At 45.2% G+C, this 70191-nt stretch overlaps 3 protein-coding genes, 3 non-coding genes and 1 pseudogene across 17 annotated transcripts in view; 4 read left to right on the top strand and 3 right to left on the bottom strand.

The window, feature by feature from the left end:
• ZNF672 (zinc finger protein 672) overlaps positions 1–764 on the top strand; it is a 12903-nt gene extending 12139 nt beyond the window's left edge. For all 7 annotated transcript variants that reach the window (XM_032242043.1, XM_032242042.1, XM_032242041.1 and 4 more), the window contains one exon: positions 1–764. This exon is cut by the window's left edge. The gene's annotated coding sequence lies outside the window, so the exon portion shown is untranslated.
• A 484-nt stretch (positions 765–1248) lies between these two features.
• ZNF692 (zinc finger protein 692) lies at positions 1249–11063 on the bottom strand. Of its 3 annotated transcripts, none has more exons than XM_032242038.1 (12): positions 10824–11063; positions 10102–10292; positions 9800–9831; positions 9207–9470; positions 8165–8213; positions 7939–8073; positions 7372–7593; positions 7205–7282; positions 7027–7105; positions 5176–5290; positions 1929–2028; positions 1249–1763 (listed from the first exon to the last, which is right to left on the bottom strand). In XM_032242038.1, the coding sequence occupies exons 2-12, from the start codon at positions 10278–10280 to the stop codon at positions 1457–1459; spliced, it is 1560 nt and encodes a 519-aa protein (XP_032097929.1). In that variant the 5' UTR covers positions 10281–10292; positions 10824–11063; the 3' UTR covers positions 1249–1456. The 3 variants fall into 3 exon arrangements, with proteins under 3 accessions (XP_032097929.1, XP_032097930.1, XP_032097931.1); XM_032242039.1 differs by having other exon boundaries at positions 7372–7590; XM_032242040.1 differs by lacking the exons at positions 10102–10292; positions 10824–11063 and adding an exon at positions 9898–10086 and having other exon boundaries at positions 9207–9831.
• Positions 11064–23061: 11998 nt separating this feature from the next.
• Positions 23062–23167, top strand: TRNAL-CAA. The gene is made up of 2 exons: positions 23062–23099; positions 23122–23167. It is a non-coding gene; the product is annotated as a tRNA-Leu (tRNA).
• A 293-nt stretch (positions 23168–23460) lies between these two features.
• On the top strand, positions 23461–23532 carry TRNAE-CUC. Its single transcript has one exon. It is a non-coding gene; the product is annotated as a tRNA-Glu (tRNA).
• Positions 23533–45868: 22336 nt separating this feature from the next.
• LOC116525915 lies at positions 45869–46598 on the bottom strand (annotated as a pseudogene).
• A 2435-nt stretch (positions 46599–49033) lies between these two features.
• PGBD2 (piggyBac transposable element derived 2) lies at positions 49034–67934 on the top strand. 4 transcript variants are annotated; one of them, XM_032242035.1, is made up of 5 exons: positions 49035–49173; positions 58715–58790; positions 59826–62744; positions 63270–63333; positions 65625–67934. In XM_032242035.1, the coding sequence occupies exons 4-5, from the start codon at positions 63317–63319 to the stop codon at positions 67384–67386; spliced, it is 1779 nt and encodes a 592-aa protein (XP_032097926.1). In that variant the 5' UTR covers positions 49035–49173; positions 58715–58790; positions 59826–62744; positions 63270–63316; the 3' UTR covers positions 67387–67934. The 4 variants fall into 4 exon arrangements, with proteins under 4 accessions (XP_032097925.1, XP_032097926.1, XP_032097927.1 ...); XM_032242036.1 differs by lacking the exon at positions 59826–62744; XM_032242034.1 differs by lacking the exons at positions 58715–58790; positions 59826–62744 and having other exon boundaries at positions 49034–49173.
• LOC116526206 lies at positions 62437–62539 on the bottom strand. Its single transcript, XR_004258024.1, has one exon. It is a non-coding gene; the product is annotated as a U6 spliceosomal RNA (small nuclear RNA).
• Positions 67935–70191: the final 2257 nt, after the last annotated feature.

Here is a 70191-nt window from a genome sequence, read left to right as displayed (position 1 = left end):
TAGATGGCATCACAGGGACCGGTGAGGCAACTTGCAGACGGACGTTTGGGAAAAGCATGTGGCCTCCTGCCTTTCCAGTTTCCGTTGGCAGCCATTCACTTGGCCTCCTGCCTCGCCTCTACACCTACTTCCCTGTCAACTTTTGCCATCCTGTCCTGGTATAACTTGGCATCTCTCCTAAGGTGTAGGTGCAGAGAGGGAAACCTTAGACTCCCCGGTGTGCAAGAGCCCAGTATTGGTGTGTCCCATTAATGCTACTGTGCTTGCTGGTGTTTCTGATTTTCCTGCCTTTGTCCTATTTTCTCGTCCCATCTCCTTATTCCAGCCTGCATCTCTTCTGCTTCTCCTTTCCTGATTACTTTTGTTGCCCTGCCTCTTCAGGTAATGGTCACAAATTTGGCTGTAGTTACATATCACTAGCCCTATGGTCCTCTTGTCTCCATCTGGGCGCTGCCTGCTCCCTGGTGGCCACCACATGAAGGTGGACGGGGTCCTCAGCATGGCCACGTGTCCTCAGGGCAAATCAACGCGCCTTTCAGGACAATGTTCCCTAGCCAGGTGGACATTTTTGCTGAGACCCAGGCCAAAACCATGAGGGTCCACAAAGCCAGGAATGCCAAGTGGAGCATGAGTTTGTTTCCACATCATGGGAACCATGGGGAAATAGGTTCCACCACAGGGAGGGGGCAGGATGGAAAATCCCTTCAACAGGTCAACAATTTTTGCTAATGGCTAGTGAAATAAAGTTGTTTGTTTGGGTTCTAGATGCCAAGCGTCCCCTTTGTCAAACCTAAGGCTGCTGACCAGAGTTTGGAAGTGATCCAAGAGCAGGTCCATTCAGTTCCAAGGTCTCTTGAACCTTCCCAAGGCAGCTCAGTGATCTTACATGGAGGACCACTTGATTCCACACTAAAAGGTGAGACAAGGCCTACACATTGGGTTTTCTCTGCTGATGGAAGTACAAGATAGCCTAGGATCATATGCCTCTATTTCTGCTCCAGCTAGTCCACCAGGAGTGACCCAGCACTCTCCAGACTATCTCTGCCTGCTCTATTTGAGTGTAAGAGTGAATGTTTTACTCCACAGGAAAGGGCTGCAAAGTGTCAAAGTGAGTCTGGAAACGCCCAGAGGTGAGGGCCTGCAGAGACAGAAACAGGGCCTCCACCTAAGCTGCATTCTGGTCCATGCTTTCAAAGGGATCCAGGGTTTCTGAACCTCAGGTGCCAAAACACTCACTCTGCCCATACATGCCCACATAAAATACTCTGTTTATTTGTCCTTTAGGAACACTAAAGTAGTCCGGCTTTCCTACAGTCCAGTCTTGCCCCCACCCTGCACTCTGCACTCTGTCGCCTTAGTTCCTGGGGACCAAGTATCTGGTGTTTCTCAGTAGACTCTCTTCATTGCTCCTTTTCAGTCTCTGGAGTCTGGCTCCCTAAAGCCAAAGCTAGAGAGCTCATTGCTGAGGGGGCAGGGTTGGAGCCTGAGGAGATGCAAAGGACTTGGACCCCTCACTGGATCCCAGACGCCCAGGGGCAGAGATGCTGGAACAGGGCTCTAGGGGGCCACTGGGTGACTCTTGAGGGGCTAACAGCAGGGCGGGGTGACTTTTGCTACAGTGGGCTGCAACACTGTCTGGCTTCTCAAAGCGCTTGCCACAGAATTCACAGGGGAAGCGCAAGGCAGCCACCGTCTCTGCGTGCTTGCGCTGGTGCCAGTTCAGGGAGGCCTTCTGGCGGCAGGTGAATCCGCATATCTCACACCTGAAGCCAGGGACAGAGGAGGGAAGGTACAGGGCTCAGGCCATCCTGACTTCCCTAGGGGGTTCCTGCTGCTCCCCACAGCCTAGGTGTCCTGTATGCGTAGCTTCCCCACTCCACCTCCTCCCTTCTGTCCCCTGGCCCACAGACCCCCACCCCAGCACTCACTGCAGGGGTTTTTCTCCAGTGTGGATACGTCTGTGGATGACAAGGTTGCTGCTAGTGCGGAAAGACCGGGCGCAGAACTCACAGATGTAGTCCCGGGTGTCTGCAGGCACATGAGGGGCACTCCAGCATCTGTGCCCACCCTGTGGCCCCTCCTTGGCCCACCTCCCCAACTGTCCATCATAGGAGTGCACCAGTATTAGAGGTCAGGAGGCTCAAGTTCTAATCAGTTGTATCCAAATCATGGAGCCTGTCTGGACCTCTTACTTGATTGGTCATGACAACCAAGTAAGATACGAACCCAGCTAAAAGACTTCATTATTGTTCACCCTACCCCCTGCCCGCCAATCCCACTCAAACCAATGAACTCCCAGTGGAGGTGCACTATCCCGCCTCTGAGCCTCTAGCCTGGTTCTTTCTCAAAGGAGACACATGGAATGGAGAGCTGGGTCCTTAGTATGAATTGAAGGCACTAGGCAGCAGCCCCAAGCAGAAGCTTGGAGTCAGTGATGGGAATTATGATTGAAGCTCAAGGCCCCATGACAGTCCCTGGCATCTGGAGTCATCTACCACCCGTTCAGGCTTGCATATCCCAGCGGTAGCAGACCATATCAGGGCCCTGTGGAACTACCTGTCTGCAGGCAGCCAATTCCCTCCCCTCTTTTTCCCTGAACCTGCCCTCCCTGCTTGTTCCAATAGCACCTGCCTGTTGCCCATGGTCACTGTGTTGCCAGCAGCTCTCACAGGCTGCTGTGATTTTTCTAACCCACCAAACCTCACGGCCTGCAGTAGAGAAGGTGTCTTTGCTTTTCATGATGCCCTTTAGACCACCTCTACCATCACCACCTCTCTGAAGACCCCTTCATCAGACCATACACACATATACCTCCAGCCTCCTCCTTGGTTCCCATCACACCCCCCCCATCCACACAACTCTGGGTTCAGCCCCTCCACTCCTGTCAGCCGCCACTACTGCCCACTGTTCCCTGACCTCACTGACCTCATCGCTAACCCTCCTCAGCCGCCAGTCTCAGGTCACACCCACACACTGCACCACTTCAAACACTGCAATTTCTTCTAAGATACAGTAGGTTAGGGGAAGAAAAAAGGAAATTGTGATTTCAAGCATCCTGGTTCCTGCCAGGGCCTCCTTTCTCATCCTCTTGCTATGATAATCCCATGATGAGACCAGTCTACTGGCCCTACCATCTTCCCTCTGAGCCCATCCCCACTCAGCTGCATTTCCACAGCCATCTTTGTTGCCTTCTTTCATTCACACTACCAATCTTCCTGTCCCTTTCTCCATCCACTGTACTTGCTTGGTTAAAGCCCAACTCAGGATAAACATAACTTTTGTTCTGCTCCAGGGTTGCATGGGTGTACAGAAGGGGGCAAAGTCTTCCTCTCCGCCACCCTTTTCATCTATAACCACAAGTCTTAAGGCCCCCTTCCTGCCCTACTGCGTCTGCATTTCCCTTATCAGTTCACTTTTCCAACTTTCTAGAAATACAAGACATTTCACACCACCTCCTTTCCCCACCAGCCTGCAACACCCCCAGCCTACCTTATTCAGAAGTGCTCTTGTTTTTAAAGTTGCTAAGAAACTAGAACACCCACATCTTCTGCCCACCAAATCCACTATTCAACTTGCAGCTTTGCCTATATAAATGACTACTCAAACTGCCTACCCTGTGGCAGCTCCCCACTCTGCCCTGAAAGACCAGCTCCTCACTTGAGGTCTCCCACCCCACTCCAGCCTCAGCAGCAAGCCTTTCTCTATGGAATCATTTCCATCTCTGCACCCTGAACCCACAGCCTTCTAGCGAACACTCCATTTATCTGCCCATCTTACAGCAAAACTCTACAGAGTTGTCCACACTTGTGTCTTCACTCCACCTTGAGCGTACTCCATTGTGACTATCAGACTGACAGCTACACCACCCCTCCTGTCAGTTCCATCTTGTCATCTGATGGCTTCCCCACTGCCAGATCTGGTGGCGTGTTCTCAACTTACTTTATTTGGCCTGTTGCAGTGGCAATCATTGCCCCTTCCTCCCTGGAGCATTTTCTATACTCAGCTCTGCAAACAGCACTCTCTTCATCTTCCTGACCATGTACCTGGCCTGCCCTCTACTGAATGGCTAGAGTGCCATGACACACACTCCCTCTATGTAAGGACAGTCTGGCCCCATGGCTCTAAATACCACCCATATGCTCATGACACACACATTTATATTTATATGCCTGACATCTCCCCTAATCTCCACATTCACATCTCCTGGATGTTTAATTAGCATGTCTCAAATCAAATTTCCCTTCCCAAGCCCGTTTATCCCTTGTTTTCAGGAAATCACATCACCTTCTCCACGGCTGCTCAGGCTAGAATCCTCTGAGTTACCCAGCTCCTCCCTGCCCACTCAACTGTAGCCAGCCTATTCCTTCCCACAGCACCCCATTTGGCTCCATCTGTGCACACACTGGCCTCCAGCCATTCCTCGCCGACTCAACTGCTACCAGCAAATCCAGGTACCACCTTGCCTTGCATGTTTCTGCAGTCATCTCACAGCTGAGTGCCTGGTGCTGCTCATCTGAGGTCCCCCTCTTCTTCACACAGCTGCCACAATGATCTTTTAAAAAGTCAGCCATGTCTCTCTGCCATTCAAGACTCTGCAATGGCACCCATCTCGCCTAAAGCAGATGTCAGACTCCTGTGGATGGTCTCAGAGGCTTCCACCAACTATGTGATCTCTCTCCTTTCTCAGCTCCTGGCCTCTTCCCTATTCCTGGAGCATGTCATCCAGGTACCACCTAAAGGCCTTCCCACAGGCGCTGCCCATAGTCCGTAAGGTACAGGTCTCCATTCCTCACTTCACTTAGGTCTTTGCTGAAAGCATCTTCTCTTTCTCCAACAGTAGCTCCTCCTTATGCTTTCCTTTCCCTTGCTTCCACATTTCTTCACAGCCCTGTATCACTAAAGTGGATGTCTCAAGAGGGTTAGCACTGCTTGCGCTGTTCATTGCTGTACGCTGTACCCAGTACCCAGAACAGTCTAAAGCAAGCAGGTGCTTAACACACAGGGCATGCAGGGTAAGTCAGAGTTGTCCCTCAGAGGAAACTGTAGAAACCCACAGAGAGGGAGGTGACAGGACCCCACCGAGGGGGAGGTGATGAAATCTATAGAGCAGGGGTGATAGGACCCACAGAGGAAGGTAAAAGGTCCCACACAGAAAGGTGGAGTTCCACCACTCACCACTGTGCAGCTTCATGTGCTCCTTCAGGTGTTTCTTAAAGTTGAAGGACTTCCCACAGGCTGGCTCTGGGCAGGAGAAAGACTTCTGGTGGATGTGTTGGTACTTTTTGTGGTGCTAGAGAAGGAAGTGGGTGGTGGGGAGAGAAGAGGCAAAAGAATAGCCTTCCACAGGTAGATCAACTGAGCTGACCCAGCAGGCATGTTCCTCTGTCCCCTCCCTGGCCCCAGCAGCTCTCCCTGTCATGGCCTGCTCATCTCCTCGAGGCTCAGTCCTCACCTAGACCATGAGAACCATACCCATCCCATCCTGACCACTCAGCTCTCCTGTCACCCTGTTCTGTGCTTGACTTCTATTATCTCACCTCCTTGTCACAGTCTCACCCTGCAATGTCCTACAGTGTTCCTTGTACAAAGTATCACTCTGGGTGACACCCCTGGTTCACCTAATCATGAATGCACTATTTGCTGGGGAGGCGAAAGTAGTTCACATAAGTATGATTATCCTTTTTGACATCAGTATTCATATTCAACAGTATATCTCTCCCCCCCACACACACGCTATCAACCTAGAACACTGTTAAGGGTAATAGGCTTTTCAACCTTAACTCCTTAATATCAAAATACTTCTCTTTTCACCTGACCTAACTTGGCATCCTGGCTCACTGAATTGCATGGGCTGTCCCCTTCTTTAGAATCCCATTTTTCCATAGTTAAACTTCCAGGGGCTGCTCCAGTCTCTTCCATAACAGACTCTAGAATGTCTGGCATGCCCTGCTGAATGCTCTCTTTAGCCCAGAGTTTCACTATCATCACGGGACATTTTCCCTTTTCACTGGATTCCTCTCTTTGTCATCTGTGGGCAGAATTCTCCTGTCTATCTACCAACACCTCACCATGCCAGTGACTGTGGCCCTCCCCAGCCTTGGTACCTGCTGTGCCAAGGGCTCTGACTGACTGTGGAGATTGGGCCCTTCCCCTTCTGTGCCTCTGGGAACAGGACCATCTCCCAGCCCTTTACACTCTAGGACTACCCTCTCAAGCCAGGATATGAGGCAGCCCAGGCATGGACTCTGCAGCCAGGCCAACAGGCTCAGAACCCCAGCACTAACACATACTAGCTCAAGAGCCTTGACCAATGCCTAACCTTTCTGTCTGCAAAGAGGGAATAATAGCACCTAAGCCGTAGGGATGTTGTGAGGACCAAAAGACTTTATACATGTCAAGTGCCCAGAACTGTCATTAGCACCTTCAGGGGAACCTGATCCATGCCATTGTTACTCTGTGGGGTCCACCATGGAACAAGCAGTAGAGGGCAGTGCTCTGTGCACCTGAGGCATGGTTTCATCTATCAGTTGTCTGATTTTTTTTGTTTTGGTTTAGTTTTTTCTGAGATGGAGTTTCGTTCTTGTTGCGGAGGCTGGAGTGCAATGGCACAATCTTGGCTCACTGCAACCTCTGCCTCCCAGGTAAGAATCCCTCACTAAGCGATTCTTCTGTCTTAGCTTCCTGAGTAGCTGGGATTATAGGCATGCACTACCATGCCCAGCTAATTTTTTGTATTTTTAGTAGAGATAGGATTTCTCCATGTTGGTCAGGCTGGTCTTGAACTCCCTACCTCAGGTGATCTACCAGCCTTAGCCTTTGAAAGTACTGAGATTACAGGTGTGAGCCACTGCATTCAGCCATCTGGTTTAATGATGATTAATCATAGGAAAGCTCTGCATGTCTATCCTAATCCTCTGCTTCCAGGTTCTGAACCCTCCCATGCCTTAGGATCCTTTTCCCTAGTTTCTCTTTCAACCCTTTTCCCCCACCCCAGCAGCCACACAGGCCCCAACCTGTGCCCCTTACATTCAAATACTGCCGGTTAGAGAAGATCCTTCCACAGCCAGGGAAGTCACAAGGCATCAGCTCTCTTTTGGCAGCTTTCCTGGGAAGGAGAATGGAGAAGAGCAGGACAACTCCTGCCTCCCCTTCTCTGCCTCCCTCCTCTCTGCCCTCCTCAGGACCCCATCTCCCCAAGTCCTACCTAATTCTCTTTGGGCCAATCTGTGAAGTGTCCTCATCCCAGGCCGGGGTTGGAGCAGACTGGGCCAGACTCCCAGTGCTATGGGCAGCAAAGAGGGAGCAGAGGGCCTCGAGGGAGGGCCACATCCCAGGACGCCCCTGCCCTTTCTGTCTCAGCCATCAGGTTACCTGGCCAGGGGCTCGGCCTGCTGGGCCGCTTGAGGGGTCCTGCGGAGCTCTGGCTGCACCTCGACTTCTGCAAGTGGAGGAGCTCTGGATTCCAATGAGGATGCTGACAAGGATGGTACAGCAAGAGGAGTGGAGAGTGCTGCAGGGGCTGGTGGTGTTTCCCCCTCTTTAGGTGTGCAGGTGACAGGGGAAGGGGGTAGTCTGGGGGTGTCAGGCTCACTACTGAAAGGAGAACAAAGAGGAAGATGGCATTATCTCTTGGCAGTCAGCCAGCCCCAGCCCGACCCTAACCCCTAAATCGAAAAGATCTCAAACTTGAATCAACCGTACCCCCACCCTAGGCTCCCCATTCATACCTGCTTTCAGTCCTCAATCTCCCTGCGCCTGACTTCATCCCTTTTTATTCCCTCAGTTCAAAGCCTCTAGTTCTTTTTGCTTTCCCCAAAACCCACCCTTCCCTCCACACCAACAAGCCCTTCCCCCTAGTCTGCAAAGCCTTGAACTGCCAGGCCAGCTGGCTCCTCCCTCTCTTGCTCTGCTCAGTATTCTCCCTCAACCCCAACTTGCTCATCTGGGGAGGAGCTGTAGGTCCATAAGCTGGCATCACTGAGCATCTCCTCTTCATCCTCATCATCGTCCTCTTCTTCCTCACCCTCTTCCTCTCCTGGAGGTGGGAAGGTCTCTGGTGGGGGTCCCACCCTCCTGCAGACCAAAAGAAGGCAAGCCTGAGGTCTTTCTCCCTCATCCTCCCATCCATGCAATTCTGCCCTTTCCCTCCTACCTGCATCCTCACCTGGGCAACCTGGCCTCTTGGGTCCTCTCATCATGCTCAGATTCCAAATCTGTGGGATAGGCAGAGTCAAAAGGGAAGGAACTCTGGACTCGAGGGATAAGGACACGTAAAGTTCTAAGGTCTGAAGTGATGGGAGACTTTATTTAGAAAAAAAAAAAAAAAAAAAAAGAGACTGGGTCTCACTATGTTACCCAGGCTGGTCTCAAAGTCCTGGGCTCAAGTGATCCTCTTTCCTTGGCCTCCCAAAGTACTAGGATTATAGGCGTGAGCTGCTGCACCCAGCCAGAGGCTTTTAAGGAGGAGGAGGAGGAGGGAGGAGAGGCTATTGGAGTAGGAGAGGTTGTTGTGTTTCAGAGATGATATTCACATAGTTCACAGAACTATCCATTCAAAAATTTCCTTTCTGGGGCCGGGCACGGTGGCTCACGCCTGTAATCCCAGCACTTTGGGAGGCCGAGGAGGGTGGATCACAAGGTCAAGAGATCGAGACCATCCTGATCAACACGGTGAAACCCCGTCTCTACTAAAAATACAAAATATTAGCTGGGCATGGTGGTGCGTGCCTGTAATCCCAGCTACTCAGGAGGCTGAGGCAGGAGAATTGCCTGAACCCAGGAGGCGGAGGTTGCGGTGAGCCGAGATCGTGCCATTGCACTCCAGCCTGGGTAACAAGAGCGAAACTCCGTCTCAAAAAAAAAAAAAAAAAAAAAAAATTTCCTTTCCAATACTGTTTCCCATCACCTGCTTCTTCCCACAGGCAACCTGGTTTCCTATGTGCCTTCCAGAGATATCCTATACATTCACAAGTACACACACACACACGATTTTCCCCTTATTTGTATTTTTCACCAATGATGTCATACCATACACCCTATTTTGTTTTGCTTTTCATGCCCAACAATGTATTTGATGATATATTTCTTTGTCAACATAGTTTTTCAATTGAAAATGGATCACTTTTACAGAACAGCATTCTGAGCTAGAGAAAATGGGAAACCTTTTTCCTCCCTTTTCTCCACAACTCTGCTTTTTACCAGCCTACCTGCAAGCTCCTGCCCACTCGTTGCCTCGGGACACCAACTTCTCCGGGTAGTATGTGGAAGGGAGGCTGGCTTGAGTGCCTCTGAAGGTGTAGGGCTCAAAGAGGGTCCCCAGGAGAAGGTATGGCCTGCTGAGCACTCCCACACAAGCCCCCCATCTTGGCCGCCAGGCCCCCGAAGCCCGGGCACCAGGCTGCACTCTCTGCTGTGGGCATGAGACAAGAGCACCAGATACTGCAGACCTTTTGGAGGCAAAGGCTCAGGACCTGGAGGGGTGGGGGAAGCAGTCAGGCTGAATTGGGAAGTCTCCTCCTCTCACCCAGAGAGCCCTGTTCCCCTCAAACCCCAGGGCAATCTCAGCCACAGTCCAATGTATCATTTTTCAGAACCTAGACACATTGGGTCCTAAGACTTTGCTCCCTTCCCCACCAAGAGGTTGCCCCCATCAAACTGCCCGGTGTTCCCCAACTCACCCCACCCTTCTCAAACTCACTCAGGGCTTCCTCTGATGCAACACTCCTTGAGGAGGGTGTTTCTGGGTCACCCTGCGGCCCCTCTTCCCTCTGGCTGTCACCCCCTGCCATCCCCTACCTACCTGCACAGAGGACACAGCCCGAAGAAGTGTACCTGCCAGCAGGAGAAGAGGCAGGTCAGGGCCCCGGTGCCCAGCCACCCTCAGCCCTGGGCACTCACACATGGGAGGGGCCAGCCCCAAGGGCCCGCTATTTGCTGAGACCGTGAGGAGGGGAGCAGGGCCCCGGTGGGGCCACAAGTCACACAGGCCGTCCTGCTAAAGTGAGAAACCTGGGGTGGGACAGAGCAGCAGGACAGGCCCTGGAGTGGGGTTAGGGGCTGCTGCCTGGGTGCCCTCCCCGAGCCCCTCTCCCAGCTCCTAACCGGTCCAACAGGAACTTGGCGAGTTGCGAGTGCAGGGAGAAGCCCAGCCGCTCCTTGAGGAGGCACCACTGCTCCATGTGCCCGCCCAGCCGGATGCGGCACTTGCTGCGGCGCGCGTCCAGTTGCCGCCGCTTCTCCCGCCGCCTGCAGGACACGTCCCCCGCCGGGGAGGAAGCCATGTGCACCAGCGCCTGGAGGGGGAGGAGACGTCTCCAGCGCCCAGCGCATCGTGGGGGTCGGGGACCCGGGCTCCACCTGTCGCTAGGGCCTCAGTTTCCTCATCAGCGAATTGGGGCAACACGAAACTATTTCAATAGCAGCGGCAGGTGTGGAACCAAACCTCCCGTCCTTCTGTGATTCGGGGTGTGGGTGTCGTCGGGTGCGACGTGGGCAGAACAAAGGCCTTCGCCCTGCAGCCCCCTGAAATGGAGCTGTGGGGAAGCGGCCACAGGCTCCCACAGGAAATTTCAACCGGGCTGGGGGTCCACACATGTCATCTTGAAGAGGGCGGCGGCCTTCACTGGTTTACAGGGAAGGAAAGGTCGTGTCCTGGGGTGCAGCTGGGGGCGCTCTTAGTTGGGTTGACGGGAGGTGGGGCAGGGGTCAGAGGTCTGGAGGGCGCCCCCACTTGACGCTGACAGTGAGTGTGGCGGACCGATCCCAGTGGCAGCTCCCCAGGCTGCCCACAGCCCCCGTGGCGACCCACCCCCACCCGGCCTTACCTGTGCGCCCCCGCGCGCCCTCACCCCGACTGCGCCTGCGCCTGCGCCTCCCGGGCCTAGCGAACAGGCCCGGAGCTGCGGGAAGACAGGGGCCCACCTCGCGAGCGCAGCCGTCGTTTCTCTTTTAAGAGGAAACGGTGCCTCTCGGCGGCGGCGGCTCTAGCCCGGAAATGGGGCCCGGGCCCCCGGAGGGAGGGGAGAGGCGGGGTTCCGCGGCGTGCGCCTGCGCACTAGGTGCCCTGCGCAACGCCTGCCGGGAACCGTGGTTCCCCGACCCGAGTCGCTCGCGCGTGTTGTGCAGCCTCGCGGGAGTCGTGGAGTCGTGGCTGGGTCGCTTCTGTGGTGAGCGTCTGCGGTTGGCAACCAAAGGTTTGCGGGAGAGTGGAAGAGACAGGGTCAGGCCTCCTGAGCTCCAGCCCCAGGCCGCTCGGCCTGTTTGCGGACGTGGCCCCCCGCTCCCGTTTTGTGCTCACCTGCAATTCCCCCTCACAGTCGCCACCCGCAAACATGATGCAGAAACAGCCACTTTGAAAGCCAGCTGGAGCCCTCTCGGGACCGCGCATTCCCGCCAGCTGCAGCCCGCTTCTATTAGCATCAGAATTCTTGCTAAAAGTTGCCTACGTTCTCTGCGGACTCTCTCTTCCCATCCTCTTCTCTTCAGGTGGCTCTGATGGAACTTTCCTGCACGCCCAGCCTCTGCCGTGGCTCTCCGCAAGGTCGCTGGCGACGGTCGTGTTGTGCAAAGCAGCTGTCAGGTGTCTGCCTCTTTGCCCTAGACAGAGTGCGACTACGTAGCTCTCTTCTTCCTCATCCTGATGGCTCCCTCTACGTGTTTTGGCCCCAGTTTTACTTCTGCGACTTCATATGCTCCTGATTTCCCACCCGCCTCACTGGCTCCTTCTTTCCTTTTTTGGATCCATCCCCTCTGTTCTACCAAAAGGTGAGGTGTGCCCTGGCTCAGGCCTTGAACCAGCTCTTCTCTCGTCTGGATATATTCTCTTGGGTGATCTAATCAGTTCCATGGCTTTAAAAACACGATGGCTCCTAGCCTTGCCCTCTTTCAACTCCAGTCATGTATCTTACTGCCCACTTAGCAGGGCTAACTAAGCTAACACCTGTAAAGAATTTAGGACAGTGCCTGGCATGTAGAGAGCATTGACACATGATAGCTGATATTTTCTCCAACATAGCTATGGCAAATGTATAACAATAATGCCTGGGAGTCCGACGTGGCCGACTGCAGGGAGCTCAGCGACCCCGCCACAGAGCCGTCCCCCTCGAACATGTACGTCTGAAGGGAATTGAAGGGCGGCGCCCACAGGTTCATGTCGGCCTCGTAGAGCTTGGCCAGCACGTAGCTGTGGACAGTGCTGTTCACGGCGCGCGTCTGAGCCTCACTGCACCGCCTTTTCAGTAAGCAAGATGTGGAACACCAGTTCTGAATAGCTGTGTCAGGATGGTAATGAACGGATGTCTGAGCAGGCACTGGCAGAACTCCACAGAAGGGAAAGCAGCTCCTTACTCAAGAGGACAAAGATGCAGGCCAGGATGGCAATGAGGGCGCCCCGGCTCAAACTGACTAGGAGCATGTAGGCCTCTGGGCTGCAGGACATGACGTGGCCGTCGTCATCACAGCTGCACACTTGGATGGTCAATGTGCCTGTGCTGCTCAGCACCGGCTGCCCGCTATCTGCTATCAGGATGGGCAGGTAAAAGACACTCTGCTCCTGCTGCCGGAAACCAGACCTCCTGGTTAGAATCCGGGCTGTGTTATCTGAAAGAAGCAAGGGGTTCCAGGATTGGAAAAGGGAAGATGAATTAATTTCTTGGATTGAGGAAAGCAAGGGGGCATGGGCAGGGTGTAGGAAGGAGAGAGGGTAGTCAAATGTTCCCTGGTGCTGGTCAGCCATGGCAGGTTTGCCTGGATCAGCATTTGGATTCAGAAACCACGCTTTTTGCTTGCTTTTAGGCAAAACCCTGAGGTCTAGAAGAGAAAGGCTTTTTTTGAGTCTGTCTTACCCTTTGTGACATAAAGTGCCCAAGGCAAACTGTCAGACTTCAGATCTACAAAAATGTCCCTGGGAAAGCTTGACAGAAATGAACAATCACTGGTGACTTGTGGTCCCTGTTTGTTCCTGCTCAGCAGCTTGCCAAGGCCCCGTTGCTGCTTTGTGCCTCCAGGAAAAGAATGCTGAGGAACCCATGTGGCTGTGGCAGATTGCATATTTTCGCCACTTTGGCTGGAATTCACGTCTTTTGCTGTTTTCCTTTATGCCTCTGAAATGCAAGCACCAACTCCTCCAGTGTTTCCTGAAGAACGTGCTCATTCAGTAGAAGCTTATTTGAAATCCTCTAATCATATGACATACCTTGTTATTTCTCCTGAGTTCGTGGACTAACTTGAAGCAGTTAATATGAACTTGGTGAAAATTTGTTCCTGATCAATACTAGAAATCTTTCCTCCAGTTTTAAAGAGGATTAGTCAAATTATTAGATGTGTTTCTACAAAATTAGGGTGTGTATTTACATTTTTATTCATATATTGTGTTGTGGGATTTTTTCATTTCTAAAATCTATGTTCTCTAGTTTCCTGGAGTAGGTTTGAATTCTAAAGTAGATATACTTTTGCAAAGCTCAGATTATTTTCTGCAGAGAAAAAATTGAGAGATGTGGTAGGACATACAAGAAGTGATTTTCAAAGCTAATAGCACCAGCACAGAGGTCCTGTGGATGTCTTTCATAGTTCATAGGAAAGAGCCTAGAATATCACCAAAAATCCTGAGAGCCTAACCAAAGTAAACATTATTAGTGATCATCAATATTTCTGGTTCTTTTTCCCTTTTTGAACATAATAAAGGATTATAGTTTTCTGTGCTCTTAAAAAATAAACAAAAAACAATAAGGCCTGTTCCCTCCCCCATCTCAGTAAACGATGTCATCACCCACCCCCTTGCTCAGAAAAAAGGGAATCAGACTTGATTCTTTGCCTTTTATGACACCTAAACCATATACATCAGCAAATCCTGTTGGTTCTGTCTCCAAAAATTTATCTTAAATCCAGTCACTTCAGACACTTTCAAATGCTAAAACCCTACTCCAAGCCACCTGTATTAATTTTCCGTGATTGTTGTAACAAATTGTGTTGTGTGTTGTTTTCAGCCACTTGCTCCCTTTACTCAAATGTATTTTCTCACAGTTCTGGAGGCCAAAAATCCAGGTCATCTGTAAGGGCTCTAGGGGAGAATCCTTTCCTTGCTTCTTCTGGCTTCTAATGGTGGCCAGCATTCCTGATCTGTGGCCACATCACTCTAATCTCTGTCTCTGAGGTCACATTGCCTCCTTCTGTGTCAGATCTACCTCTGCTTCTCTCTGACAAGGATGCCTGTGAATGCAATTAGAGTCCATCCTTATAATCCAAATAATCTCTCCATTTTAGTATCCTAAAACAATTACTTCTGTAAAGTATTTGCCATATAAAGTAATCTCCAGCTGAGCACAGTGGCTCACACCTGTAATCCAAGGCCGAGGCAGGGGTATCACTCAAGGTCAGGAGTTCAAGATGAGCCTGGCCAACAAGGTGAAACATCTATGACTTCATATGCTCCTGATTTTCCACCCTCCTCACTGGTTCCTTCTTTCCTTTTTTGGATCCATCCCTCTGTTTTGTATTTTTAGTAGTCTCTACTAAAAATAAAAAAAAATTAGCCAGGCACGATGGCACAGGCCTGTAATCCCAGCTACTCGGGAGGCTGCGGCAGGAGAATTGCTTGAACCCAGGAGGCAGAGGTTGCAGTGAGCCAAGATTGCGCTACTACACACCAGCCTGAGTGACAGAGCAAGACTCCCTCTACAAAAAAATTAAAATTAATCTCCACATGTTCTAGAGATTAGGACATACATATCTATCTTTTCCAGGACTATTTTTAAGCCTACAATACCACCATCATCTTTCGCCTGATCTATGGCTACATCTTCCTAATAGATTTGCCTCCTACTTTAACTTGTATCCTCCCAAAGCAGGGAAGATTTCCTTGAAGAGCAAATCTTTTGCTTAAAACCTGTGAGTGGTCTCTAGTGCAATCCAAAATCCTTATCATGGCCTCAAGGCCCGATTTAATCTGGCCTTTGGCTACTTCCCACTTTGTCCTAGCCACTCCCACCTTTTTGTTATTTCTGAAGTGTGCCAAGTATGCTGGAGGGAGTTCTTTCGTCTCTGGAGCACTCAATTGCCCCAACTACCCCGTGCCCCAATGCCATCCCCCAGCCCACCACCTAGCTCTTCATCCATTTGCTCTCTTCTCGTCATGTAAATCTTGGCTATAAGATCACCCACTCAGCTATAAAATCACCCACTCAGAAAGCTCCCTTTCCTCAGTCATTCTCTACCTCACTGTGCCTTGTTGTATTTTCTTCATGGCACTTACTCTCTGAAATCATCTCAGGGACTTGTGTGTTTGTCACTGATATGATTGTTGACTAGCCCAGCCTTCTCTGCAGCCTAAATATCTCAAATGACAGTGTGTCCAAACATGAACACCCTTAGGATGAGCCCAGTGTGTCCTGTCCATGTTCCTTTTGATCTGTGATATCAGTGACTCAACATACTGGCCTGACTAGTGTAAGGTAGGAAGGAAGATGTCCCAGCTACTTTACATATTAATGAAAGTGTAACTTTTCCAGCATCAAAAGAGCAGGACTCCATAGAGAACAAACTATCCTTTCCTAATGGTCCCTTAATAGATATCTGCAAAATCCCTGTGATTTCATCCAAGGGGATGAAAAGTCTTGTCATTCTTGGTTACTCTTAGAATGTTGGGTCTCACTTTGAGACCCAAGAACATTATTGGCTCACTTAGTTTGATCTTGTTTAAAATAATAAAACAAAATTACTGCCAATGCCCAGTTCTTCAATAACCCTCTCCAAAGAAACCTCTCAGCCTCTCTTTAATTTTTTTATATCATCTAGGTAAGGAATGAGCCAACTTTCTCAAAAACAGTTGCCAACCCCTTTCTTTGTGAGTGCTGCAAAGGAATGCTAGCATTTTTAGAAGGGGTTATCTGTAAACATCGGTTCTCTGCCTTTAGTGACCTCATTGCAATCTGAGACCTTGAATTCCATCTTAGCATCCCATTATAAAGGCTAAGATTAAATGTGAGCTATTTGTACTTTTGTCAGTGTTGAGCTACACAGTTTACAGACTGCTGAAACTGCCAATTCCTTTTTACACATAAAATGGTCCATGTGGAGGACATATTTATCTTCATAACATTTGTTTTCCCTGGACTACACATGGCACCATAGCCCTCTTATTTCCTGCCTTAGGCATACCCAAATCTAATATTGCTGTACCCTCTGAACTTTTAGTATCTTCTCTCCAAAGAGAAAAACTACTTTTCACTCCCTGGGCCCAAGGAGGAATGGGCCAAATTGCTACAGAAGTTGAGTCAACCCACTGCTCTCAAATCCTGAGATGTATTCCCTGTGGGAAAAGGAACATGCCTTCAGGACCCTGTGCCCCAAATTTCACAAGACCCACAGACACACTCGGCCCAGCCCAGGCTCCAAGTATTTGCACAAATCCTCCCTCTTTCTCAGCCTGCATCCTCTCAGTGACTGGTATCTTCTTCCTCCAGCCAGTCATTATTGCTGGGAGTGCAATTCTGTTTTCCTTGAGCACTCAATTCCCCACCCCCACTCCATCCACGAGTCCACCACCCAGCTCTTTAACTTGTACCCTCACAAAGCAGGGAGATTTCCTCAAAGAGCAAACTTTTGTTTAAAACCTGTGAGTGGCCTCTAGTGGAATCTAAAACCCTTATCTTATGCCCAAGGCAGGAAATAAGAGGGCTATGGTGCCATGTGTAGTCCAGGGAAAACAAATGTTATGAAGATAAATATGTCCTCCACATGGACCATTTTATGTGTAAAAAGGAATTGGCAGTTTCAGCAGTCTGTAAACTGTGTGGCTCAACAGTGACAAAAGTACAAATAGCTCACATTTAATCTTAGCTGTTGTAATGGGATGCTAAGATGAAATTCAAGGTCTCAGGCTGCAGTGAGGTCACTAAAGGCAGAGAACCTCTCCTGAAAATGACAACTGATGGTGTGATGCCTCTACCTTGAGTCTGATCAGGCCCTCATGCGGCTGACCTGGGCCCTCTGTGATGTCATGTGGCTGAGGCAGGATAGGGTGGTATATAAGACATGCGGTTGCCCTTTCTCCTTGCTGGCCCAGCTGCCTGGGCTGGTTCTGTTAGCTTTGGCTGTGGGCCGGAGAGTGGAGGATGAGGAGCAGGAAGCTAGCCAAGAGACTCATCGTGGGAAATTCACCGTCTGCAGGGGTGCTGGCCGCTGCGAGCACCCTCTTCTGAGTTGACGGGATGGGAGCTGGGCGCTCCCTGGGTGCAGCTGCTGTTGCCCAGCTGTGGCTGCGGACCCAGGCCTCCCTGTGCTCTTGGGGACCAGGAGCAGCCAGAAGCCCCACCCTCCCAGGGACAGCTACTGCTGCTCAAGCCTGTGGCTGCAGACCCAGTTATCTCTTCACTCTCCAGGGGCTGGGAAGGCCCCCCTGACTGCGGCAGGCTCCGAAATGCCTGCTTCTGCTGCCTGGTCTCTGACTGCTCCTGGTGCCGGCTCCACGGGCTCTGAAATCTCGGATCCAACTCCTGGCTTCTCCCTGCTCCCAGTTCCCTCTCTAATCTCAGAGCAAAGTTGAGGCCAAGGCTGGCGCTATTGCAACCCGGCCGGGTGTGTGCACAATCAGGCAGCGCTGACATGCCAGCCCCCTGCTGCCTTGGCCCCCTCTGGACTTTGGGCGCCAATGAGCCCAGGAGGGGCAGACCAGCACTGGCCTGCAGGTGCCCCTCAGTACGAACAGCCTGGGTGCTCTAATGTTCCTTCTGTTTTACTTCCTCCCCTGGCCCCAGGTCAGGACGGAGTGTCACTCTTGTTACCCAGGCTGGAGTGCAATGGTGCGATCTCGACTCACTGCAACCTCCGCCTCCTGGTTCAGGTGATTTTCCTGCCTCAGCCTCCGGAGTAATGGAGATTACAGGCGCATGTCACCATACCTGGTTAATTTTTGCATTTTTAGTAGAGAGAGGGTTTCACCATGTTGGTCAGGCTGGTCTTGAACTCCAGACCTCAGGTGATCCACCTGCCCCGGCCTCCCAAAGTGCTGGGATTACAGGCATGAACCACCGCACCTGGCCTCTGTTTTACTTCTAACTGCTCTTCCTCCCCCTTCTCTGTGACTCTCTCATTGCATAATTTTGCCCCCTCTTTCTCTCCTTCATCTACTCCTCTTTTCTTTGCCTCATTTCCTCCCTCTGTACCTAGAAAGTTTTGCATTTGGGCTAAAAAATGAATTCAACCATTTCTCTTCAGCCTTCTTCCAGCATTAAGCTTCTAATACAGAAGAATTAGTGAGCTACCAAAAATTTGAAGACCTTTCTTCTAGTTCTATTCTTGTTGCATTCCCCTCCTGTTTAGTCCATTCACCAGACTATATTTGGGCTATTCCCTAGCTTTCTCTATGTCCTTCCATTCACCAGGACTTGGTAGATCTTACCCTCTTCACACTGCTCTTTCAGCTGGTTAGAAATGAAGCCCTTCCCACCAGTAAGAACTGGGAAACATGGTTGGAACTAAAGAATTCTCCTTCTCCCCTTCCCTCATTATCAGTCTTCAGTTCACTCTTCCAGGAGCACCTAGAACAGCCTGTGACTAAACATCCCATTTGGACCCCTGAGCACAGATTGCAATCCACTAGATTAGGGTCCTGGGCTTCAAGCCTGTATTTATTTCAAGGCTTTGGCCTATATTTCTACTTTCAGGGAGCGCATGCAGAGGCTAACCACACCATGCTGTTTCCCCTGGGCCAGACCCTAATGACAGATGCTTTACCTTGAACACTAAATGGACAGGCCTTAATCGCAAAGCATCACCTCTCCCCTGGACTCCAGAGGATTTTTCCTAACTGCTTACTTGACATATCTATTAGGTATCTCAAACTGGAAGGTTAAAAACTGAACTCTCCCTCATCCATAATCTGCCTCCCCTTAGCCTTCCCTTTGTCAGTAAATGATGAGTCTTTTCCTTGTATTGCTAAGGCCAAAACATCCTTTTTGATGCTCATTTACTTCTTGCACATCAACAAATCCTGTTAGCTCTACCTGAAAAATAGACCCAGAATACGAATCTTGCTCACCTGGCCTGCTGCCATCTAGTGCAGACCAAGGTGGCTTGCAGCAGGCACCAGGCCCTCTCACTCAGTTTCAGCCATATCATCTGTTCTGCATTCCTTGTTGGCCTTTTCATTTGCTCTTCTCTTTCCCTGGAGCCCTCTTTCCTCAGGTATTTTTCTCTGGTCACTCCTTGACTCTCTTTAAATTTCTGCTCAAATGCCACATACTGAGAGATTTTCTGAACCACCTGCATCTCTCCCTAACCTCTTTCTCTGCATTATTTTTCTCAACAGTACTTATCACCACTCATTCCCAACAAATAATTATTTTATTTATCCTAGGTCTTTCTCTGCTGGAATGTGAGCATCTTGAGGGCAGATACTTGTTTTATTCTCTGCTGCATCCTGGTCAATGGGGCTCAGCTAGAGCAAAGGAGTTTTCTGGGCAAGGCAAAATGAACAAAGAGAGATCAAGTCCCTTTAGGAAAACACACCAAGCTTGCTGGGGGATATGGAGACAGGGAGGTGAGGTCAGGCAGGCCATAATGGACTGAAGGCCACACAGGCCACCAGAAGCATTAGGATGTCAGGGTGATGGAAAACAACCCTCCTCCAGTGTTTACTTTCTCCCTTCAGACAGGACTCCAAAGTGATTAAAAAAAAAATTGTCCACCTTAGGGATAGAACAAGATGACAGAAAAGGAGTCTCCATTTCTTTCTTTCTTTCTTTTTTTTTTTTTTGAGAAGGAATCTCACTCTGTCACCCAGGCTTGAGTGCAATGGTGAGATCCTGGCTCAATGCAACCTCCTCTCAGGTTCAAGCAATTCTCCTGCCTCAGCTTCCTGAGTAGGTGGAATTACGGTCATCTGCCACCATACGCAGCTAATATTTTGTATTTTTAATAGAGATGGGGTTTCACTATGTTGGTCAGGCTGGTCTCGAACTCCTTACCTCAGCTGATCCACCTGTATTGGCCTCCCAACGTGCTGGGATTACAGGCATGAGCCACCATGCCCAGCCCAGGATTTTCCATTTCCTATCCCCCTGTAGATACATCAGTTTGAACTACTATTCACAAATGAAAATATTTTCACAAGAAGTAAGGAAACCAGATAAGATACCACAGTGCCTGGGTGTAGCAAAGAAGTAAGAAGAGAGGCACTGGCCGCTCATGGTGGATCAGGCCTGAGCACTTTGGAAGGCTGAAGCAGGTAGATTTGTTGAGTTGAGGAGTCCAAGAAAAGCCTGGGCAACAAAATGACACTCCATGTCTACAAAAAATAAACAAAAAGTTAGCTAGGTGTGGTGATGTGCACTTGTAGTTCCAGCTACTCAAAAGGCTGAGGTGGGACGATGGCTTGAGCATGGGAGGCAGAGGTTGCAGTGAGCCAAGATTGTACCACTGTACTCCAGCCTGAGTGGCAGAGCCAGACACTGTAAACACACACACACACACACACACACACACACACACGGAAGAGGGGCATTGAAGATGGTAGGAAGGACAGTTTTACATTACCTACATCACCCTTCAACCTCAGGCAGCAGAGAAGATAGAGATACCTTCTACTTGGAGAAAGAGAGAAGTAAGCACTGGATTTTGCCTTGAACCCTAACACTGGGCCCACCCCAGTCAAACCCAGCTCCAGGCAGGCCCCCATATCCCCAGACTCTAGGCCAGTACCTGAGGTATGAGCCTTCAAGTCTGCCTGGCCCCAGGCTGGATCCTGCATCCCCAGATTCCAAGCCAGTGACTCAGTCTCTGCCCTCTGAGCCCACCCCAGCACCAGGCCAGCACCAGTGGCACAGGGCTTCAAGCTCACCCCAGCACCAGTTCAGGCCCTACAGACTCAGTCTCCAGCCACACCCCAGGGTCAGGCTGACCCTGCTAGCCCACGGTCCCAGGCCTGCCTCCGCAGCTCCAGGCTTCAGGCCCACCCTAGAGCCAAGTTAGCACATCTAGCCTCAGGCACCAGGCCAACATCCTTAGACCTTAAAGACTTAGTCTCCAAAGTAGCACACACACACCCCCTTAACCTTCAGGCCAACTGCTGTATAACTGGGCTTCAGGCCAGCCCCTGTGGATCCAACTACCTGCGAAGTACATATAATCCTAGGCTCCAGCGGAGTTGGGGTCCAGGCCACCCCAGTAGACCCTGGAGCCAGGCCAGCCTCTGTGGACTGAGGATCCAGTGATAATTGCTGCAGATCCAGGCTCTAAGCCAGCCTCTGTGAACTCAGGACATAGGTTCACTCCTGTGGACTTAGGTTCCAGAAGACACAGACTCCAGGCCTATGTCACTACCTGGCTGGTCCCTGCAGACACAGGCTCAGGGCCCACTCCAGTGTTAAGTCAGCTCTTGTAGACCTGGGATTCAGGCTCACCACCAGGGACACAGGTTCTAGGTCCACCCCAGCAGATCCAATCAACAGGTCTATCCTAGTGGATCCAGCCTTCGGCCCTGCCTGCCTACTCATCCAGGCACTAGATCAGCCAACCTGAGGACTTAGGTAGCAAGCTCACCCATTGGCCACAACAGGTGGCCTGCCCAGAATTTCTGGACAGGCTGATTGACAAAGGGTGTTTTCAGATAATCAAGTCTTCAAAGACTGGAATAAGTAGCTAGTTCTTCAAATGTGCACACACCAATGCATGGCAGAATCAAGAACAATCAGAAAAATACCTCACCAAAAGGACAAAATGAAGCACCGGTGACTTACTCTAAAAAGATGGAGATGTTAGCCAGGCGTGGTGGCTCACGCCTGTAATCCTAGCATTTTGGGAGGCCTAGGCAGGTGGATCACATGAGGTCAGGAGTTCGAGACCAGCCTAGCCATCACGGCGAAAGCCCATCTCCACTTAGAAAAAAAATTATCCCGTTGTGGTGGTGCATGCCTGTAATCCCAGTTACTTGGGAGGCTGATGCAGGAAAGTTGGTTAAACCCGGGAGGCGGAGGTTGCAGTCAGCCGAGATAGCGCCACTGCTCTCCAGCCCGGGCAACGAGAGCAAATCTCCGTCTCAAAAAAAAAAAAAAAAAAAAAAGGTATTACCGTCCATCTGTTAGAAAGGCTTTTATCAGATAGATGACAGATAGCTAGCATTGGTGAGGATGAGGAGAAAAGGGAGCTCTTGCAGAGTTGGTGGGAATGTAAATTAGTACAGCTATTATAGAAAACGGTATGGAAGCTCCTCATAAAACTTAAACAAAATTACCATACGATCCAGCACTCCCACTACTGGGTATATATCCAAAGTAGCTGAAATCATTATGTTGAAGAGACGTCTGCACTCATGTTTGCTGCGGCATTATTCACAACGGGTAAGATGTGGAAACAACCATAATACTCATCAAGGATGAATGGTTAATAAAATTCTGTTATTTGTGACAACATGGGTGAATCCAGAGAGCCTCGTGCTACGTGAAACACACTCTGCGGTGCGCATCCCGGGCCTTCCCGTGGGACGCTGAAGCGCGGGGCTGTTTCCGGCTGGTTACTGCGGTGTAAACGGAACCTGACTTCCCGCACGTCCCACCGGCCGTCCGCGCCGACCGCAGCTGCGTGGCTTCGTGGAGGAAGCGGTGGGCCTTGAGGGAAGGGTATCGGCGGCAACCATGAAGCCGAAAGCCGCTATACTAATGACGATAATGAAGAAAACAAAAGCGTCCATTGCCACTCTGTGGCAAGCGTTTTTCCAGCTACTTTCCAAGTAGCAACTACTGCCGGAGTTTCCCCTGCGAGGGCCGGAACGTGCGGCGGCAGCGTTTGCTTCGCCTTCCTCACGCATTTCCCGGCGTTTGCCGGGCCGGGCGCTGGCGCACGCGCACAACCCACGGCCCTTAGCCTCGGTTCTGGCCGGTAGAGCGCTCTGGGCCACTCCAGGCTGCGCTGCAGTCGCGGCCTTGTCCAGAGCTCCGCGGGGAACTGGAGGCGCTGTAGCGTCGCACCCAGTCAGGAGAATGCCCCACAGCCACGTCACTGGTGTGACGCGACGGGCAGGCGTCGGGAACACAGACATTAGAAGAAGTGAGAGGCTCGTTGCTGTCGAGTGTCAGGATGGCCGAGTGGTCTAAGGCGCCAGACTCAAGGTGAGAACCTTCCCTATGGGCGTTCTGGTCTCCGGATGGAGGCGTGGGTTCGAATCCCACTTCTGACACAGTCGTTTTATTAATATTTTCTTCCCCTTAAGAAGCCCTAGAATTTTCCTAGAGCCCGCTGGTATTTTATTGCCTTCTCCAGGAACACGGTTACAACTGGACTCTACTCGTCTTTGCTGCCCGGTTTTTCCTGTTTGCGGCAGCGAGAGGGCTACCTACCAAGGAGAGGGAAGCGCGGTCAACATCTTCACAAATGTCGCGAGAAAAAGGCATCCAATCATACGTCTGTATACGATACACGTCACAGCATGTTTACTTAGTATGGGATGTTGCTGAAGCAATTCTCGTGTCTTCCCTGGTGGTCTAGTGGTTAGGATTCGGCGCTCTCACCGCCGCGGCCCGGGTTCGATTCCCGGTCAGGGAAGCAAGGTTTTTTTAAAAAACCAAATCTTTCTGGGGGAGCCAGGTTAACTCATCGGCAGTGTTCCTAGAGTTAGCTGTGACTTGACTTTTAAACAAAGGTTAGAATGCATCTGATATCCTCGTTTTGTAGAGTAGTTACCTGAGATGAACTCTATCTACTATGGTTTATCAGCACTGGCTATGTAGTCAATATCTTTATTCACGGTATCTTAAGAACCGTGAAAGAATGCCAGCAGCACAAAACGATCCAAAAAGATGGGCTTGGGTATGCCAAAAATGCCTGGTCTTAAAATTATATCACAGGCTTCGAAAAGCCTCCCTAGGTGTCTGAAGGTCATTAGAATGGCGCCTGTTGCCTAGAGGGGCGGGTCTGGGCGGGTCTTACCTCCTTAACAACGCTTGGTAATTGTCGCTATGGAAAGAAATCACTTCTCTGATTTATTTCTCACCACAGCATCTATCGTTTCGTTTTTTAAATAAGTCGAGATAATTGAAATAATGCCACAACCAACCCCGGTTTCTCTTTACCTGCAATCAACACCGGTTAATATTTTGTCACATTCTCTCTCTCTGTCTCTTGCAAGGTAGGTAGGTAGGTAGATAGATAGATAGATAGATAGATAGATGATAGATGATAGATGATAGATAGATGATAGAGATAGGTATACATTCCCTATTCCATTTGAAAGTTGAAATCTTTAAAACTGTCCTCCCCACTTGTAAGTTGCAGACATGACATTACTCCATGCCACACCTAAGAAAATTGACATTAATATCTATCATATGCTAGTCTACATTAGAATTTTCCCTAATTGTCCTTAAAATGTCTTTTATAGCTGCTTTTAGTTTTTATTCTAAAATTTTTATCGCCCATTTTTTAAAAAATTGGGAAGCCTGTGAAAAATATTTTAATAATGAAAACCTCCTAAATCACATTTAACTTGTATCTTCTTAACAGTTTATCATATTATGAGCCTATACACCTAACTTGTTATTGTTTTCCAAAGTTTTGTTTCTCTCTGGGTACCTTTTTCAGATATCTAGCCCGAGTCTGTGTTATCACACACTCTACACGAACAGATAGAACCAGGTCCACACACATCTGTGTTTTCCACAGTGTTTGAAATCAAATAGGACTATTTTAACTTCCTGAATTTCTGCTTCTTGTACTGCTGAAATGACTAGTTTGAAATTATTCAAAGTGCTGCGAATATTTATAGCAGTTTTCTTAAATAATACTTATCTTGTGGTGATAAGTTTGGTAAAATGAGCTGTTTGTCATATCCTTGTTTCTAGAACTGTATACGCTGTGCATGAATATATGTGACTTTAAACTGTTCTTTTATCAAAAATATTTTGACTCTCCTAGATGTTGATTTGTAAATTAATCTTAATAGGATAATTAGAATGGGTTCTAAAAATTTAGGTGGAGGGTTTGTTATTCCTTTGGTCCACTGTGGTTTCCAGTGATGTGTCCTTAAGCAATATGTCTCATTCCAGCACCCTCTGTCAATTACACAAGGTCCAGGGTCCCGGGTCCCATCATTTAACCCTGGATTTTATAAAAGAGATGTTTTGGGCCGGGCGCGGTGGCTCAAGCCTGTAATCCCAGCACTTTGGGAGGCCGAGGCGGGTGGATCACGAGGTCAAGAGATCGAGACCATCCTGGTCAACACGGTGAAACCCCGTCTCTACTAAAACTACAAAAAATGAGCTGGGCATGGTGGCACGTGCCTGTAATCCCAGCTACTCAGGAGGCTGAGGCAGGAGAATTGCCTGAACCCAGGAGGCGGAGGTTGCAGTGAGCCGAGATTGCGCCATTGCACTCCAGCCTGGGTAACATGAGCGAAACTCCGTCTCATGTTACCAAAAAAAAAAAAAAAAGAAAAAGAGTTAAACCAGTCCAAGGAGAACCACATGGACAAGGAGAATGTCCTAGGTTGATAGAGATGATCCTCAATGTCTTGCAAGGAAGAGTACTTGATTTAGACAGATGCCAGGTACTGATCATGAATGACAACCAGTACCTGTCTATTAAGGTGGTTGTCTCGAGCTGGTGAAGTCCTCTCTTTTGATAGTGTTCTGGTGAAGACTGATGGTAAAGATTATGTCTAGTGCCACACACCTGTAATTCCAATACTTTAGGGGGCCAAATTGAGAGGATCTCTTGAACCCAGGGGTTTGTGACTAGCCTGGACAAAATAGTGAGACCCTGTCTCTACCAAAAATGCAACAAATTAGCAGGGTGCGGTGGTGTGCACCTGTGGTCCCAGTTACTTGGGAGGCTGAGGTGGGAAGATTGCTTGAGCCTGGGAGGTCAAGGCTGCAATGAGCTATGATTGTGTCATTGTACTTCAGCCTGGGCTCTGGTCTCAATTTTTTTTAAAAAAAGAGTGTGTCTGGTTATGTCCTTATCTAGTTGGATGTTGTCTCTGTTGATTAGGTGAGCTTCGGATCTTTGTTGACATGATGCCTTTACAAATGTAAAATGGAGTCTGGAGTTACTTATGTCAAGGATGTTCTATGCATTTGGCTTCCTGGAATGATGTGGGCTTGATGATAGAGTTTTGCCTCTGCTTTCCTGTGCCCTAGGATTGGGCTTCTATACGATGTAGCCTAGTGTGGAGCACAGCACATCTAGGTTAATGATCAGGTAGAGCTGAGTTCAAATTTTGCCATTACCATTTTGGCCCAAGACATGCTATTTATCTTCTCTAAGCCTTAGTTTTATCATCTGTAAAACTGGCTAATCAAAGAATGGAAAAGAAAGAAAATAAAATTCTGTTTAACTTCCGAGTTTTGGTTTGAAATTTTCCTCCATGTTCAAACTGAATGGAAAGCAATATATGCATGTGTAAGAACAAAACAAGAAAGAAAAATTAGAAGGACAAATACCTATACATTACTGTGATTTCCTATAGTGGTAGGATTATGAAAAAGTTTTCATTTTCTTTTCTGTAATTTCATGTATATGCTGAATTTTCTACCATGAGCATATAAAATTTATTAGTAAAAATATATAAGTTATTTAAAAATCTGCTCACAACTTACACAAAAATTAACTACAAATGAATCATAGATTTAAATGGAACACACACAAAACTATTACACTGTAGAAGAAAACATAAGAGAAAATCTTCACAATCTTGGGTTAGCAAAGAGTTCTTAGCCATGATACCAAAAGCATGATCCATAAAAGAAAACATTGTAAAAATAGATCTCATCAAAATTAAAAACTTGTTATTAGAAAGACCTTGTGAAGAGGATGAAAAGATAAGCTACAGGCAGAATAATGATTTACACACCACATTTCTGACAAAAGACTCATATCCAGGATATAGAAGAACTCTCAAAAGTCCGCATTAAAAATCAAACAATCCAATTGGAAAATAACCCAAAACTATGAGACGATATTTCACCAAAGAAATCAATGAGAAGATATTCAACATTATTAAAGTACAAATTAAAACCACAATGCAATATCAGTATATACTTATCAGAATGGCTAGAATTTTTTTTAAGTGATAACATCAAATGCCAATAAGGATGCAAAGAAGTTGAATCACTTATAAATTGCTGATAGGAGCCAGGTGTAGGGTCTCACACCTATAATCCCAGCACTTTGGGAGGAGGCCAGGGTGGAAGGATCACTTAAGGCCAGTGAGTTGGAGACCAGCCTAGGCAACATGGAGAGATCCCATCTCTACAAAAAAATTTCTTAAAAAAGAAAAAAATAAATTGCTTGTTGGAATGTAAAATGGTATAGTCGTTCTGGAAAGAGTATGGCAATTTTTTTACAAATCTAAACATGCATCCACCATGCGATCCAATAATTATACTCCTGAGCATTTATTCTAGAGAAATGAAAGTTTATGTTCACATAAAAATCTACCCACAGATGTTCATAGAACCATTTTCTGCAACTGCCAAAAATTGGAAACAACCAAAAGTCCATCAATGGGTTAATGGCTAAACAGACTATGGTACCATATGGTATTCCATATGGAAACATATGGTATTCCATACCATAGGATGTTACTCAGCAATAAAACCAAATTAACTGGCTGGCACGGTGGCTCATGCCTGTCATCCCAACACTTTGGGAGGCTGAGGCAGGTGGATAATTTGAGGTCAGGAGTTTGAGACCAGCCTGCCCAATATGGTGAAACTCCGTCTCTACTAAAAAATACAAAAAAAAAAAAAATAATAACAGACATAGTGGCACATGCCTGTAGTCCCAGCTACTTGGGAGGCTGAGGCAAGAGAATCACTTGAACCAGGGAGGCAGAGGTTGTAGTGAGCCAAAATTCCACCACTGCACTCCAGCCTGGGCAACACAGCGAGCGAGACTCCATCTCAAAAAAAAACCAAATGAACTATTGATGCATGAAACAATTGGATAGACTTCAGGGAGTTATAATAAGTGAAAAAAATCAATAATCTCCAAAGGTCATATATGATGCCAGTTATATACATTTTGTAAATAACAAAATTATAGTGACAGAAAACAGATTTGCCACAGTTTAGAGATGTTGGGGGTGGGGAGTGGGGTGACTGTGACTATGAAGAGCTGGGTAGCAAAGGGAGATCTTAGTGTTGATGGAATAATTCTGTATCTCGATTGCAGTGGTCAGTATAAGAATCTACAAATGTGATAAAATGATATAAGAACTGTACACAAACATTATACCAATGTCAAGTTTCTGGTTTTGTTATTATATTATAATTAAGTAGAATGTAACTCTTGGCAGAAATTCAGTAAAGTGTGCGCTGGGACCTATGTGTAGTCACTTTGAAACTTCTGGTGAATCTATATTTAAAAAAAAATTACCCACTCCCTACATAGTGATGACATGAACTTGCAGTAGGTATAGTCCGGGAAGAAGCCCACCTCTAGCATCCCAAGGTTTTTCCTGTTGTGTTCCTGACCCATGCCATCATTTGTCACTTGGCACACTTATTTGGACCTAGTCTTAGTCCTTAAGCTCGTCTTCAAGGTCACTGAGGGCAGGATTTAGGTCTTATTCACCAGATATCAGAGCTGCTATCAGAGTGGTTGTTTAATCCATGTGTACAGTGAGATAGACAAGGGGCTGTGAGACTGGGGGTGCCACTGGCCTCAGTGGGGCTGGGCTGCAAATTTGGAAGAGACAGATAACCACACTCTCTAGGGAAGTAGTTGGGGTCTAGGCGGGTCAGTGCTGGGAGACGCAATTTTCCTTACAGCATGGGTGCCCCTGCACATTCCTTCTAGGTAAGCCCTGACTGCAAGGCCTGACTGCTTTTTGCTTGGGTAGTTTCTCAGGGTTGTGCTTTAACAAGCAACCTTTTATCCATTTTTTTTTTTTTTTTTTTTTTTTTTTTCAGACGGAGTCTTGCTTTGTTGCCAGGCTGGCCTACAGTGGAGTGATCTCAGCTCACTGCAACTTCTGCCTCCCGAGTTCAAACAATTCTGCCTCAGCCTCCCGAGTAGCTCAGACAACAGGCGCGTACCACCATACCCAGCTATTTTTTGTATTTTCACCATGTTGTCCAGGATGGTCTTGATCTCTTGACCTCATGATCCCCCCACCATAGCCTCCCAAAGTGCTGGGATTATGGGCGTGAGCCACTGTGACCGGCCAACAAGCAACCTTGAAGGATAAAATAATGTCTTCCCCCAGAAACAAAGAGCAGGCTTGCTTACAGCTTGCTTTAAGATTGGTAAATTCTCTAAGCTCAGTGTTCTTCTGCCGCAATGTCAGCCCACTGCACACTCAGCATCTACATGGGTCCCCTCTGTGTTGGCCCCCTGGGGCTTCGGACTTAGTGAACTAAGGTGCTCATGCTTCTTCCTGTGCCATGGGTAATAAGTCATCTGTCTTATGAATCTGATGTTTTCTGTCAGTATCCATGAAACTGTGACAGGCTCATGTTTAGCCTGCAAGTAGAATAAAATCCCAGTCCCTGCTGGAGTGAGGTTCCTGAGATTCATGGGCACATTGTTCTGTCCCAGCCACAGGGTCTAAAGGGCATGGCACTATGTCAGCTGGATCTGAAGACCTGCTTGAAGGCACCTTCTTGTCTTTGGTGAGGAACTGTCCCCTCACTTCATAGCCACCTGGCCTCTTCCTAACTGACAGCCTAAGTAGTCCCCTAGGGCCAAAATTCAGGCCAAGTCACTGCCAAATGATGGGCCTCTCTAGACTTCATCCATCTATTTTACCAGTCATCTTACTGACTCCATCTGTCTGACTCTGCACCCTCTCAGGGCTACTGGAGCAAGAAGATGCAGAAGGGTGGGGAAAAGAATGGGGGTGGGGTAGGGTGGGCAAACCATGCAGCCTTTGCCCTGTATAATCTGGTAACTTTCATTTATTAAAACATCCAACAGACTGGGCATGGTGGCTCATGCCTGTAATCTCAGCATTTTGGGAGGCCTTGGCAGGTGGATTATGAGGTCAGTAGATTGAGACAAGCCTAGCCAACATGGTGAAACCCCATCTCTATTAAAAATACAAAAATTAGCTGTGCATGGTGGTGTGCGCCTGTAGTCCCAGGGACTCAGGAGGCTGAGGCAGGATAATCACTTGAACCTGGGAGGTGGCGGTTGCAGTGACCCAAGATTGTACCACTGCACTCCAGCCTGGATGACAGAGACTCCGTCCTAAAAAAAAAAAAAAAAAAATCCAACTGCTTTATTGCTGAATGTCTCCAAAGTGAATCACTATTTGTTTAAGGAACACAAAAAAGAATAAGACAGAGCATCTGAGCCTAGAAGAAGTATGCAAATTTGGAGTTAATTTTAGGTTTTGACCACTTTGGACCGACATTTGTGATGTCAGCAAAATTATTTAACCTCTTTGAGAATCAGTTTTTCTCACCTGTAAAACAAAGTAATATTAGAATATTACATCAAGAGTTGCTGGAATAATATGGAAAAGCATTGATCACGTTGCTGGCCACACAGTTGCCTTCATCTAACTACGGTAGGTCCCCTGTTGACAGGTTTTTGGAAGCTGCAACTTTGGTTTTTTTTTTTTTTTGGAGATGGAGTCTTGCTCTGTCACTCAGGCTGGTTGCAGTGGTGTGATCTCGGCTCACTGCAACTTCTGCCTCCCGAAATCAAGCAATTCTCCTGCCTCAGCCTCCAAAGTAGCTGGAGTTACAGGTGCATGCAGCCATGCCTGGCTAATTTTTGTATTTTTAGTAGAGATGGGTTTCACCATGTTGGCTGGGCTATTGTTGAACTCCTGACCTCAGGTGATCTACCTGCTTCAGCCTCCCAAAGTGCTGGGATTACAGGCATGAGCCACTGCGCCCGATGGAAGCTGCAACTTTAAGTGAAATGACATATAATGAAACCAAGTTTATGATAGACTAATTGGTATAAACAAGAGTTAAATTTCTATGGCATAGTTCTGTTCACAAAAACATCACCAAACTTGTAAAGATCCAGAACATTTATAATATTAAACATTGAAATAAGTGTGAACCATATGCACATTTAAGAAAAAATTTAAAAACCAAATCAGGTAATTCTTTACCCATTTTTTTCCTGTTCAGGGTCACAGGTGGCTGAAGCCTATCCTGGCAGCTCAGGGCACACTGGACTGGTTGCCATTCCATCCAGGGCACACTCCCACAAACTCACGCTCACTCAGACTAGGACAATTTAGACATGCCAATCAATATGTATATCAGCCAGGCGTGGTTGCTCACGCCTATAACCCCAGCACTTCGGGAGGCTGAGGATCATGACGTCAGAAGATCGAGACTATCCTGGCTAACACAGTGAACCCTGTCTCTACTAAAAACAGAAAAAATTAGCTGGGCACGGTGGCACGTGCCTGTAGTCCCAGCTACTCGGGAGGCTGAGGCAGGAGAATCTCTTGAACCCAGGAGGTGGAGATTGCGGTGAGCTGAGATCGCACCATTGCACTCCAGCTTGGGCAACAAGAACGAAACACAGCCTCAAAAAAATATCTATCTATCTATCTATCTATCTATCTATCTATCTATATCTATCTATCTGTATATCTTTGGGATATGGGTGGAAACCATACCTAGAGAAAACTCACACAGACAGTGGCCCCAGCCGAGAAGCAATTTTTTTTCTCATTAACTTTATAACAAAATTATGCGGAATAAAACAGTGTTATTCAATGAACTGCTGTGCCTAATTTTCCGACTTCTTTTCAAATTCACAGTCATGGGAGGTGGAGGAATGGAGATGGGGAGGGGAGCGAGGGCTAGGATCAGATTAAAAGAACAATAGAAGAGTCAAGAACCACAAGTGAGGGTCTTGGAGGGCAAGGGCCTCCCTGGCCCTCCATGCTCAACTCCAAAATTATTCAGATGCCACTAAGAATATAGATAAGACAGTTAGTGATAAACTTAAGTTCAAGGAATGCTTTATTGCTTTAATCACTATATCACATGTTCTTGTTGTTGAGACATCACTAATAAATCCAAGGTCATGGGTAAACAGATATTTAAGGGACTCCATTCCTTGGCCTTAGGTGGTACCTCTTGGTTTGGCATCATCAGGCAAAGACGAAGATCATGTAAGATGCTGGGTTTGTAATCTTTTCCTGATAGACCAAGGTGATTGGAGTCACCCCAGTTTCTGGGTGTCATGAAGTTGCTTGTAGCTTTCTTTTGGAGTGAGGTCTTTTGGGTCCCTGAGATCCTTTGTCAAAGCCATGCCCACAGCCTCTTGGATGCTCCTTCCAGCCCTGAGCCCTCACGTGATGGCTGTGTCATCCAGCTGTGGGGCAGGGTCATGTGCTCACCAGCTAAGTGGATCAGCTCTTCTGACCGGCAGAGCTCCTGGGCTTAGTCCACATATTGGTAGGGGGTGAAGAAAGCAGAACCACCCATAGAATAGGGGCCCTGGCTCCAGTGCTTGATCATGGAGTAGGGACACAGAGCCCGGAACTCCTCTTTGGTGGGGTCCTGGACTGCACCCAGGTCACGACATCCATCACCCGGGCCTGGTCCATGGCAGTAAAGAACACAGAGTCATTGTTCAAGGTATAAGGAGGCCAGGATGACCCTCGTGCTATTGGGGAAGATGCGGTTGGAGCAAAAGATAAAGCGGGAAGCCTGGTCAGTGCAGGACCGGCCACTGAAATGCCGTGGTGCTCCCAGGAACGCTGTGTGCAGGCCGGTATCGCTTTGGTGGTGCTGTTGTAGTGGACCGAATGTCACGCATCCTCCTTGCCTGGGGAGAGGGGCAGCCAGAGACAGAGGAGCCAGGCAGCCTTGGCTGTGCCTTCCACCAACGCCTGCTCAGTGGTCAGACGCAACTTGGGCTGCAGAGGGTCGGGCGTTCAGTGGGTGATATGGACCTGGTCTCCTGATATCTCCACCTCCTCTGCTTGGTGAATGGAGCAGTATCATTCTGGGCAAGGGATAATCATGTAGGGCCTGAGGGAGCTGGCTATAGTCTCCTACAGTTTCATAAAACCTGAGAGTGAAGCAGGCAAAGGAAGGAGAAAGAAGCAGGTGCTGGAAGGCCTAGCTCCACTGAGCTGTTGAGTGAGACTGGATCAGGGTCTCAGAGCTGGGAATGGTTTTGCTGAGCTGCCGCAGGGTGATGCTCTATCCAAGTCTGGAAACGTCGACAGGAGCCTCCTATGAGAGCTCTCTTCCCAGAGTCCAGCCGTGTCATGGAGGTCTTCCTGGGCCAGGGGTCAGGGAAGACAAAGGCATTGTCAAAGCTGAGTAAATATCAGCCAGACAGAGAAAGATGGACAGGTGTCCAGGGAGGGTCCAGCATTGTTCCTCCTCTTGCCTACACATCTATAATGATGATATTTTAATTCTAGCAGTAGTCATATGTCTGATACTGTTCTCGTCACTTTACACACATCCTCTCACTTAATCCTCACAACCAGCCTGGGAGAGAGGCTCCAGTACTGTGGTCATTTTAGACAAGATACTGTCTCTCTTACTGTGGCAGAGAGACAGAGAGTATCTTGCCTGGGGTCATACAGCACATTTGAGTCCAAAGTCCAGTTTGTAGGACTCTCTGCCTTAAACCTGGACCAGCTATGATAATTTCAATGGCAACTTGTTTGATTTCTGTGTGAACACACATAGAAATGTTAAGGATCTGAGAGCACATTCATAATGACTGCAGAGTGTATGACCCCAAATAACCAAAAGGATCAGAATCTAGTTTGAAGAGAGTTTATTCAAGCACAAAGTTGAGGATAGGCCTGCCTGGGAAGCACAGATTCCAAAGAATGAAAGTCAGTGCTCCAAAGTGCAGAATTTGAGACTGCTTATATAGATAAAGCTTGGGGATGTTTAACAGAATTTCAACATCTTTCTATGTAAGGCTTAGTGCATAGTTACAACAATCTGAGTAGGTCAAGGTAGTCTTGTCCTCCCTCCCTCCCTCCCTTCCTTCCTTTTTCTTTCTTTCTGTCTTTGAAAGGCATATTTAGCATTCTACACTGAAGATGTAACAGTCATAGAGGGTCTTGGGTGTCATCTAGCCTGAGTTAGGTACTGGACAATAATGGCAGTTAATCTAAAAAAAAATCAGTGATTGGAAGGAGGGGTGAAGGTCTGATCTCTGGTCCCTCCTAGTCTTTTAGAGAACAAGTACAAAAATCAGAAGAATTAAGAAGTAATCTAAGAAGCACAATTGTAAACCTGCTATGTGATTCAATCTCCAGGACTTAACTTTTTCCTTGGCATAATACATTTAGAGAGTCCTGAAATTTTATTTTCTTTTACACCTGGCTATTAAGAGACTACCTCTAAGTCCTTGGAATATCCTGCCTGATAAAAGTGTTTTTATTTACTTGGGGCTTGGGCTACCCTAGACAGTCTATGTGAACAATATGATTTATGGTGTGGGACTTGGCTTATGCAGTACCAGCTTGATCTTTGGATGGGCTGGAGACTCAGGTTAACCACCCAGGTAGTCAATCATATCTATTTGACTTACCCCTGATAGAAACTCTGGACACCCAGGCTTGAGTGTCCTTTCCTGGTGGACAGTGGTCTATATGTGTTGTCATACATTGTTGCTGGGAGATCTGAGCACTGTCTATACAACTGCACAGGAAAAAGACAACTGGAAGTCTGTTGTTGTCTTTTCTGGGTACTACATATGTTTTACCTTTGGTCATTTTATTTAATTTATTTTTCCAGCTTTATTGAGGTATAATTCATATCCAGAAAACTGCACATAATTAATGTATACAATTTGGACATAGGTACATATTCATGTTACCATTACCTCAATAAAGGTAATGAACACATCCATCAATTTCAAAAGTTTCCTGTTATCCCTTTGTTGTTGTTTTTGATAAGAACACTTAACACGCAAAAAGTCCTTTAAAATTTTTAAGTGCCACGATACCTTATTGTTAACTATATGCACTATGTTGTACAGCAGTTCTTCAGAACTTATTTTAACTATAACTTTACACCCATTGAATAACAACTCCCCATATTCCTCTCCCGCTATGTGCTGGTAACCACAATTCTGTTGTATACTTTTACATGTTTGACAATTTTGAATACCTCCTATGAGAGGAATCATGCAGTACCTGTCCTGTAACTGACTTATTTCATTTAGTATCATGTCTTTCAAGTTCATCTAAATGACTGCAAATGATAAGATTTCCTTCTTTTTAAAAGGTTCAATAATATTCCATTGTTTGTATGTTTGTATATATATATATGTGCATTTTCTTTAGCCATTCATCTCCCAATGGACATTTGGGTTATTTCCATATTTTGGCTACTGCAAATAATGCTACAATCAATGGGAGGGCAAATATCTCTTCAAAATTATAATTTTTATTCTTTTGGCTATATACCCACAAGTGTTATTGCTGGATTATTTGGCAGTTCTATTTTAATTCTTTTTTCAGGAAACTCCATTCTATTTTCCATAATACCTGTACTAATTCACATCTCCACCCCCAATGTACAAGGGTTCCCCTTTCATTATATCATTGACAATACTTTTTTCTTTTGTTTTTGTTGATTGATTGATTATAGATATTCTTACAGGTATGAGATGATATTTCATTGTGGTTTTGATTCATATTTCTCTGATATGATGTTGAGCTTCTTTTTATATATCTGCTGGCCATGGCCATTTGTACGTCTTTGGAGAAACGTGTGTACTCAGGTCCTTTGCTCATTTTTATGTCAGGTTTTGTTTTCTTTCTTTTTTTTCCTATTGAGTTATAGGAGTTCCTTATGTTGGAAATTAACCCATCATCAGATATGTTATTTGAAAATGTATTCTCATTCTTTGGGTAGTCTTTTTGTTTTATGGGTTGTTTCCTTTGCTATGCAAAACCTTTTTAGTTTGATATAGTCCCTCTTGTCTATTTTTGCTTTTTTTTTCCCTGTCTTTTTGGTGTCAGATCTATGAAATCATTGCCTGAATCTAGAAAAGTCAAGGAGCTTTACCTCAATGCTTTCTTCTAGGATTTTTATGGTTATGTTGTAGAGAGCCAGAGTAGCCCACCTGCTTTGGGGGAATCAGCAGCAAGGCTGCTGTGAACTTCGGGTGAACTCCAGAGAAGTGAAACCATAATAGGGAGGATGTATATGTCTCAGGGCAGAGCGGACAGGCCTAGAAAAGATAACCAGCTTTCACTGACCTTGCTGGAAGATAGTTGTTAGCTGAAGTATGTTAACTGAAGTATGAGAATAATATTCACAGGCTGTTCTAAGTAACTGCATCCTCCCTCTGCTATGTGCTTTGTGAACATATAAAATAAAGTACTCTGAGACAGGTCGGAGCCAGAGAAACTGACATCCTCACTTTCCCAGACTACCTGGCCCAGCTTTCTCTCTGTTATGTTTGTCTTTGTGTCTTTCTTCATCCCCCACCGCTTTTAGTGTTCAATTCATTTTGAGTTACTTTCTGTGTAAGATGTAACATAAGATTCCAATTACATGCTTTTGGATGTGGATGTACAATTTTCCCTATTTATTGAAGAGACTATCATTTTCTTATTGTGTTCATGGCAACCTTGTTAAACATCAGCTGGCCATGTATGCATGGGTACCTTTGCTGATTTTAACCTGTATTCTTTCACTCTAATAAGTCAAAACTCACTGTAATAAGTATACACAGATTTTCTTTTTTCTTCTTCCCTTTCTTTCCTCCTTTTCTTCTTTCCTCCCTTCTTCCTTCCTTCCTTTTCTCTTTCTTTTCTCCTTCCTTCTTTTCATTTCTCTCTCTTCTCTTTCTCCTTCCTTCCTTCTTTCCTTTTCTTTCCCTTTCATTCATTCTTTCTTTTCTTCTTCTTTCCTTCCTTCCTCCCTCCCTCCCTTTTTTCTTTTCTTTCTTTCTCTTTCATTCATTCTCCTTCTTTCTTCTCTTTCTCCTTCCTTCCCTCCTTCCTTCCTTCCTTCCTTCCTTCCTTCCTTCTCTCCGTCCTTTCTTTCTTCCTTCCTTCTTTCTTTCCCTTCCTTTCTTCTTTCTCTTAGCTGGGGTCTAACTCTGATTGTGTCACTGGCTAGAGTGCTCTGACACAATCATAGCTTAGTGCAACCTCAAACTCCTGGACTCATGTGATCCTCCTGCCCCAGCCTCCTGAGTAGCTTGGACTACAGGTATGCATGGCCTGCATCTGGCTATTTTTTTGTTTGTTTGTTTTAGTTTTTGTAGAGATTTGATCTTTCTATGTTGCCCAGGCTAGTCTCTAACTTCTGATCTCAAGCTGTCCTCCTGCTACATCCCTAAGTGTTGGGATTATAGGCTTGAGCCATCACACCCAGCCTATAACAACTTTTCTGAGTTCTCTAAGTCCTTCCAGCCAATCATTGAACCTGAGACTGGTCTTTGGGTCAACTAACAAAAGGCCGATGTTTGGGAACCTAAGAGAAAGAAGACGGAGGAGTGTGACTGAGGAAGCCACAGTCTGGTTTTCCTCTGATTTCAGGGAGACCAGTCCTGCCTACAGAGTGCTAGGCCTCCTCTTTGGTGGTGAGTGGCCCGCATATTTGTGGCTATATTGCCAGCCCAACCTGGCACACACCTGGACAGAGGAGGAGGAAGATCTGAGTAGCATGGGGTTTGCTGCTCAAGGAAGTAACACTGTGGCAAGAATGCCTTTAAGAATGCAGTGAACAAACAAGGTGATTGAAGTATTCAGATCACAAGAAAGCAGCCGAGGGAGAGGCAGGAATATAGGAAAGAGCTTGGAGAAGGGCTCCTCTCTGTTCTCACAGACCAGAAGAAATAACATCAAGGATTGCTTTTTCAGAACTCCATTAATTGATACTTTCATTTAATCAGAAGAACAGAAGATTTTTTTTTTTTTTTTTTTTTTTTTTGCTATACCTCTGGGGGTGAGGGAGTCAACGTATGGAAAAAAGGACTCATTCAGGGATTTAAAAACTGCAGTTTGGGTATCCTGGCTTCTGTTGGGGAGGCACAAGTTCAGGGACCCCGGTTCTATTAAAAATTCTTCTGAGATCTATATAGTGGTAGTCACTATGCTGTGAGCAGATCAGTGCATTTTAGGAAAAGTTCAAGCAGAAGTTTCTGTTTTATCTCTGTGTAATATAAATTGGTTGAATACAACACTCTGGGTTCCTTCATTGTGATTTGTCTGAATTGTCTGGGCTCCTAGGCCATGTCTGGGAGGCTAGTGCCCTGTCCTTTACAGATTGGCAGCAGAGATCTGGCCTGTATGCATGGGCAGAAATCAACATCCAGTTTAGAAATTCAAGCTTATTCACATGACCCTCAGCTCATCTTCCCTGGCAGAAGAACACAGGACATCCATGAATGGGGCTTGGCCCCTGCTCTGCTCCCCACTCCAACCATCCTCACATATGGTGCTCTCAGACATTTAAGGAATTAAATATCTTAATGATATTTAAGGCCTGCAGGATTTTTTTTTCAATATTTTGGAGGAAACAGGTGGTTTTTGATTACATGGATAAGTGCTTTAGTGATGATTTCTGAGATTTTGGTGCACCAAAATTTTGGTAACTGAGTAGTGTACACTGTACCCAATGCATAGTCTTTTTATTTAATTTTTTATTATACTTTAAGTTCTGGGGTACATGTGCAGATTGTGCAGGATTGTTACATAGGTATACATGTGCCATGGTGGTTTGCTGCATCCATCGCCCCATCATCTACATTAGGTATTTCTTCTAATGTTATCCCTTTCCAATCTCCCCACCCCCTGCTATCCCTCCCCTGGCTCCCCGCAACCCCCAACAGGCCCTGGTGTGTGATGTTCTCCTCCCTGTGTCCACATGTTCTCATTGTTCAATACCCACTTGTGAGTGAAAACGTGGTGTTTGGTTTTCTGTGCATGTGTCAGTTTGCTGAGAATGATGGTTTCCAGATTCATCTTTGTCCCTTCATAGGACATGAACCCATCCTTTTTTATGGCTGCATAGTATTCCATGGTGTATATGTGCCACATTTTCTTTATCCAGTCTATCATTGATGGCCATTTGGGTTGGTTCCAAGTCTTTGCTATTGTAAACAGTGCTGCAATGAACATACATGTGCATGTGTCTTTATAATAGAACGATTTATAATCCTTTGGGTATATACCCAGTAATGGAATTGCTGGGTCAAATGGAATTTCTATTTCTAGATCCTTGAGGAATCACCACACTGTCTTCCACAATGGTCAAACTAATTTACACTCCCATCAACAATGTAAAAGCATTCCTATTTCTTTCTCCACATCCTCTCCAGCATCTGTTGTCTCCAGATTTTTTAATGATCACCATTCTAACTGGCATGAGATGATATCTCCATGTGGTTTTGATTTGCATTTCTCTAATGACGTGGTGAGCTTGTTTTTTATGTTTGTTGGCTGCATAAATGTCTGCTTTTGAAAAGTGTCTGTTCATACCTTTCACCTACTTTTTGATGGGGTTATTTTTTTCTTGTAAATTTGTTTAAGTTCTTTGTCTATTCTGGATATTAGCCGTTCGTCAGATGGGTAGATTGCAAAAATTTTTTCCCATTCTGTTGGTGGCTGGTTCACTCTAATGATAGTTTCTTTTGCTGTGCAGAAAGCTCTTAAGTTTAATTATTTCCCATTTTTCTATTTTGGCCTTTGTTGCCATTGCTTTTGGTGTTTTAGTCATGAAGTTCTTGCCTATGACTATGTCCTGAATGGTATTGCCTAGATTTTCTTCTAGGGTTTTCATGGTGTTAGGTCTTAGGTTTAAATCTTCACTCCATCTGGACTTAATTTTTGCATAAGGTATAAGGAAGGGGTCCCATTTTAGCTTTCTGCATGTGGTTAGCCAGTTTTCCTAACACCATTTATTAAACAGGAAATCCTTTTCCCATTGCCTGTTTTTGTCAGGTTTGTCAAAGATCAGATGGTTGTAGATGTTTGGTGTTACTTCCAAGGCCTCTGTTCTGTTCCATTGGTCTTTATCTCTGTTTTGGTGCCAATATCATGCTGTTTTGATTACTGTAGCCTTGTAGGAAAGTTTGAAGTCAGGTAGCTTGATGCCTCCAGCTTTGTTTTGTGTTTTTGTTTTTTGCTTAGGGTTGTCTTGGCTATGCGGCCTCTCTTTTGGTTCCATATGAAGTTTAAGGTGTTTTTTCCCAGTTCTGTGAAGAAGGTCAATGGTAACTTGATGGGGATAGCATTGAATGTATAAATTACTTTGGGCAGTATGGCCATTTTCACGATATTGATTCTTCCTAACCATAAGAATGGAATGTTTTTCCATCTGTTTGTGTCCTCTCTTATTTCCTTGAGCAGCAGTTTGTAGTTCTCCCTGAAGAGGTCCTTCACATCCCTTATTAGTTGTATTCCTAGGTATTTTATTCTCTTTGTAGCAATTATGAATGGGAGTTTGCTCATGATTTGGCTGTTTGTCTATTTTTGGTGTATAGGAATGCTTGTGATTTCCACACATTGATTTTGTATCTTGAGACTTTGCTGAAGTTGCTTATCAGCTTAAGGAGATTTTGTGCTGAGACGATGGGGTCTTCTAAATATACAATCATGTCATCTGCAAATAGAGACATTTGACTTTCCTCTTTTCCTAATTTAATACCCTTTATTTCTTTTTCTTGCCTGATTGCTGGCCTTTGTCGGAGTGGGACCAGTCGAGCCAGATCACTTGACTCCCTGCCTTCAGCCCCATCTTTTATGGGGAATGAGTGGTTCTGTCTTGCCAGTGCTCCAGGTTCTGGCTAAAACGGCTGCCCCATTTTGTGCTGGAAACCCGCGGCATTGGTGTTGTAAGCACCCATGAGAATCTCTTGGTCTGCGGGCTGTAAAGACTGTGGCAAAAGCGCAGTATCTGAGTACCAGAGTGTCCAGATAAGTCCCCAATGGCCTCTCTTGGGTAGGAGGGGGACTTCTCCGGCCCCTTGCACTTCTCGGGTGAGGCAGCACCATAACCTGCCTTGGTTTGCCCTCTTGGGCTACACCCACCATCCAAGCAGTCCCATTGTGATGAACCTGGTACCTCGGTTGGAAATGTGGAGATCAATTGCCTTCTGCAGGCTCTCATGGGGAACTGTGCTCTGGAGCTGTTCCTATTCGGCCGTCTTGGTGGAAGTCTCCAATGTGTAGTCTTTTATCCCTCACACCCCTCCAACCCTTCCCCACAAGTCCACTAAATCCATTATGTCATTTTTATGTCTTTGCTCCTCACAGCTTAGCTCCCACTTATAAGTGAGAACATACAATATTTGATTTTCCATTCCCGAGTTACTTCACTTAGAATAATGGTCTTCAACTCCATCCAAGTTGCTGGCTTGCAGTTGTATTTTTTTATTTTTTAAATAAATAAATTTAATGAGCATACATTCAACAAATGTATGATTATATGACAATATGACAATGAAGGAGTAAAATAATTTTTTCCCTTATGGAGTTTCCATTCTTTTTCATAGCTTAAGTTCTGCGGGTACATGTGCAGGATGTGCAGGTTTGTTACATAGGTATACACGTGCCATGGTTGTTTTCTGTACTCCATCAACCCATCATCTACATTAAGTATTTCTCCTAATACTGTCCCTCTCCTAGCCCCCCGCCCCTTGACAGACCCCAGTGTAATGTTCCCCTCCCTGTGTCCATGTGTTCTCATTGTTCAACTCCCACTTATGAGTAAGAACATGCAGTGTTTGGTTTTCTGTTCTTATGTTACTTTGCTGAGAATGATGATTTCCAGCTTCATCCATGTCCCTGCAAAAGACATGAACTCATCCTTCTTTGTGGCTGCATAGTATTCCATGGTGTGTATGTACCACATTTTCTTTATCCAGTCTATCTTCGATGGGCATTTGGGTTGGTTCCAAGTCTGTGCTATTGTGAAAAGTGCCACAGCAAATATACATGTGCATGTGTCTTTATAGTAGAATGATTTATAATCCTTTGGGTATATACCCATTAATGGGATTGCTGGGTCAAATGGTATTTATAGTTCTATATCTGAATCAAGTGGACCTGATAGATATCTGCAAAACTCTCCACCCAAACTCAACAGAATATACATTCTTCTCATTGCCACACAGAACTTACTGTAATTGAACACATAATCTGAAGTAAAACACTCCTCAGCAAATGCAAAATACTGAAATAATAACAAACAGTTTCTCAGAACACAGTTCAATCAAATTAGAACTCAAGATTAAGAAACTCACTCCAAACCACATTGCTACATAGAAATGGAACAACCTGCTCCTGAATGCCTTCTGGCTAAATAAGTAAATAAAGGCAGAAATCAAGAAGTTATTTGAAGCCAATGAGAACAAAGTGACAACATAGCAGAATCTCTGGAATGCGGCTAAAGCAGTGTTAAGAGGAAAATTTATAGCATTTAATGCCCACATCAAAAAGCTAGAAAGATCTCAAGTTAATACCCTAACATCACAAATAAAAGAATTAACTCCAAAGCTAGCAGAAGGCGAAAAATAACCAAGGTCAGAGTGGAACTAAAGGTGATGGAGACATGAAAAACCCTTCAAAAACTCAGCAAATCCAGGAGCTGTTTTTTTTAAAAAATTAATAAAACAGACTAACCATTAGCTAGACTAATAAAGAAAAAAAAAAGGAGAGAAGAATCAAGCAGATACAATTAGAAATGATAAAGGGGACATTGCCACTGATGCCATAGAAATATGAACAACATCAGAAAATACTATCAACACCTCTATGCAAATAAACTAGAAAATCTAGAAGAAATGGAGAAATTGCTGGAAGCATACACCTTCCCAAGACTGAACCAGGAAGAAGCTGAATCCCTGAATAGACTGAGTTCTGAAATTGAGGCAGTAATAAATAGGCTACCATCCAAAACAAAACAAAACAAAACAAGCCCAGGATCAGAAGGATTTACAGTTTAATTCTACCACAGGTATAAAGAGGAGCTGTTATCATATCTTCTGAAAGTATTTCAAACAATTGAAAAGGAGGGACTCCTACTCATTTTATGAGACAAACATCATCCTGATACCAAAACGTGGCAGAGATACAACTTTTAAAAGGAAACTTCAGGCCAGTATTCATGATGAACATGATGAACACAAAAATCCTCAATAAAACACTGGTAAACCAAATCCAGCATCACATCAAAAGCTTATCCATCATGATCAAGTTGTCCTCATCCCCAGGATGCAAGGTTGATTCAACGTACACAAATCAATGTATGTAATTCATCACATAAACTGAACTAAAGATAAAAACTACATGGTTATCTTAATAGAAACAGAAAAGACCTTTGATAAAATTCAACATCCCTTCATGTTAAGAAACTCTCAATAAATTAAGTATTGAAGGAAAATACCTAAAAATAACAAGAGCCATATATGACAAATCCACATCCAAAATCATACTTAATGGGCAGAAGGTGGAAGCAATTCCTTTAAAAACTGGCACAAGACAAGGATGTTCTCTCTCACCACTCTTATTCAACATAGTATTGGAAGTTCTGGACAGGGCAATCAGACAAGAAAAAGAAATAAAGGGTATTCAAGTAGAAGAGAGGAAGTCAAATTATCTTTGTTTGCAGGTGACATGATCATATATCTAGAAAACCCCACTGTCTCAGCAAACTAATGTAGGAACAGAAAACCCAACACCACATGTTCTCAACTATAAGTGGGAGATGAACTATGAAAACACATAGATAGGGGCAGCGGTGGGATGGGGGAAGGGTCAACACACACTGGGGCTGTCAGGGACCTGGGGGAAGGGAGAGCATCAGGAAAAGTAGCTAATGCATGTTAGGCTTAATACCTAGGTGATGGGTTGATTTAAATGACATAAATTAATAAATATATAAGTTTAATTCCCCAAGTCCGTTTTTCTCTTCTTTTTATACATTTTTTTGAAAAATTGTTATTTGGCAAAAAAATTCTGAATTTAATAAAGAAATGGCAATAACTGTTACATACAGTAATTGAAAATCTTTTCAGTAAGCACCAAATAGGATGGTTCTCAATCTTTTAATCAACCTCTTTGAAAGAACACCTAAAACCTAATCAGTTTATTTAGGTTTTTAATCAAGAAATACAAAGCTGACAATCAGAGTTTCTAATTACCAGGAGATGACCAGGTTAACAACCTTGAGGTCATAGCATATGAGCTTTTCAAAGTTTTGTTTAACCTATACATCCTAACTGAGGGGATTTGTTGGTGTTAAGGTGTTAATCACAGATCCATGTGCCAGATACCATATACACACACAACAAAAAGAAAAAGATTATATGGTCCCTATATATGTAAGGGGAATAATGTCTAATTCTCATTAGCATCATTGAATTAGGGTAGATAAGAATCCACAATTACAATTTCAAGGGGCAGAGAGACAGATACAAACCTCTAACCCACCAGGGAGAACCTAGCAAGGGCAGCAGAAGCGATCAAAGTCCCATGCCTTGGGGATGCAACAGAACAGGTGGTGGGAGGCTTCAGGGACCAGGTACACGAGTGGATGTCAGTGCATGTGGAAAGGGGCCTTAAAGGCTGAAGAAAATAAAATGAGTCAAGTCACAGAGCCACAGGAATACTGCCAGTCAGAAGATAGTGAAGCATTTGTTCTTGGTAAAGAGATGTGATTTAATAAGCTCTAATAACCAACTATAAAACTCGGAAAACCTAACCAACGAGAGCCAGAAAAAACGCTGGTCTCCATTTCTTAACAGCAACTCAACAGGGAATCCAAGGTTGCCTGCAAAACTAACAAGAGAGCAACACATCCTTCCAAAGACAGAGGCGCCACATGCTCTTTGTGGACGCTCAGTAGCCAATGATCACCCTGCATCCCCTCCCCACCTCCACCGTGACACTAGTCCCTTGGAGTCAAATCCACTGGCAACAACCTTCCTTAATGGAAAATGTTTCCCCTCCCAAAATGGAAAACAAAAATGATACATGCAAAGAAAACTCAAAACAGAAATAGACAATCAGAGCAAGCTTTAGCCCCTCATAGCTCACCTATGCCCCCACTGTCAGGCTACTGAAAACAGTGTCTGCCTCATTAAACGGATTCATTACTGCAGAATGTAACAAATGTTAGCATATCACTGCTCCCACTACATCCCTCCTTATCAAAGAAAAAGCAAACACCACATAAAATATAAACATACCCCAAATAGAAGTTAGCATCAACCTAAGGATCCTACTGTAAGATTACTACACTAACTCAAGATAGTTCAATCCTATTCTGACCTATTTACAAAAAGAAATCCTCATTCTGAGACCTCTGGAAACATTACAAATATTGTATTAGATTCCTCTTCTTGAGGTAGTCCAAAGTCTAAAAACAGTAAATTTATATACTTTTCTATCACCACTGAGGGGTAATTATCCTAAGGCCTACAACTAAAATTCCCTTTTCCTAATTCTCAGGCTATTATGCTTTTTTCCTTCAGATCAAACCATGGGAAACACACATAAAGCGATGAAAAGTCATACAAAATTTAAAAACAAGCAAGACCACCATAAAAAATAATCTGTGTCATCACACTCACAGTCAAAACTTTGCTAAAGACAAAATATTTACCTGGTTTATCCAAGCTACAGACCCTTTATAAAGTACTCAAGAAATTAACAGCTTATAAAAATAGTGGAAAAGGGCTGGGAGTGGTGGCTCATGCCTGTAATCCCAGCACTTTGGGAGGCTGAGGCGGGCAGATCACGAGGTCAAGAGATCGAGACCATCCTGGGCATGGTGAAACCTTGTCTCTACTAAAAATACAAAAATTAGCTGGGTGTGGTGGCACGCGCCTGTGGTCCCATCTACTCAGGAGGCTGAGGCGGAAGAACTGCTTGAACCTAGGAGGCAGAAGCTGCAGTGAGCCATGATTGTGCCACTGTACTCCAGCCTGGTGATAGAGCAAAACTCCATCTAAAAAAAAAAAAAAAAAGTGGAAAAATTTTCAATGGGAGCATAAAACTATAATGAACTCATTATCTGGCAAAGAATTCTTTCAAAATGTTAAGTCCACAGGAAAAGATGTGTGGCCAACTTCACACACCAGCCCACTCACAGTCCAACTGCCTTTGCCCTTTGCTCAGGTTGGCTTCAGAGGTGCAGGGATGTTGGCAGATGCCTGCTCCAGGTAGGTCAAGGAGCCCTGAGGGATGTCAGCTGGCATTTTGTGCTGGTCATTGATGTCCTCCAGCACCTGCTGCCAATGCCTCAGCTTTGTCAAGTGCTTCTGGACTAGTGTGTCTTTCTGCTATAATTCATTCCTTAGTTCTGAGACATCCTCTTTGATAACTTGCTCTGGCTTCTGGACTGATAACTGCAATCTTTTTTGGGAGAAAAAACACTCTGTCTGTCTTGCAATATCCAGAAACATCTGGATACACTGATCAACACCAGTTTGAATTTCTTCCTGATCGGTGCCATTGACATAGTCTTGACTCACCAGACACGCAAAGCAAGCCTTAAAAGATGATTCCAACTCGTCCACCAAAGTACTGTTGGAAGGTCTAGGAGTGCCTGGAGCTGCCTGAAGAAGCGAAGCTTGGCCTGGGTGGCCCGGTGGGGGCTGCCCAGAAAACATACCCCCTAGCGGAGCCACCATGTCTGGAATCTTTTTATGCATTTTTTTAAAAAAAAACATTGGTAATGCCTTAAAGCGAGATAGTATCTATAAACAAACTAGGCGGCAAGGCTTTTATGAAATTTACTCATAATGTAATACACATAAGTTAAATATTTGCCTTCCAATTTTTTCCTTAAAGCTTAGCCTATTTCTCAAAGACAATTTCAAAATATGTACGTTCATCAAAGGATTCCAGCTTAATGGGCTAATTTTTTTTTCCAATTCCTATTATGCAGTTCTTTCTTCTAACCAAAATTTGACATGGTTTTTAAGATTTGACTTTGTTTTTAAATGTAGATTAATTCAAAGCAATGCACTGAAAAAGTCTAGATGGGCTCTTTGCAGCTCCATAAACACACTTGGTCCTTTTTATTAACTTTTAATTACATATGCAAGTATCCAAATTACAGTGAGAATTCTCTCTAGTTCATAAAGGTCTGGAAGAAACAGGCAGCAATCCCACTATATATGTATATTACTCCTTGTTTAACTCACCCCCTTTGACCTCATTTCTTTGACTCTTCGTTCTTTTTTTTTTTTTTTTGGAGACGGAGTTTCGCTCTTGTTACCCAGGCTGGAGTGCAATGGCGCGATCTCGGCTCACCGCAACCTCCGCCTCCTGGGTTCAGGCAATTCTCCTGCCCCAGCCTCCTGAGTAGCTGGGATTACAGGCACGCGCCACCATGCCCAGCTAATTTTTTGTAGTTTTAGTAGAGACGGGGTTTCACCATGTTGACCAGGATGGTCTCGATCTCTTGACCTCGTGATCCACCCGCCTCGGTCTCCCAAAGTGCTGGGATTACAGGCTTGAGCCACCGCGCCTGGCCTGACTCTTCGTTCTTTCGTCTCCAGCCATTCTCAAATGCGCTAGGCTTGCTTCACCGCAGAGCCTTTGCACATGCCATTCTCTCTGCTTCAAATATTTCTCCCCTTGAATTTGGCATGGGGAATTTGCTTTTCATATTTTTTGGCTTTTCCCTCAGATACAACCTTCTCACTGACCAACCTTCCCTGACCAAATGATTTAAAACCAAATTCGCAACAGTCTTATTCGTCCATTTCCCTTGCTTTATTTTCTTCCTAGCACTTTCCACTTTGACATACCATATATTTTGTTTGTTTATTGCCTGGTTCTCTCACTGAAAGGTAAGCATCATGACAAGAGGGTTTTTCTCTTCTGCCTCTTTTTTTTTTTTTTTTTTTTACTCTTCTAACAGCACTGCCCAGAGGAGTGACTGTCACAGAGAGGACGCTCGTTTAACACCTGTTGTTGAATGAATGAATGAATGAATGAATGAGACACAGGATCTGGGGAACAAAGCAAGTTAGAAACACTGTCCTCCATTACCTAGAGTAGCACTCCCACTTTCCCAGGGCTCATCATCTGTCTCCTCAATTTGCTTATATGTGGAATGAATGATGACAAACTAGTTGTGCCCTTAGCTCCAGAATCTCACAAATGAGTATGATTTATTTTTTGTTTTCTTCTGATCTAGGTGTTCTGGACCACACTTTACAGTGACCAGAAAACCTTTGTGAAGTGTCAGGGTGTAGAAGCAAATACAAACTCTTCACTAAGTGGCCCTCTTTTTGAATGTTAACAGGGTTTGGTCCCAGGTATTTCTGTGTTCAAAGCCTTTCAGGGCAAGGCAGTTTTCTGTGGAGTACACTGTCCTATATACCTAATGGGATGCTAGGTTTCAGCTGGACAAAGTCCTTACAGAGCCGTGATTTTCAAGGGGTAGGGGGAGACATTTGTCATAACTAGAGAGTGGAGAGTGTGGCGTGCTACTGGCATATAGTTGCTAGGGATGCTCACTATCCTACAGTTAAGGTTCTACTTTTACCAAGTAAAAATATAGGTAGGTAAGATAGCCACATGAAATACAGGCATTTCCAGTTAATTGTGAATCTTAGATGAACACCGTTACCTGAAATTCAAATTTAACTGTATTTTATAGTGACCCTGCCTCCTATAATGCACAGGACAGCCTCCTTCCCTCTCAACAATTATCCAGGCCCAAAATGTCAAGAGTGGAGGTTGAGAAACCCTGCCACACAGCAGTGGTTTTCAAGCCCTAGTTTGTATCACAATTACCTTCAGGGTTGGTTTACTGGGCACACCCTCAGAGTTTCTAATACCGTAGGCCTGGAGTGGGGTCCCAAGATTTGCATTTCCATCAATTTCCCCAGGTTAGATTGGGGCCACATTTGAGAATCACTACCCTAGAGAGAGAAAGTCCCCATGCCGTCCTGATTAGGAACCAGAAAAGTTTCAAAGGAGGACAGGGGTGGGAGGATAAGCAAGAGGGGCAGGGAGACCTGGTCCACTGGGGTGGGCGGAGTTATTTCTGCCGTTCCGGCCAGGCAGGCATTTCCGGGGTCCCTCTAGGCGTCGCGGAGGTCCCGGAGTCTCGATGGTTGCACGGGCCGGGGCGTGGCCTGGTCCGGGGGCGTGGCGCGGAAGGCGGGCCGAGGTGAGGCGAGCACTCCCGTGCCGGACGTTGCGCGGCCGTGACGCCCGACGCCAACGCTGGCGCCGCGCTCCTGTTCGGCGGGGTTCACCGTCCGGCTCAGGATCGCGACACTCCGTCTGGGCCAGCGCAGGTAGGCATCACTGTGCTTGCACCACAGGCAGGGCTCCGCTTGAGTAGGGGAGCGGTTGGCCTGATGTTGCGTTTTCTCTACGACGTCAGAGGACCTAGTCCTCAATGCTGTGCGCAGACTGTGGAACAATGGGCTTCCGGGCGCCGAGTTCAGAGGGCCGCAAGGGGGCGCTCCCGCTGCCTGTGGGGGTGCCGGAACGGAGGCCGAGCTGGCTGAGCCGGAGGCGGAGCGGGGTGGGTGGGACCAGGGCGGGGTCGGGCTGAAGAGGGCTGGATTAAGGGCGTGGTGGGAGGGACCAGGCCGGGCTCCGGCAGGCTGGGCGGGCGGCCTGAGGCGCGCTGGCTGCGCGGGCTGCGGGGGCAGCATCACGCCCCGGGGAGGGTCGGCTCCGCGCCTGGAGGCGCGGGGGGCGGGCCGTTCTGAACGTCCGCCTGGGAAGCCGCTGAGGTTTCTGAGGGTCTTCGTTTTCTTTTCTCTTTCGCTTTTGAGATGAGAAAAGGGAGGGAGCCTCCGTATCTCACAAAAGCTTCCTGAGCTGTTGTGCACCTGGCTCAACTTTGGGGTGTTGCATCTATAAAATGTCTTTTGAGAAAGAATTTTTATCTTGAAATAATTTCAGAATGTTACAAAACAAGCAAAAATTTCCATGTACGGTCCGCCCACATTTCCTCGGGGGTTAACATCTTATTTTACAGTTAACACCTACAGTCTTCATTCAGATTTCTCTACTCTCACCTGTTTCCTTTTTGTAATTTAGGCTCCAAGACAGCATTTAGTTGTCCTGTCTTTCCTTGGAGAAATTTACGTTTTAAACATCAGCTGTCTCTCCCTCCCGCCCCCCAACCCCAGGACCCTTTAGAGTGGCCTGGGGAGCTCCGGGTTTCACACCAAGGTGCTTTTTCTTTGCTGAGTGCCTGGACCAGTTCAGTTGAGGACGTCCAGTTGGACCTCTGGGCAGCTTGTGACCACCCTCTGTTCCTCCTCCCAGTGCTGCTAGTCTTGGTCAATGGCACCTCTGTGCTCCAATCAAAAGGGGCTTGAAATCTGGGAGGCCTCCTTAATAGGCTTTCTCTCCTGCCCACGCCCCAACCGATTATCCAGACTTGACAGTTTCACGTTTTAAATCCTCCTCAGGTGTGTCCGTTTCTCTCCATAGGCCCCACCCTTTTGCTGTAGAATTTTTTTTTTTTTTTTTTTTTTTTTTTGAGACTGCGTTTCGCTGTTGTTACCCAGGCTGGAGTGCAATGGCGCGATCTCGGCTCACCGCAACCTGCGCCTCCTGGGTTCCGGCAATTCTCCTGCCTCAGCCTCCTGAATAGCTGGGATTACAGGCACGCGCCACCATGCCCAGCTAATTTTTTGTTTTTTTTTTTTTTTTTTTTTTTTTTTTTAGTAGAGACGGGGTTTCACCATGTTGACCAGGATGGTCTCAATCTCTTGACCTCGTGATCCACCCGCCTCGGCCTCCCAAAGTGCTGGGATTACAGGCGTGAGCCACCGCGCCCGGCTGCCCTAGACTTTTTGTCTGTCTCCCTGCATCTGCTTTGGGTCCTGCCCTCTCAGTTGTCCGTACTGCAGCCAGAATAAGCTTGTTAAAATGCAGCCTTCATTGTGTTATGCTCTGCCTGTAATTTTTTTTTTTTTTTTAAACTTCCCATTGGTCTTATCCTTAACAGGGCCTTCAAGGCTCTGCCGAGCTGGTTCAGCCTCTTGTACCCTGTCTCCTGCAGTTTCCCTACTCTGGTCTGACTGCTTTGCGTTCTTCTCATGTACTGTGCCTTTTACATGGGGTGCTGTTCCCTACTTGCTGAGGGAATTGTTACTCTTCCTGAATTTCTCCATTAGGTTATCCTTTCCTCAGGGAGATAGTCTCTGGCCTCCCTGACTAGGTCAGGTTCCATTTTATGGATTCTAATCAACTCTTTCCTTCTTAGCTCTGCCATAATTGCAATTTTATGCATATATACCTGACACACAGTAGATAATTCACATATTTGCCAAACGAATGAAAAAGTGATAGTATGGCCGCCCAACTGCCTTTATCCAGACATTCCCTTTGGGAGTTCGCGTGGTATGCAGGGGCACTGTCTACCCATGTCCTGTTCCTCTGTTGGCTGTCTCAGGCAGGGCAAGAAAAATGGAGGAGCCACATGTGAGGGGATGGAAGGCCTGGGGAGCACGGTTTGCAGACTTTGAAAGGTAGGATGGGTTTCTGCTGAGCTTCTTACCTATGTATCCCCCTCTGACTTGGTTGAGTTCACTGTATTAGACTGTATTAGACTCTTCACTGACAGATATTCCTATGCGTGGTTTCAGAGACTCTCAGGAGTATATTTTAGGGTCAATCATATATCAAGAGTTTCTGGTTCGTTTCTAAATAGTTTTCTCAAAGCCAAATAGTAAAGATGAAAATGAAAGTCTGCTGCAGATTGAGATGGATGGCGTGCCCTGGAGTGTGGCCATCTGGCTCTGTGGCATGATTAGTTTGGTTCAGCAAGTATTTATTGAGGGCCTACTGCATGCCGGATGCCACGTTGCCTTCTGGAGATACAGAGGTGGGGTCAACTTGAAGGTGGATTACTTATTTTAGTCTATTGTGGTGAAAGCTGTGATAAGAGGAAGACTTGATTGGAAGCTTGATGGATGGAGAAGGACATTGCAGGGGATCCCATAGGCAGAGAATAGCACCCCAGGCAAAAGGCACAGCACACAAGAAGAAAATAAAGCTGTCAGGCCAGATTAGGGAACCTGAGTGAGATAGGATACAAGAAGAGGCTGGACCAGCCCTCAGGAGTGGTCTGAGCCTAGTTGGGAGTGTGTGGGGTTAAGGCTGGGGACCAGGCTGTGAATGACTTTGATTTTATATCAGCGCTTGGTTGGATTGTGACCCAGGGCAAGTTCTTGGTAGGCTCTGAGGATGAGCATAAGCCTCCAAATGGTTGGAAGCTGTCAGTCTGGATGTTAGTAAGTGGATGGGGCCAGCCTAAAGCACAGTGGAGGAAAAGGTGGTAAACTGCTGAGAGATGAAGCAACTGTGAAATGGTAACACAAGTCAGGCTTCTTGACCCAAACCTGGCTGGACCTGGGGAAGAAGTCGGAATGTTTGAGTTTTTTCAGTCATATGGACACACCCTTTAATCAAACAGAATTTCTGCAGCAAAATGTATAGATATTTATAGTAACAAAATTAGACATTATGAAGAGCCTCAGATCAGTCCAAGTTTGGCTGCCGAAGTTTGTTGCAAAGTTTCGAAAGAAAGTTCAGTTTTTAAAGCATATTTGGCTTTTGGAATTGCAGGTGAGGGGGTTGTGGACCTGAAATTACAGTTAACACTTGGGAAGCCTGGCCTAGTGTGTCTGCTTTACACACATTGACTCTTACTGTTTTCACAGTGCAATGAGGGCAGGTACCATATGATGATCCCATTTTACAGGTTGAAGATGGGGCACCGGGAAGTCTCTTTGGTAAGTGACTTTCCAGAATCACACAGCTCGTCGCTGGTGGCTCCGTATTACATATTTTTCCTGGGCTACAGACTTGTGAAAGGGGGTTGGGAGAGATTGAGGGACTGATGTCTTTCTTCTGCACTTCACACACCTGGCATCTGCCTGCAGCAAGCCTGCATTAGTGCCAAGAAGGTGAGAACAGAAGGGAAGCTGGAGCCCCATAGACATTACAATCACACACTTGGATTTACCGAAGGCCCATGGGGACTCATGTCCATGATTACTGGAGCTTATGATCTAATCAGGTGATGAGCTTTTCACACAAGCCATAGGGAAGTTAAGTGTGATGTCACGTGGACCAGAGGTGGTCAGAGGCCCTGTGTATGGAGAAGATGGGATACAGTCTGGTTGGACTTTGAAGAAATTCAGATAAACAATTTTATAAGGATTTTATAAAGAGATTATTTATAAGGGACACAGACTGTTACATGGGGAGATGACCTACCTTTCTTCTTCAAGCTGTGCAAAATGTGTGTGTTCTGGAACATCACAGATGAACGTCTTTTGCTTGACTCCCCCGTCGCTACAGAGCAGCATTTCCTTCAGATGCTGACTGGCTCAGCTGGAGAGTATTTGTTCAGGTGTTTCTTTACAAGTGTCCCTGTGCCTGTGTGTGTTTGTATGAGTGTGTGAGATATACGTGCCAAAATATATCAAATGCACAGGAACAGTTTAAAGCATAATGAACAACTCTGAGTATCCTACTCAGCTTAGGAAATTGTGTAGGGCTGATGGCCCACAGGGTCATGGGGTGTGCCCTATGCTGTGCTGATGCGCAGGATCCGAGAAATAAAGAGACAGGACACAGAAATGCAAGGAAAACACAGCTGGGCTCAGGGGACCACACCACCTATAAGTGGAGTCAGGCGAGGCCCCGAATGTCCAGAAGCATGAGTATTTATTGTGTATAGGTTAGGGCGCAGGGCAGTGAGTGAAATCATCTTTATGATAGTGATAGGGTCGTGAGCAATAAAACAAGGAGTTCACCCCCATTAGGTCATCTAGGCCAGGAGGTGGACAGTGTGCAGCAAGGGGCCCTCTCCCATGAAGGCAAGGGCTATGTGCAGTAAGGGGTCCACCCGCGTTAGGTCACCGAGGCTTGAAGGTGGGCCGTGCGCAGTGAAGAGAGTGCAGTGTGCAATACTTCTATCTATGGGCAAACTACTTCTAAGAAGATTTATAGGAGGATGCTTTAAGTCACATAGCAGTGACAGAGCTGTCAAGGTTACCCCCACCTTCTGGCATTTTCCAGTGAGTTCTATGGGAAGATGCTTTTCGAGCAGCGTAGTAGGAAGAACTGATAAAGTTCACAGTCACCAAGGTGGATTGCCAGTCTGAGGGCAGCCTTCCACAGGAAATGGAGCAAGGTCCTACAACTCCTTTATCAGGAGGAGCGGCTCTTGCCCCAAGCCTTCCATACAGCGGGTATCTTTACGATACTGAATGCTGCTGCCTGGGCCATGGATTCTTGTCCTGGTATAACTGTTTTCCCTTAAATCATGCTCTGCACTGTGTCCACTCTAGGCATTCCTCCGATTATGAACTAAGAATAATTATATGTAGGGAAATATTCTTTAGGCACTCATACTATCAACTATTATATGATTATATATAGAGGATTATATAAAAGAATTCTTCAAGCCCTAATCCTATAAACAAACATATAATTGTATAAAGGATTATATAAAAGGAAATTGCTGAGTAGTAACACTATAAAGTGAGATAGTCCTCAAGCCCTAACTGTGCCAGGGTTCTGCTTAGCTCTCATTCCTCGGTGCCTATATGAGGGTTTACCCACAAATTGAACTTTATCAAAACTTTTATTTCCATAAGTTTTTGGGGAACAGGTAGTATTTGGTTACATGAGTAAGTTCTTTAGTTATTTGTGAGATTTTGGTGCACCCATCACCCAAGCAGTATATACTGAACCCAATTTGTAGGCTTTTATTTCTCACACCTTTCCCATCCTTTCCCCTGGAGTCCCCAAAGTCCATTGTACCATTCTTATACCTTTGCGTCCTCATAGCTTAGCTCTCACTTATGAGCGAGAACATATGATGTTTGGTTTTCCATTCCTGAGTTACTTCACTTAGAATAATGGTCTTCAGTCACATCCAGACCGCTGTGCCACTAATTCATTCATTTTTATGGTGGACTAGTATTCCATCGTATGTTTATACCACAGTTTCTTTATCCACTCATTGATTGATGGGCATTTGGGCTGGTTCCATATTTTTGAATTGTGCTGCTACAAACATGCTTGTGCAAGTGTATTTTCTCATATAATGACTTCTTTTCCTCTGTGTAGATACGGATTGCCGGATCAAATGGTAGTTCTCCTTTTAGTTCTCTAAGGAATCTCCACACTGTATTCCATGGTGGTTATACTAGTTTACATCCCCACCAGCAGTGTAGAAGTGTTCCCCTTTCACTGCCTGCATGCCAACATCTGTAATTTTCTGATTTTTTTGATTATGGCCATTCTTGTGAGAGTAAGATGGTATTGCATTGTGCTTTTGATTTGCATTTCCCTGATAATTAGTGACATTGAGCATGTTTTTCATATGTTTGTTGGCCATTTGTTTGTATTCTTTTGAGAATTGTCCTTAGCCCACTTTTTGATGGGATTGTTTTTTTCTTGCTAATATGTTTCAGTTTATTGTAGATTCTGGATAGTCCTTTTTTACTCTATATGTTTTGAACTGATTAGATATACACAATTTAAAATTACTATATTTTCCTGGTTAGGCAAATCTTTTCTCACTGTAAAGTGATCCTCTTTCTCTGATTTTTTTATTTTATTTTATTTTACTTTATTTTTATATTTTTAATCATAAAAAACATACAATTTACCATTTTAACCATTTAAGTATACAGTTCAGTAGTACTAAGGATACTCACATTGTTGTGTAGCCAATCTCCAGAGCTTTTTTATCTTGCAAAATAAAAAGTATACGCATTAAAACACTGACACCCCATTTCTCCTCCACAGCTTCTGTTAATCCGCATTCTACTTTGTTTCTCTCAGTTTGACTACTTTAATTACCTCATGTAAGTGGGATCAAACAGTGTTTCTCTTTTTGTAATTGGCTTATTTTATTTAGTATAATATCCTCAAGGTTTATTTTTGTTGTAGCTTATGACAAGATTTCCTTCACCTTAAGGCTGAATAATATCCCATTGCATCTATCGATTCCATTCATTCATCAGTTGACACTTGGAGTTGCTTCTATCTCTTGGCTATTGTGAATAGTGCTGCTTTGAAAATGCACTATAGGCCAAGAACAGTGGCTCATGCCTGTAATCCCAGTATTTTGGGAGGCTGAGGCGGGCAGATTACAGGTTAGGAGATCAAGACCATCCTGGCCAACATGGTGAAACCCGTCTCTATAAAAATACAAAAAATTAGCCGAGCATGGTGGTGAGCGCCTGTAGTCCCAGCTACTTGGGAGGCTGAGGCAGGAGGATGGCTTGAACCCGAGAAGTGGAGGTTGCGGTGAGCTGAGATCATGCCACTGCATTCCACCCTAGGCGACAGAGTAAGACTCTGTCTCAAAAAAAAAAAAAAAAAAAAAAAAGAAAGAAAGAAGAAAAAATGCACCACACACATACATTTCTGAGTTTCTGCTTTCAGATCTTTTTTTCAATGTAGTATTGGAAGTCTTAGCTAGAGCAGTTACTGAGAAAAATAAGTAAAAGCCATTCAAATTCAAAAGCAGTAAGTACACCTATCTCTGTTTGCAGATGACATGATCTCATATGTAGGAAACGCTAAAGATTCTGCAAAACAGCAGAATTGCAGCAATTTGTATTTGCAGCAGAATTACAGCAAATTGTGTTTGCTGAATGCAGCACAGTTGCAGGATACAAAATAAATACACAAAAATCAGTTGGAGCCAGGCAGATTACTTGAGCCCAAGTGTTTGAGACCAGCCTGGGCAACATGGAGAAGCCCCATTTCTATAAAAAATAGAAAAATTAGCTGGACATGGTGACCTGTACCTGTAGTCCCAGCTACTTAGGCAGCTGAGGTGGGAGGATTACCTGAACCTGGAGAGTTGAGGCTGCAGTGAGCCATGATTGTGAAGTAGGATCGCTGAGGTTCATTGTCTCACACTAAGGAAAGTGAAGACGTGGACACGCAACGTGTGCGTTTAAGAGTGGAAAGTTTAATAGGCGAGAGAAACAAGAAGAAAGCTCCCCTGTGTATAGGGAGGGGTTTCCAAATGGATCTCCCTGTTCACAGTGGGATGCATTTGATTTTATAGAGGGGCTTCAGGAGGTGGTGACTAATTTACATAGGACCTAGTGGATTGGTTGGACCAGGTGTGCCACTTAGCCTGCAAAGAGGCTGGCCATCTCACCCTAATCTTTTATCATGCAGATGGGGTCTCTACCTGGCGGGTTCCATGACACCCACACCCATGGCAACAAAGAGGAGGAAGAAGAAGACCTCCATGTTTGATGTACTTGCCTTCTGGCACACCTGCTGACATTCACCTATGCAAGCTTATAGCTTGCTTATCTATGCTTGCAGATTGATTTTTTTCAGGCTGCTTTTTGTTAGAAAATAAAGGATTTCAGGGTTGCTTTTTATTAAAAGAAAAACTTTACTGAGTACACCTGTACCCTCGCTAACTGCCTAAATATTTTCTCTTTTTTTTTTTTTTGAGACGGAGTTTCGCTCTTGTTACCCAGGCTGGAGTGCAATGGCGCGATCTCGGCTCACCGCAACCTCCGCCTCCCGGGTTCAGGCAATTCTCCTGCCCCAGCCTCCTGAGTCGCTGGGATTACAGGCACGTGCCACCATGCCCAGCTAATTTTTTGTATTTTTAGTAGAGACGGGGTTTCACCATGTTGACCAGGATGGTCTCGATCTCTTGACCTCGTGATCCACCCGCCTCGGCCTCCCAAAGTGCTGGGATTACAGGCTTGAGCCACCGCGCCCGGCCTAATATTTTCTCTTTAAATCTTATATCAGTTGTGCCACTGCATTCCAGGCTGGTCAACAGAGTGAGACCCTGTCTTAAGAAAAAGAAAAAAATGACATGCACACGAATGTTCATTGCAGCACAGTTTACAATAGCAAAGACCTGGAACAAACCCAAACGCCCATTGATGATAGACTGGACAGGGAAAATGTGGCACATATACACCATGGAATATTATGCAGCCATCAAAAACGATGAGTTTGTGTCCTTTGTAGGGACATGGATGAACCTGGAAGCCATCATTCTCAGCAAACTGACACAGGAGCAGAAAATCAAACACCGCGTGTTCTCACTCATAGGCGGGTATTGAACAACGAGAACACATGGACACAGGGAGGGGAGCACTACACACTGGGGTCTGTTGGGGGGAAATAGGGGACAGACAATGAGGGGTGGGGAGTTGGGGGAGGGGATGGCATGGGGAGAAATGCCAGATATAGGTGAGAAGGAGGAAGGCAGCAAATCACACTGCCACGTGTATACCTATGCAACAATCTTGCATGTTCTTCACATGTACCCCAAAACCTAAAATGCAATAAAAAAAAAAAAGAAAGAAAAAGAAAAAAATGTTAAAAAAAAAAACCCTCAAAAACATAGCAATTACCAAACTTTTTCCATAGTGGGTGCATTATTATCAGCCTATAAATGGTGTACAAGGGTTCCAATTTTTTACATTCTTGCTGATAACTTATCATTTTCATAGTGGCCACTTTAATGGGCGTAATGTGATATCTCATGGTTTTGATTAGTATTTCCCTTAGGAGTAAGACTTTTAATATTTTTCTTAGGTAATTTAGTTTTTATTCCTATTTGTTATATTTGGTTCTTTTTAAGTGTGCTTGACCTTTTTTTCATTTGAGATTATATGTTTCTTGTTCATTTGTTTCTTACAACATATTAAACATATATATTTTGTATTCGATTTATGATAATTATGACATCTATAGTCCGTGGGTCTGATTATGCTGCTCATTGTTTCTGTTGACTCCTATTCATGGCACTTTATTTCCTTGTTTATGACTTTTTTTTTTTTTTTTCCCCAGAATGTGAATTCATCTTTGGAACTGTTATCAGTGGAGCTCTTCAATGTTTTTGTTGGGGATGTATTCCTCCAGAGAGGTTTTATCTGTTTTCACTATTCCTGGGGCAACACTGTTAATGAAGAGCACTTTGGGTTAAAATTTTTATTTGTGGTTATTGAGCCCATTAGGCAGTATCAATTGGCCTCATAAACCTTCATAGTTACAAATTCTTAGGAGACACTCCCTTCCTGACTTTTATCCAGTGGTGTGATTAATTCAGGCATGTTTATTTTCTGGCCTCTTCTTCAGAGTTGGGTTATCTTTTATTCATCCTTACCTTTGGGTGTAGCCCTTGAGTAGGCCCTTTGTGCAGGCCTATTTTCCTAGCCCTTTGTACTAGCCTGACTTTAGTTTCCTCTAGTTTTTATACTCCATGTAGTTCAGAATAGGGGGCTTAATGTCACCACAATTCATGAGAACTCCTCAGAGTGAAAGCTAGCTGAAGACTCCCTTGCTCCTTAGGGCTCCCTGATTGATTTTGCTTTTTGACCCAGTTAGATTCCATGTTTTCTTATCAGGTCAGTGCAGCATTTTAAATTTTTTTTTTTTTTTTTTTTTTTTTTTGAGACAGAGTTTCACTCATGTTACCCAGGCTGGAGTGCAGTGGCGCGATCTCGGCTCACCGCAACCTCTGCCTCCTGGGTTCAGGCAATTCTCCTGCCTCAGCCTCCTGAGTAGCTGGGATTACAGGCACGCACCACCATGCCCAGCTAATTTTTTGTATTTTTGGTAGAGACGGGGTTTCACCTTGTTGACCAGAATGGTCTCGATCTCTTGACCCCGTGATCCACCCACCTCGGCCTCCCAAAGTGCTGGGATTACAGGCTTGAGCCACCACGCCCGGCCAGCATTTTAAATTTTATCCAGCTCTTTAAGTTTTCATCAGGAGAGTTTTTTGGCATCTGTGGTCTGCCATACTGCTGGAAATGGAATTTAGGCATCTCATTTGATGGGTGTCTTTTCTACTTCCCCTTACTCCTGAGAGCCACCTTGAGGCAGGAGTGAGTGTCCCAAAGGAGTGGAGGTCACTGATTGCAGGAGCTACATGTTCTCTTATCTTCTGTGTCTACAGAACCCAACCAGGATTGATTTCACAGGACATGCCAGCCACTGTTACTGCTTGACCACAAAAGCTTGAGAGTGAACCTACAGAGACTAGAAATTGGGTAGTTGGGGAGAGGAAGGTAGAATAACATCAGGAGGGAAAAATATTTGTCATCCTTTCTGGAGGGCTAAGGGGGTATAGGAGGAGTGTTCGAGCAAGATTGATTGTATGTATGCATGTGCAACTCTTAGAATTGGCTGCAAAGGGGCAGATGGAATCAGAATTTGCTGAGTGTGGTTTGTTTTTATGGGTTCATAGGTAGACGATTCAGTGAACTTCCTGGCAGGCTGGCAGGATAGAAGTTCATTGGGGAGGTTGGGCTTAAAGCCTGCCTGAGAGAGCATGGGGAGTCTGTGAATTAGTCGTTTGGTGAGGGCTCTGGCCACACAACATTGAAGTTGTATTTTAAGATTACCAGGACAACCAGTTGGTGATGGGGTCATTTGGGCCATGGTGTGTGTGTAGGGTACTAAACAACTCCTAATACTCTTTTTCTTGGCCACACAGCATTTTGACTTTATCACTGTTTATGTGCCTTGTGATTTGGGAGCTGTTGGTTTGCCCCTGAGAGCAGGTCACTGAGCATCCATTCACCTCCTCCTGGTGGATGGAGGAGAAAAGACTAGAGGCATTAGTGTTACCCTGCTCTGTCCCTGTTATGGGAGGAAATGGACTTGAGGAGCTACTTTACTGAGTATTTTTGCACTCAAGGCCCTGGACTCTGTAGTTGAGTCTTAAGGATAGGGGCACTTGGCCCTTTGGTGATACCTGCCTGGAACAGGTTCAGCTAGGGGATGACAGAGGAGACAGATCCCCTGGTATGTCTAATATATTGGAGACGATTAGGAAGCAGAACTGGGGAAGATTAGGAAGATGATGCTGGGAAGATTAGGAAGATGATGCTGAGGGTTTTATTTTAGGCTTCAAGAAAGGCCTTTGGATTCTCATAGAAAAAAACAAAATCACTTCTCAAGGCCTCTCCTGAGGGCAGTTGCCCAGGTCTTGTGTTCACTGGACTCTGTAAGCAAGCACTGTGTGTATATATAATGGAGATCAGATCCAGCTACTATGTAAGTGTTGAATATACAGTTGTGATCAGACTCAGCCTCCCTGTGAGTGTGCTTTGGGTATACAGTGAAGATCAGACCCAGTCTAGAACAGATAGTATTCATGCAATGGTCTCACAAACGGCACGGAAGGACACTGGCCTATGAAGAGCGTGCTTTGAGTAGCTGACAGAGGCGGCCTTGGCTCGGTTGTCGGGAATTGGTCAGAAACGGTGTGACTGAGCTGACTTCAGGGCCAGGTGGAGCTTCATTTGGTAGGGGGTGACACAGGAATTAAAATGAATTTTAGGCAAGTAAGGCCACATTTGCTTGAATAGTATTTATACTTGTTTTTTGTACTTGGCATTTTTATAGAAGGGTTACATATGCGTATGTCAAGATACCATGAATGCTATAGCTAGAGATATAAAAAGACCTGAGTGTGTTGCATTGATGATGACTTGTATCACAAACACCGATACTAGTGGTGATACAATTTTTCAAAATGGTGAACAAGTGTTGGTAAAGTTCTGATAAAAAGATTTTCATTTTCTCTACTATTAGTGTGTTTACTATACTATATTAAAATTGTGCAAAAGATGTTTTATATTTATATAAATCTGAGTTTGGTTCTAAGCCCAAGTTAAATCATTGCACGTAGGTTTTGGCAGGACAGATGGAAGTCGTGAGGGTATGAGACAGGTGTCGTTTGTGGGACTGACCCACACATTGTGGGACTGCTGTAACCCTTTTCACTCCTTCTCCCATTGTGACAACCAACCTTCTCCCCCAACAAATTTTAAAGCACCTTCTGAGTGCCCTTCTTCCTCCTTCCACTAACTGCTGCTGTTCTGGGTGTAACAGGGAGACATAGATATGACCCCAGGTGGGAGAGCTATTGGAGATGTGCAGAGAAGCGTTGTTGGTCTGTTATTGCTGTTGTAAAAGTGGCCCGTAGTGAGTTGTCCAGACAAATCAAAATGCATAGGAAGTTTCATATCTTAAAATGAGAAATTAACTGGCCAGGTGGTTTGCCAGCAGTCATCACCATTTTGAAAATATTGGCATGGAGTCTCTGTGGTGCTGAGATATTTTCATCGCCTGAATCCTTGTGGAAACTCCCATTATCATTGTGTGCTTGTGCAAATCCCCCTACTCCTATAATTAATTTCTGTGAGCTCTGTGGATAAACGGGGATGCCTCCTGGCCTCTGTTTGCATTTCCCCTCAGCATTACTGCATTTTGTCAGCTTATTGACAGGGTCAAGGTGACTGGTTTTCCATGAATTAAAATTACTAAAGTGTGACTGTGTAATCTCCTGGAAAACTAAGTAGATGCCCTTGGAGACTAACACCTTCTAAATCTGTTGTGATTTTGTTCTGCATTGCTGAGCAAATCACTTCTTTCCATACCTTAGCTTCCTCAGTGGTTAAATGAAGGTTACTACAAACCTCAAGAAGTTGTGAAGGGAATTAAATGCATTGCCATCAGTAAAAATGTTTAGCAATTTGCCGTAATTGATGCAGATTTTTAAAAATATGGAATACTTATGAATTTGCATGTAATCCTTGTGGACAGGCCGTGCTAATCTCAGTATTGGTCCAATTTTAGTGTATGTGCTGCCAAAGTGAGCACTCAGATTTCTTTAAAAAAAACTAACAGATCTGGTTGGCCTTCCACTCCCACCCGCCACCCCATCTCATCTCCCACTTTCCCACTCCAGTTTCCCTCCTTCCCCTGTGGTTACCACTTCTGTGAAGAGCTGGCGTGTAGCCTTCCAGTTCCGGTTTTATACTCCAGCACTGCACATAGTATCTATCAACAACACAGATAATTGCTTGTAGGTATTTATAGTTATATAAACTCTACACTTTCTCTCTGCAGCTTTGTTTCATTAAGTGTTGTTTTCAAGATCTGTATGCTGTCTAGGTAGTTCATTTTTTTAAACTTCCATATAATATAGTTATATTCATTTCCCAGTTGGTAGTCCTTTATGTTTTTCTGATGCGTTGCTGTTATGGACAGTGCAGTAGGGTGTTCTACTGGCATCTACTGGTAGAAGCCAGGGATGCCATTAAATATCCTGAAATGCAGTGGAAAGCCTCCTGCCACCCCACAAGCGGACTCATCTAGCCCCAAATGTCATTAGTTTTGACAATGAGGACTCCTATTTTAGAATGTATTTTGGTGTGAGTTGTGAGATGAGGGAGCTTGCTTTTTTCCCTCTGAAGAACCAGTCGACCCAGACACTATTAAGGTAATGAATCTTAAGGCAGAGATATTTTTCACTTAAATGGTAGAGAAGATGCTATTGCCTTGCTTGTTAAGATATAACTTTTTTAAATTGACTTTGTTTGTCTTACAGATTCTTAGACTCTGTGAGTAAAGGCAGCTTCGTCTTCCCAGTTCTTCATGGCTTCAGCATCCAGGTAGGAGTGCTGTTTGATCAAATGTTTTATCAAAGAATTTATTCCCCTGTGTTTTTGAAAGGCCAGGAAGTTTAAAGAAAGAAGGGAGAGGAGATGGGAGAATAATGGGAAAAATGGGAAAAGGCAGATGGTTGTGTGTATGGGTGTGGTCATGTAGCAGTAATGTTTACGCTCCACAGAAAAACGTGACTTCAGTTTCCTCATTTTTCAAGATAAAGACACCAGATGGTTATCCCTGGGGCCACCTCAGTCCCTGCAGGCTTTCTTATGCCTGGGGTTTGAACAATCATGTGCACAAGTTATTTGAGGGTCGGGGGGTGAGGAGGAGCTTGGGCAGTCAAATTGGTAGAGACCCTGGCCTTGCAGCCCGGGACCTGCCCCTGGGAACTGGGCGAGGCTAGGTCAGAGAAAGTGTGAAGATGGCTGCTGCCCCTGAGAACTTTACTCCAGGGCCCATGGGATGGGCTTTGAATTTCCTTTCCCTTCAAACTGGCCTCTTGTCCTGGCCCATGCAGAGCTTGAATGAGTGAATACCTCACCTCCCCAGAAGTCAGCATTGCAGCTGGCAGTCAGTCTTCTGTGGTAAATCTTGGATCTTTCCTTTGGGATGGAAGGTCCTCATGTAGAGGTTGGGGCCTTCAAAGGGGCACAGAGCAGCAGCAAGCACCTCTGTGCCTACCCTCGCTGCTAAGTCCATTCTCACAGTCAGGGTGATGTATTGACAGCCTAGATACGACTCCTTACTGCCCTGTTCCATCACTCTGGGGCTACCTGTGGCAGCTGAACAATGGAAGTCCTGGCCAGGGCCTGCGGAGTCCTGTGGGGCCTGGTTCTCTCTGGCTCTGCTCTGCTCTGATCTCCTGTCCTCATTGCACCTTCAGCCTCATTGACCTCCTTGCTCTTCTGCAGATGTCAAGTCCCTTCAGTGTCAGGGCCGTGTGCCTGTGGTTCTTTCTCTCTGCCTGGGACATCTTGTCTCCAGCTGTCTGCAGGGTTCAATCTCTCACCTCTTTCAGGCCCGCCACCCTGTGAGCCTTCTGTCACCATTCCGTCCAAAATAGCACCCCTAGCTCTACCACTTTGTTGCATTCTGTCCCTTATCTGGGATGGCATTCATTGCTACCTGACACCATTGTAGCTATTTGTTTGTTGATTTGTTGTCTGACTCCCTCAATTAGAACTAAAATGCTATGCAGGTTGGGCGTGGAGTTTGCCCATCACCAGCCCCTGGGCAGCACCTGTTCACTGTGCTCAAATGCAAGTACAGAGAGTCTCCCACTTAACATGGTTCAACTTAGGATGGTGTAAAAGCCATATACATTCTGTAGAAACCGTACTTTCAATACCCATACAGCCACTCTATTTTTAACTTTTAGTACCGTATTCAATAAATCATATCAGCTATTTAATACTTTATTAAATTATAGGCTTTGTGTTTGATGACTTTTCCCAACTATAGGCTAATGTAAGTGATCTGAACACGTTTACGATAGGCTAGGGTAAGCTATGATGTTTGCTAGGTTAGGTGTATTAAATGCATTTTTTACTTAAGGCATTTTTTACTTAAGTCATTTTTAACTCATGATGAGTTTATTGGTATGTATCCTGATTGTAAGTCGAGGAGCACCTATATCACTTACCATCCATTTGATTCCTATGTCCACAGGGCAAGAGAGTGGCAGGAGTTTCCATGTTTTCCAAGTTGATTTGGCTTCTGATGGCAGTTAGCATGCAGTATGATAGCCGCAAGGGAGCTATCTGAAAATCCAAATCTGCTCAGTTCTTGAATTTGGGTAGTGAGAGTTCAAGTAGGGGGAGTTTGAGAATTTGGGGAATAAGGGAAACTTCTGTTTGTCAATTAAGAGAGGGAAGGTATAGTAAGACAAATGTAATTGCTGAGCTCCTAAGGCCACCGAGCCTGAGGGGACAGCAGTGGGTGTCACTCCAGCTGACCAGGGCTCCCTGTTGGCAGTTTCTGTTATCTGGAGTGATAACAGCAGCATCTGGATTCATCACTAAAGGGGATCCTTTGTTTTAGAACACATTGTTTAAGAAGGAAAGGAATTAGGTAACACCTCTTTAGTCTGTCTCCCATCATTAAAATACTTCTGCACTTAAAAGCATAATCTGTGTTTATCTGGAAAATTTACTTACTAATTGTTATTCCTTGTGTGAGATCTGTGAAGCCATTCAGATGAAAATATTTTATAGTGGGAGCATCCTCCTCTTTTCTGCTGAAGCATTGGTTTTCTGGCATGGCCTCTTCCTGATTCTGTTTCCTGTCATTACAGAGATGTCATTACTGGGAGAGGTTCCCACTCAAAGGTGAAGTCTGCAAAGCTACTTGAGGTTCTGAATGCTATGGAGGAGGAAGAGTCCAGCAACAACAGGGAAGAGATTTTCATTGCGCCTCCTGACAATGCTTCAGGGGAATTTACTGATGAGGACTCAGGTGATGAAGACAGCCAGCGAGGTGCTCACCTTCCTGGCAGTGTGCTGCATGCTTCAGTCCTGTGTGAGGACTCTGGCACCGGGGAGGATAATGATGACCTAGAGCTGCAGCCAGCCAAGAAGAGGCAGAAAGCAGTTGTGAAGCCTCAGCGCGTTTGGACCAAAAGAGATATTCGTCCAGACTTTGGCAGTTGGATGGCATCAGATCCTCATATTGAGGATCTGAAAAGCCAAGAACTGAGTCCTGTGGGCCTTTTTGAATTGTTTTTTGATGAAGGAACAATTAATTTCATTGTTAATGAAACCAATCGTTACGCTTGGCAGAAAAATGTCAATCTGAGTCTTACAACTCAGGAATTGAAGTGTGTTTTGGGCATTTTGATTTTAAGTGGGTACATCTCTTATCCAAGGAGAAGGATGTTCTGGGAAACCTCTCCTGATTCACATCATCATCTTGTAGCTGATGCAATTAGAAGGGACAGATTTGAACTAATCTTCTCATACCTACATTTTGCAGATAACAACGAACTTGATGCAAATGATAGGTTTGCCAAGGTCAGACCTCTCATCATCCGGATGAACTGCAATTTCCAGAAGCATGCACCCTTGGAAGAGTTCTACAGCTTTGGGGAGTCTATGTGTGAGTACTTTGGGCATCGGGGGTCCAAGCAGCTGTACACAGGGAAGCCTTTGCGACTTGGGTACAAGATTTGGTGTGGGACAACCAGCAGAGGCTACTTGGTTTGGTTTGAGCCCTCACAGGGCACACTTTTTACCAAGCCAGACAGGAGCTTGGATCTAGGAGGCAGTATGGTAGTAAAATTTGTGGATGCACTTCAGGAGCGTGGTTTTCTGCCATATCACATATTTTTTGACAAGGTTTTTACAAGTGTTAAACTGATGTCCATTTTGAGGAAAAAGGGGGTGAAGGCCACAGGAACTGTTCGTGAGTACAGGACTGAGCGATGTCCCCTAAAAGACCCCAAAGAACTGAAGAAAATGAAGAGGGGTTCATTTGATTACAAAGTTGATGAGAGTGAGGAGATCATCGTGTGCCGCTGGCACGATAGCAGCGTGGTCAACATTTGCTCCAATGCTGTGGGTATAGAGCCAGTGAGGGTGACTAGTCGTCACTCTGGAACAGCTAAAACGCGGACTCAGGTCCACCAACCATCACTGGTGAAGCTGTATCAGGAGAAGGTGGGGGGTGTTGGTCGGATGGACCAGAATATTGCCAAGTACAAGGTGAAGATCCGAGGCATGAAGTGGTACTCAAGCTTCATTGGCTATGTCATTGATGCTGCCCTCAACAATGCATGGCAGCTACATAGGATCTGCTGCCAAGATGCCCAGGTGGACCTCCTTGCTTTCCGGAGATATATTGCCTGTGTGTATCTGGAGAGCAATGCTGACACGACCTCTCAAGGGAGGCGAAGCAGGCGGCTGGAGACTGAGAGCCGCTTTGATATGATTGGGCATTGGATTATCCACCAGGACAAGAGGACCCGATGTGCCCTCTGCCACTCACAGACCAATACCCGGTGCGAGAAGTGCCAGAAGGGTGTCCATGCCAAGTGCTTCAGGGAGTACCACATCCGGTGACATCGTGAGACATGCTTGTTTGGTTTATAATGAGATGTTTATAGCTCATTACGGATCGCAGTTGAGTACTTCTGTTCTGTGTTGGAAAAAAGACCTGAATTTCTGATGACTTGGTTTTCTATTTTCTCCCTACCCACAATACAGTTCTCTTTTTTATTGTGTTCTATTATACCTACATGTGATATAAATTAATATTTATATTAGTAATATTTGCAAATCTTTATTTTCTGGCATTTATTTAAAGTTAAGGACTTTTTTTATTCAGATAAAAATTGTGCTTTATAGTATATTTGAATCCTAGCAAGAATAATCAAAGGAAAACTTGCAAGAACAGTGAAAAGACTTTACCATTGCATGCCAGGGTTTATAATCTAAGATAGGCAATAGTGTATAAATATCATGTAAATATGGTGGATTTCTTAATCGTATTTATTTCATCTTTATCCAAGTTTATCAAACTGTCCAGGAATAGATAATCTGCCTTGTATTTAGTCAGAGGGCTAGTGTTGCAGAGTTCATATTTTCTTGATAAAAATATTTTCCTAATACATCAATGTGGGATTCCTTTTTTTAAAAAATGTTTTTTTAAATTTTTGTGGGTACATAGTAGGTGTGTTTTTTTATGGGTTACATGAGATACTTTGATATAGACAAGCTGTGTAAAAATTACATCAGGGTAAATGTAAAATTACAAAATTTACATTTTGTCCTTTGTTTTACAAACCGATTATACTCTTAGTTATTTTAAAATGTACAGTTAAATTATTTTTAACTCTATTCACCCTGTTGTGCTAGCAAATACTAGATCTTCCTCATTCTTTCATACCCATTAACTATCCCCCCTCTCCCCCACACCCCAATTTCCCTTTCCAAGCCCTGGTAACGTTCTTTCTACTCTGTATGTCCATGAGTTTAATTGTTTTCATTTTTAGCTCCCACAAATGAGTGAGAACATCTGAAGTTTGTCTTTCTGTGCTTGGCTTATTTACCACTTAATATAATGACCTCCAGTTCCATTCATGTTGTTGCAAATGACTGAATCTCGTTTTTTTTGTGTGGCTAAATATTAATATTTCATTTTATTTGTGTATATTTATCCATTCTATTGTGAATAGTACAGAAAATAAATATAGTAGTTCAGATCTTCAATATACTGATTTTTTTTCTTTTGGATATATACTTAGGAATGGGATTCCTGAATCATATGGTAGCTTTATTTTTAGTTTTTGAGGAACCTCCAAACTGTTCTCTGTAGAGCTTGTACTAATTACATTCCCTCCAACAGTGTTCGAGAGTTCCCTTTTCTGTACATCCTTGCCAGCATGTGTTATTGTCTGTCTTTGGATAAAAGCCATTTTTACTGGGTTGAGGTATCTCAATGTAGTTTTGACTTGCATTTTTCTGTTCATTAGTGATGTTGAGCACCTTTTGTATACCTGTTTGCTATTTGTACATTTCTTTTTTTTGAGATGGAGTTCACCTTATTACCCAGGCTGGAGTGCAGTGGTGTGTGACCTCGGCTCACTGCAACTACTGTCTCCTGGGCTCAAGTGATTCTTCACCTCAGCCTCCCAAGTGGCTGGTAACAGGTGCCCACCACCACACCTGCCTAATTTTGTTATTTTTAATAGAGATACCGTGTTGGCTAGGCTGGTATTGCCCTCTTGACCTCAAGTGATTTGCTCACCTTGGCCTCCCAGCGTACATCTTTAGAGAGATGTTTATTTAGATCTTTTTGCCCATTTTCAAATCAGATTATTAGATTTTTTTTTGCTGTAGAGTCATTTGAGTTTATTATGTATTCTGGTTATTAATTTCTTGTCCAATGTGTAATTTGCAAATATGTTCTCCCATTCTATGGATTATCCTTCACTTTGTTGATTGTTTTCTTTGCTGCACATAAGCTTTTTAACATGATGTAATCCCATTTGTTCATTTTTGCTTTGGTTGCCTGTGGTTGTGTATTGCTAAAGAAATCTTTGTCCACTCCAATGTTCTGGTCAGTTTCCCCAGTGTTTTCTTGTAGTAGTTTTATAGTTTAAGGTATTAGATTTAAGATTTTAATCCATTTTGATTCAATTTTTGTGTACGGTGAGAGATAGGGGAGACTCTCCATAATGCATGTTCTTGGCACCTTTGTCAAAAATGAGGTCACTCTAGATATGTGGATTTATTTCTGGGTCCTCTGTTCTGTTGATTCTCTATTTGGTGTCTGTTTTATGCTACTACCATACCGTTTTGGTTACTAGTGCTCTGTAGTATTGTTTGAGGTCTGGTAGTATGATACCTCTAGTTTTATTTATTTTTTTTAGGATAGCTTTAGCTATTCTGGGTCTTTTGTGGTTCCATATAAATTTTAGGATTGTATTTTCTATTTCTGTGAAGAATGTCCTTGGTATTTGATAGGGATTACATTTAATCTGTAGATTACTCTGGGTTGTATGGTCACTTTTCCAATTCTGCATGTGGAATATTTTTCCATTTTTTTGGAGTGTCCTCTTCAGTTTCTTGCATTAATGTTTTATAGATTTTATTGTACATATCTTTCACTTCTTTGATTAAGTTAATTTCTAGGTATTTGTGGCCATTGTAAATGTGATTACTTTTTTTTTTTTTTTTTTTTTTGAGACGGAGTTTCGCTCTTGTTAGCCAGGCTGGAGAGCAATGGCGCGATCTCGGCTCACCACAACCTCCGTCTCCTGGGTTCAAGCAATTCTCCTGCCTCAGCCTCCCGAGTAGCTGGGACTACAGGCGTGCGCCACCATGCCCAGCTAATTTTTGTATTTTTAGTAGAGACGGGGTTTC

This window comes from Sapajus apella, unplaced genomic scaffold (genome assembly GCF_009761245.1).
Source record: "Sapajus apella isolate SASKATOON/1434 unplaced genomic scaffold, GSC_monkey_1.0 scaffold49, whole genome shotgun sequence".
In the NCBI taxonomy this organism is placed as follows: Eukaryota; Metazoa; Chordata; class Mammalia; order Primates; family Cebidae; genus Sapajus; species Sapajus apella.
The sequence above is the reverse complement of the archived record's forward strand: the minus strand, read 5'-3'. Positions and strand labels throughout refer to the sequence as shown.

Bases quoted from the DNA above. Each gene is read 5' to 3' on its own strand.
- ZNF692 (XM_032242038.1), bottom strand. From the start codon at position 10,280: ATGGCTTCCTCCCCGGCGGGGGACGTGTCCTGCAGGCGGCGGGAGAAG. The intron at 9,832-10,101 runs GTTAGGAGCTGG...TCCTGCTGGCAG, and splicing joins GCCAAGTTCCTGTTGGACCG to GTACACTTCTTCGGGCTGTG. The intron at 9,471-9,799 runs GTAGGTAGGGGA...CCACCCCTCCAG, and splicing joins GGGCTGTGTCCTCTGTGCAG to GTCCTGAGCCTTTGCCTCCA.